The sequence below is a fragment of the Ceratotherium simum genome, chromosome 27 (assembly GCF_057802395.1).
Source record: "Ceratotherium simum simum isolate JZ-2026a chromosome 27, ASM5780239v1, whole genome shotgun sequence".
Lineage (NCBI taxonomy): Eukaryota > Metazoa > Chordata > Mammalia > Perissodactyla > Rhinocerotidae > Ceratotherium > Ceratotherium simum.
The window spans coordinates 3,092,292-3,163,305 of NC_141926.1; the positions used below are offsets into that span (position 1 = coordinate 3,092,292).

Sequence of the window (71,014 nt, forward strand, 5' to 3'; positions counted from 1 at the left end):
GGGGGGCTTCTCCCTGCCCTTGTCCCCGGGTGCTGGGACAGAGCCTCGAGCACAGGGAACCAGAAGGCCCGCAGCCTGTGTCCCCACCCAGCACCCAAACGAAGAAGAGTCAGGTGACTTTATCGCCACCCCAGAGAAACCCTCTCTGCCTTTCCAGTGTCAGCCTAATCACGATGCCACCTAACTCGTCACTACCTATACTCCTTGGACCAAAACAGAATTAAGAAATATAGCTAAAGAAATTCCTAAGGTGACTGAGGACCCCCATAGGTTTGCTGAAGAATCCGCTATCCCCGCCCAGACTTAGCAGCCTGGGTTCTCTGGCCTCCGTCATCAATTCACCTCCTTGTCTGAGAAGGTCAGGCCCAGCACTGGATGTAAAAAGCTGGATGGACCTGTCCTCCAGATGGTCTCTCACGGGTCCTACCGATGGATTTTGAAGCTACTGGGGGAATGGCTAGGGTCCTACATGAGGCCATCCCTAGGGCTTTTCCCAAAGGCACTGACAGGAATAAGATTCAGGCTTGTCCACAAAAACCTGATGAACCCGTTCACGACTATTACAATAGGCTCCAAACTGTCTTCAAAGAAATTTCAGGTCTTTCTCTAAATGAAGATTCTACTAAAACTGCCTTTAATTCACTGTTTGTAAATGGCTTAAACTGAGATCTTTTCCTCCTTGTTAAAAGAACTAGGATAGGACGGGAAACACCCTCGACCCCAATCTCATTTATTTCGCTAATCAGCGGGCCAGAACTCTTGACGATGCCACAAAGACGACAACTGAATTATGATTTACAGTTTCAACACCTGACTTCTTCCTCTCATAAGCCATGGCAACCTAAATCTAGATCATTGACTTCTTCTAAAAATGTCTGCCATTTTTGCAAAAAAACTGGATATTAGGGAAAAAATTACCCTAAGCTAAAACACCTTTATCCTCCAATGTTGAGCCTTCGGCTACTCCCACGGACTGAGGCTGCTCTGAGGATAAACAAGGGGTTTTTCTGATCCTTCCCTTAATCACCTGGGTGAAACTCCCCTTACAATGGGAAATGAGGTCCTTCTCTGTCTATTGATGCTGGAGCTACACTCTCCGTGCTCAACCCCACCGGGCTGCAAACAATCCCTTCCTGGGAGCACAGAGAAAGCTCCAACCGTGAGAGCGTCTAATAAAGCCCTCGCGCCTTACAAACCCCTTCCCTCCCCTCGGGCCCTCTCCAGGACAGCCGTTCCCTCCTCTTGGTCATTCTGCTCCTGCCAACTTACTGGGACGAGACTTTCTAGAAAAATATCGTGCTGCCATCTCTTTTTCTCAAAGGGGGAAACTATCCTTGAAATTGATGCAACCGCCTCAACAACGGATGGCATTCTGGACTCCTCTACCCCATTAACGGTTTTTGCCCTTAAAAAAAGCTTAAAAAACATAAACTTAAAATTCCTGGAAGAAGTCTCTGAGGAACTCTGGGTGAAACCCACAATTGATATTAGGCAAGTTCACTCAGCTCCCCAACTGAAATCCAAACTGACACCAGGAACCCTCTTCCGAGCACTAAACAATATGCCTTAAATCCCGAGGCTTTAGCAGGAATTAATCACAGAAGAACGTAAGGCACAAGGCCTCACTGTCCCTTGCACTAGTCCTTGTAACATGCTCGTCCTCTGCTTAAGAACCCCCATGGGGGAAGATGGAGATTTGTCCACGATGTGAGGGCTATTAATAACGTTGTTAGCCCTTGTCACCCAGCTGTCACCCTTTCCACAGCAATATCCACAGAAAGAAAATTTTTCACCGGAAGAGATCTTTGTAGTCCCTGTTTCAGCATCCCTGTGGATCCTGAAAATCAGGTTTTGTTCACTTTTACGTGGGAAGGACGACAGTACAGCTGCACCGGAAGCCCTTCCTACTTTTCACAGATCCTGAGAGCAGATTTAATAGATGTCACCTTTCCACAAGGTCCACCTTCTTACATTACGTTGATGGTCTTCTTCTCTGCTCCCCTTCTAAGGAAGCAAGTGAGCAAGACAGCAACCACCTCCTCAAACTGCTAGCAACTAAAGGGCAAAGGTCTCCAAAGAGAAATTACAATTTGTTCAAAGTCAAATACCCAGGACACTTGATCTCAAATCAAGGGGTCCTTTTAGACCCTGAGAGGACTGGAAATATTTTAAGCTTCCCACAGCCACAGACCAAAGGGGCAACGTCGAGGGCTCAGGGTCTAGCTGGATACGTAACTTTCCCCTAACGGCCAACCTCTTCATACATTACTCAAAGCTGAAAGACCAGATCCCTTGACTTGGGAAGAAAACACCTTTCCAGCTTTCCAGGACCTAGAAGCCAAGCTCTCAGTCCCTCTGCTTTAGGACATCCTAATTACCAGCTTCCCTTTTTCCTTTCTGTATAAGAAAAGGAAGGGAATGCCTTAGGAGTACCTACTCAAAAGCAGGAGGTCAATGCTGACCCTGTAGCTGTGGGTCTCCCTCCCTCCATGTACGAGAGCCATTTCAGCAGCAGCAGCCCCTATAAAATCAAGAGGAAACAGTTACGGGCTCTCCACTCACCATCTCTGCTCCCCAGGCAGTAGACGCCTTGCTCAGTCCTCACCATACTCAACACTTTTCTGCAAGCCAGCTCACCTCTCGTGAAACGTCCTTGTGCTATCTTCTCCTCATAACCCTTTGCCACTGCAACAATCTCAACCCTGCACCCCTTCTTCCAAAACTCCTCACGACTGTCCTACCCTGAGTCAGTCCCTAGGGCTGACTCACAGGAAACCCCTACTGCTAATGCTGAGATTTCATAGTCTACCAATGGTTCTTATTTGAAAAATGATGAAGGAAAATACTGCGCTGGGTATGCGGTCACCTCCCCCTCTGAAGTAATGAGGCAGCGCTGCTGCCCACCACTCCTCCAGCTCGGCACGCGGAACTCCACACCTTTACTAGGGCTTGCAGCCCAGCAGAAGACGAAGCTGCAGGTATCAACAGAGAGTCACTATGCTTTCGGGTAGTTCAGGGTAGTCTGTGACTTTGGCATGCTTTGGAAAGAAAGAGGATTCTTGACCTCAGGAGGAAACCAGATCAAAAACGGAAATTGGGTCAACGAGTTCCTAGTTGATCCAACTTCCGTCTGCCTTAGCCACCATTAAAGTGCCCGGGCATTCAAGGTTAAATCCAGATGAAACCAAAGAAAATGACTTGGCTGAACGGGCCGCAAGAACAGCCGCCTTACGAGCCCCCAAACCCGCAACTGTTACAGCAAATTTTGGCTATGTTCCAAAAGAAGATTTAATGAAAATGATCAAAAGCGCCCATCTAAGGCATCCGATAAAGGCAGGCTTTACTGGGCCACTAGTGGTTGTACTTTTAGCTCGGTAGCAACCCGTGGTTCGGCCCAAACAGAAAACCTGTCTTGCCAGGGTCCAGGAAAAGACCCCTGATGGAAATGACTCACCAAATGACCCAGTGGGCAACAGATAAACTTATACGGTTAACGAAACAATACCGGTGGGGAAATATTTCTAAGGCTGCCAAGGAGGCACAATTGACCTGTGCCCTGTGTCCTAAATCCAGTCCAGGGAAAACTATCCAGACAGCCCCAGGGCATCTCGACTTGCCTAAAGGACCTTTCGAGGTACGACAAACGGATTTTACCCAGTGGCCTCCTTCCCAAGGCTACAAGTTTGTTCTTGTTGTGGTCTGCACGTTTTCTCATGGGGTTAAGGCATTTCTTTGCTGGCAGGCCACCACTCTGGCTGTTGCAAAAATATTATTAGAAAAGATTATGCCCACCTGGGGTTTCCCCTCAGAACTGCATGGTGACTGAGGGATGCATTTTACTGGCCATGTTATAAAACAGGGCTGTGAAGTCTGGCCCCTTCTACAGCATTTTCATTGCATTTATCACTCTCAGTCCTCTGGACTGGTAGAAAGAACAAAAGGCATCATTAAAACTCAATTGGCAAAATTTATGAAGACCTTAATATTGGCTTGGCCTAAGGCACTTCCCCTGTCTTTCTAAATCGAAAGCTGTCCCCTCTGGGAAACACAAGCTGTCACCATTTGAAGTAATTACCGCCAACCTATGCACTCGGCACTCTGCTCTTGATATTCAGTTAATGAAAAGAGGCATGCTCCACTCTTGCAAAGGGATGATTAGAGCTCTAGATAGAGACCAGGCCCCAGCAGAGCAATCTCTCCACAGCGTGCTCCCAGAAGACCAAGACAACAAACGTCGCCATCCGCAGCCAGGCGGTTTTGTCCACTGGAAACGACATCTTCACAAAGATTCTTTACAACCTACATGGAAGGGGCCGTATCAGGTACTTTTAACCAATCCTCCTGCTGCAAAACTTAAGGGTGTTGATTCCTGGATTCATGTTTCTTATTTAAAGAAGGCCTCACTGCCCAACTGGACTTCTGAACCGACTGGAGAATTAAGATTAAAATTAACCAGGAAGTGAAGCAGATGACCTGTGATGCTGACGGCTTCCCCAAGTTGCGGGACCAGGCCAGTACACATACGTACACCACTCTAAGCCTGCTGCTGACCCTCTTTGTAACAGACCTACTGTCACTGGTAAGTTTATTGAGCCTCTCAATAATAATTTGACATTTTTGCTAAGGAAGATCCACTTAATTGGTGATTTGAGAATGTCACTTAACAACTTCTCTTATTATGTCCAAGATGGTGACTAGTCAGTGCTTTATAGGAATTTATTTAATCTTAACTGGAGTTGTTACCTCCCTCAAGGGTATTTTTGTTAACAAATGGAAAGACAATGTCCTAGTGAATTATTTTCAATATAGCAACTGGAGGACTCTCTCTGAATGCTGGGCATGACTCCAAAGGCCACAACCATCCAGACCTAGAGACCCCCTAGTTACACCCGTCACCAATTTCTCCTTGGTTCCCAATGCTACTGCAGATTTTAAGCATTCAGCCCTTAAAACTGAGAGCCTACAGAGAAAGACTATTTGAGCGAGCACTTCCACCTTGTTTCTGGCTGATGCCTCCACAAAACATTTCTCAAAAGCCCTATTCCCACAACATTCCAACTGCCTGGACTCTCCCTCTTTCTCCTTCATCTCCGGCATCAAGCAGATGGCTGGTCAAAACTTGTAAAAAATGTAATCTCACCCATATGTGAAGCTTCTTGTTACACTGGGGCCAGATGGTTGTCAGTCGGCCCCTTAATGGGCTGCGATGGCTGCACTAATCCTTGGATGGAACGTATTCCTAAGCTCATACCTGTCAGTGAACACATAAATAACCGCATTCTTGGCAGTGTGCTACGTGACCTTCCAGGTACACCTTTGTATGCAATTATAACGGGGAACCTGGGCTTCTGAACATCTAGAGAGTTGGCAAACGGCAGGACAATAGTCTGTGGGCTACCACAGCATTCCATTTCAAGTCCTTGTTAAAGAAAAAAACCCAACTGCAATACCATTGAGTTAGGCTTGTGGAAAGTTACCCTTTCCACATTCCATCTACTCTCCATTGCTCACCACTGCCAAAGGATTTGTTCCTTGGTTTGGGGCAATCCGTAATGATCTGTTAGTAAAAAATGTATCCCTAACCATAGCTAAATTAGAAATTCCACTGCTCGTGCCTCAGCCCAACAACAACAGTCCTTGGATTCCCCAGCAAGGGCGGTATCAGAGGTCGAATAGCACTCGATTATCTCCTTGCAGAACAGGGTGGCTTCTGTGCCACAGCCAACACCTCCTGCTGTACCTGGATCAGCACCTCTGGTGAAGCTGAATTACAACTCAAAACAATTAGAAAAAGAGTACAGGACCTCTCCAGTCCAACGTCTTTTAATAGCACCTTCTGGTTCTCCATCGACGTTTTTAGCTGGCTCCCCTCAGGAGTACACACCTGCTTAAAAGCAGGACTTCAAATATTGTTAATGATTACTATTGGAATATTGCTATGTGTGTTTGTGTTTAAATTTCTTATGCTAGTACAACTCAGATCCGCTCCAGATTATGGTCACTCAATGGATCAAAATGAAAAATAAGGCTCACTCACCTGGGTCTTCGAGTACCTTGATGAAATTCCCAGACAAGGAAATTGCCTAAGAGTCATTTCCTGACTGCCTCCTTCTTGCTCAGATGTGGCCTAATCCTTAGGACACTAACTCCTTCGAGTAACTGTCGGAGATTAAAACTTCCCCCTGACGTGGGACATGACTCTCTGGGACAGGTCTAACCCAGCAATGAGGGCTAAGCAAATCTATGGTTGATCAGCGATCCTTGCAGAGAAAGAACTTGACCAAAAGGGGAAAATGTGAAACGTGAAACAAAATGGAGTCACTTATGACAAGGGGCTTTAAAATGGAGCCGGGGGGCCATTAAGAAAATGGGCCTTATGCACTTCCTCACCGAGTGGAACCATGAACTTGTGATCTGGGCCAAACTGCAAATATTCCAAGGATACTGCAAGAACACCTGCAACCTGTTACAATGACGGACTCTCTGCATATGACAGTCTCAGCAATCAATCACGTTTAGCCAGGACTAGCTTTCTGCCACCAGCCCCAATTAAAATTCTTCATAAGGAACTCCAGCAAGCCTCCCCTCTCTACCTTTAGAAACCCAACTTCTGGGGCCAGCCCGGTGGCACAGCAGTTAAGTTCGCGCATTCCATTTTGGCAGCCCGGGGTTCACAGGTTCAGATCCCGGGCACGGACCAACGCGCCACTTGTCAAGCCATGCTGTGGCGGCGTCCCATATAAAGTGGAGGAAGATGGGCACGGATGTTAGCCCAGCGCCAGTCTTCCTCAGGAAAAAAGAGGAGGATTGGCATCGGATGTTAGCTCAGGGCTAATCCTTCTCACCAAAAAAAAAAAAATTCCAACTTGCACTCCTTAGCAGGACACTATTTGGGTTTTTACCTGAATCTGTGCTCCCTGAACTGCAACTCTTTGATCTCAAATAAACGCTCTTTTGCCTCTCATTTTGGCTGTTTTTAGGTTAACAACTGTGAATGTACTAAATGCCACTAATGGAAAATTTTATGTAATGTGTATTTTACCATAATAAAACCTGTTTAAAAAATAATAAACAGGCAGGAGTACACCACAGGCTCTAGAGAAGGACACTTGGATGATGACCCTAGTTAAGCACACAGGCAGCAGTAACTGCAGCAGTCAGGAAGGTCAGTACTTGGTGGGGGGGGCTCTAAGTGGCAGGGGCACAAGGAGGGGCTTCTGGGGGGCTGCAGGGTGCTACTGCCTGGCCTGGCTGGGTCCCTCATAATCCTGTGTGAAGCCATACACTGGTTTTGTATCTGGTTTACACTATTAAAGACGTGAGTGCATGCACCTGAATGGCCCTGAATGTCGCCTAGGATGGCTGGCTGGCCCCCATTTGCCTGCCGCCCCTCACCTGCTCCCTGCCTCTGGCTTCTGCTGGACTTGCCCATCTATGGGCGTCTCTGAGTGGCTGTGTGAGCCCTGCGGGCACTGCCAGCTGGCGCCCCTGCGCCTGCAGATGCTGATGGGCAACAGGAGGCGGCGGGGCAGCCCCTGCTCCCAGCCTCCCACGTCCTGCGGTGCCTGCGGGCAGAATCAGCAAAAAGCTAGCTGGCAAGGAAGCCTGGGGGTCCTTCACAGGCCCCTGCTCTGGCAGGCACAGAGCTGAGGGCACAGGGGAACACCCAGGCAGGGGAGGGGTGAGCAGAAATGCTAGTCTATTCACCCAGGGCCTGGAGAGTTGCTAGGGTATTCGTCCAGAGCCTCAGCGCCCCGGCCCCTTGGCTACCCACACAGGATGTCATGTAGTGGGAGGGCATCCAGTGAAAGGGTCACGGGTGAATGGTGGCTGTCAAGGTCACAACCGTGGTGCTGATACCGAGAGTGGGGATGCCCGTGGTGAGAGAAGAAAGGAGGAAGGAAGAGAGAGTTAAAATTATTAAACACTAAAAATGTGTACTTTTATCTCCAGGTCAGGTCTGGAAAAAGGAGAGTGCCTGCCAAGGTGCAATCCTCTCACGGCCTCCTTCTCGAAGGTACCCTGTCCCCAGGAAACCCCCTCAGCCTGCAACTCCCCCCACCCAGGAGAGCTCCAGGTGTGTGTATGGTGCATTCAGTACACCAGGGGCCGGCCCTGGTGCAAGACACGTGCTTTGTATCTAGATTTAGATTTTCTGTTTGTATAAACCAGAACAGGATAATTTAAAGCAAAACTATTTAACTTTACAACATAATACAACCAATTAATCTACTGTGCTCTCATATAAATGCTTGGCTTTTAAAACACATCCTATTTGCTAAAGCCTTACAAGGTGACAATAAAACGGAAATCATGAAAATAATATTCTCCATAGATTTCTTTTACTTCTTATAAAAAAGCATGTAATATCTCATAGAGAAAATGAGAAGGAATCATACAATAATAAACCCCAACCACCATCGCTAACTTCAACAGTTCCCACCCCCAAATACTTGCATGTACCTCCTTCAAACAAGGACATTCACATATGCACCCCATGTTCACTGCAGCATTATTCACAACAGCCAAGATGTGGAAGCAACCTAAGTGTCCATCGATGGATGAATGGATAAGATGATGTGGTAATATATACACAATGGAATATTATTCAGCCATAAAAAAGAATGAAATCTTACCACTTGTGACAACACAGATGGACCTAGAGGGTATTATTCTAAGTGAAATAAATCAAAGACAAATACCACATGATTTCACTTTTATGTGGAATCTAAAAAACAAAACAAACAAACAAAACAAAAAACAGAAACAAACTCACAGATACATGAAACAAAGTGATGATTACCAGACTGGGGGTGGGGGGTGGGGTGGAAGGGCTGGGGAGAAAGATGAAATAGGTGAAGGAGATTAAGAGGTACAAGCTTCCAGCTTTAAAATAAGTAAATCACAGAGATGAAATACTGTACAGCATAGGGAATACAGTCAATAATATTGCAAAACTTTACATGGTGACAGATGATAACTAGCCTTACTGTGGTAATCTTTTTGTAATGTATAAAAATATTGAATCATTATGTTGTACCCTTGAAACTAATACAATACTGTAAGTCAACTATACTTCAGTTAAAAAAAAAACACAAGGACATTCTCTGACCTCCCCCCAGCACAGCCTCAAAGTCGGGCAGGGAACGCTGACGCACTGTGATCCCCTCAGCCCTCTCCCCTCATTCACGCTCTCCTGGGGTCCTGTGACGCCCTTGAGAGCAAACTGTCCTGCTCAGAATCAGGTCTCTGGACTTGCCCTATATACATCCTCCTCACACCCCAGAATCAGCAATAACTCCTTCATATCTTCAAATACCCCTGAGATCATCAAACTTCCCCTACCGTCCTAGCACTGTTTGTGTTTTCCTAGTTTGTCTACCAGAATAACAAATATAGTCTACAGACTGCGATAGCTGGCGTCTCAATTCCCTTTTACCATAGGTTCCCCCACCACCTTTTCTTTTCTTACAAACTTTCTGTGCAAGAACCAGGCTATTTGTCCTGAGGAGTTGCCCCTAGACCAAAGGACGCTGTCTGGGTCCCCATTTGTCATTTAAGATGTTCCTCTGTCCCCTGCATTTCTATAAATTGGTATTAGTTCTACAGGATTAATCCAACTCAAATTCTTTTTCTTTCTTTCTTGGCAAGACTTCCTCAAGGACAGCAGTGTGTTCTTCCACCAGGGGGCATACATCCGCTTGTCTCTTTTTTGTAACATCAGCACCTGTGGATTTTCATCGCCGAGATCCCTTAATTCATTAGGGGTTGCACACTGGTGTTATTTGGATTCCACCTCTCCTTCGTTTATTTTTTCTCTAAAGAGAAACTCACCTTCATCAGCTCTCGACCACCCTCTGGCAGGGAAGGGTCAAGGTGTGACTCTTGCTCTTTGTGAAGTTTTCCGAAGAAAGAGTCAGGTCCCAGCACCCTCGCTCATTCTACAGCAATGTGCTTCTCCCCAGCACCACACTGAGACATGCGCATTTGGCTGTCTCACTCCTCCGAGCTTCTATCCTCGTGGACGCTTCTCCACTTACGTTGTTGAGCGCCAACACGAGCCGGGCGCAGAGCAGGCAGACAGGAACCCTGGCGAATGTAAGGACACCAACACCACACTCAGGGTCAGTTTCCCTGTTGGCCCTGACCTGCCAATCAGCATCGCCACAGGCACGGTGTGGCGAAAAAGGTGGGCATGGAACTCAAGGTGGGCAGGGGCTGGGCAGGGCCGTCCCGTCTCTGCATCTTCCTTCTTATCCCAGCTTTGACACGAAGCTAATCTCAGGCACCAATTCATCTCAGGCTCTCTCTGCTCTGGGACGAGGGTTGTCTTCAGTCCTTTGGAATGTGAGGAGACTCGCCCCTCCTCTGCCCCCACACACGCATACCAGTAGGCCAGCGCTCTAAAATAACATGCTGAGCTTTGCAGAGATGAAAACATGGCATGAATTATGTAAGGCGCGTCCCAGCGCTGGGGCTTCTTATGTAACAAAAGCCACCGAGTGCTCGGGGAGCAGCGGGTGTGTTAGAGAACAGAAGCCAGCCTCAAGTCTCCCACTGCCAAACTGGGAAAATCCGAGAATTAAAATAAGTGACTAACGGACTATAACCCACTGGATAAGACGAGAAACCATAAGCCACTGAGATAAGTAAATCAACAAATAAATGGAAAGTTTGATGCAAAACTGGGTACAGTATTGGAGTCCCCAAGTCCCTCCCCACAACAGACTTAACCACTCTCACGAGACCGCTCCGTACCAGAACACTGGAAACCCCGTGGCCCGGGCAGGACGCAGGGATAACCAACATCGATTCTATGATGCTCCTGCCCAAGAGGCGTCACCTGAGACTAGACGAGAGGACCCGTCAGAAACCCACAGTGGGGGGCGTCCTGCAAGATCACTGGCCTGAGATGTACGCAGTGTCGGGGTCCTGAGCATCAAGCAAAGATGGAGGAACAGGTCCAGCTGGAAGGGGACTAAAGAGGCCAGGGATGGGGTCCCACAGGCCTGAGGGTCAGATGGTAGCGAGGTGCCATGCTAATTCTCTGACTTGATGGTTAAGTGAGAGAACGTCTCTGTCATCGGAAATGCACCCTCAAGCATTCAGGGTGACAGGCATCAAGCCAGCGCACACTCTCAAATGGTTTGGGGGGAAAATGCTCTCTGTATTTGCAACTCTTCTGTAAGTTTGGGATTGTTTTGGCAGGAAAAGCAACATAATCCCCATCACAGCTCTGTTACTCCCATTTCACAGGTGGGTAAATGAAGGCTCAGGGTGCTTACTGCCTGCCAACGTCACACACTTGGTTAAGCCATGTCTCCTGAGAAGAGTCACCTCCTGGGGCCCCAAGGGGGAGCAGGCGGGGACAGGGGTGGGATGGGCTGGGCGGGCCTCCCTCAGTGTGCACACCCCTGCACAGGGGCCAGGCAGGATCTCCATGGGTGAGCAGAGGGCACTGCTGGGCCATCACGGTCCGCTCTGACCAGCTGCTCTGCTGCGGCAGGGCCACCGCACGGGCTTACAGGGGAAGTAGCACCAGCGAGCGCCCGCCAGGAGCTGTGCCCATGAGCGGATCTCATCGAAAGAGGGGCCCCCCATCCCCCGAGGTGGGAACGGAAAACGGTGTGGCCGCTGTGGAACACAGCCTGGCAGTCCTTCCAGCAACTACACACGGTCACCTCCCCTCCTGGCCCAGCAACTCCACTCCCAGATATACACCCAAGAAATGAAAAGAGGTCCATGCAGAAGCCCATACAGGAATGTTCACGGCCACGTTATCGGTGGGGAAGCGCCCGACAGACAAATGGATAGACAAACTGTACGGATTGTCTATCCCTACAATGAGTCAGCCATGAAAGGAAGGAAATGCTAGCCCACGCCACAACATGGGCGAACGCTGCCACACACTCAGTGAAAGGAGCCAGACACAGAGGACCACATCCTGTGTGATTCCACTTATTTGCAAGTCCCAAATCAGGAAATCTGTGGAGACTGAAAGTCCATCAGTGGTTGCCCGGGGCTGGGGTGGGGATCAGGGTGGGGGTAGGGGGTGAGAGCCAAGGGACAGCAGGTGTCTTTTTGGGGTGAAAGTGTTCTAAAATCGACTGTGCTGATGGTTACACAACGCTGAATATACTAAAAACTCCTGGTCTGTACACTTAAAGTGGGTGAATTGTCTGGCATGTGACTTCTCTCTCAAGAGAGCTGCCTTAAAAAACTAACACATAGGGAAATAAAAACTACACCAACTTTTGAACACAAGCTTTTTGAGGGCACAGTGGTAGGCAGTGAGTTCAGTTTCCTCACAGAGTTTTACCCTTTTGCCCAAGGAGCACAGTTCCTGCTGGGGGAGAAATGCTGCCCATCAGACACAAGGCAACTGCAATCAGTCAACAGCCGTGAGCACCGAGGTTCTGTCCTCAGCATATGCAGCTGGTTAGGTGAGGGCTCTGAAGACAAAGGACAGGTTTACCTAACGGGCCTGAAAACAGAACAGAAAAATGCCAGTGGTGGTATAGCCAAGGAAGGGCTCTGGTTAAGAACTTAGTTAGGTATGACTGCCTTTTCTCCCCTCCAGAAATTTCTATAGGAGAGCTGTTTCCTTACTTTTTGTTCAAAGTAATTTCAACAAAAACAACACAGCATACTACACACACGCACACGTGCAGTGCTGACAGCAGCAGCGCCCTCCCTCCCAGGGTCCCTGTGGGGAAGAAGGGAGGGCTCGGGAGCATCAGCCAGGTCACGGCGCCCCCTTACCGAGCTCTGCCCACCAGCAGCGTGTGTGGACGTCTTCTCAAGGCGCTCTGGGAAATGGAAGCATGAACTCCAAGAGATGACTGCTGCTGACCCTTCTCCTCGTCCCCAACCCTGTTCCCCCGAGCCAGCCTACTCGCCCACCTGTGGGACTGGGGGGAGGGGTCCGCCAAGCGCTGGCTCCCTGGGGTGGAAGACCAGGGTTCAGTTCAGCCTCTGTGGGTCCTCCCCAGGCGGAGCCTCTCACCCCCACACCATGGCCCAGCAGTGGCCCGGCTGGCAGACCGAGACAATGCCCATCTGTCACCTGGGCAGCCCTCGGCCACGGCTGCAGCACTGCCTGGAAGCCACCACGGGCCCACAAGGCACCAAGCTGTTTCTGTTTTCCCTCTAGTTGGGATTCTCAGGCCAGGGGCTCCTCACAGCACCCTCCATCCTGGAACATGCCTCCCCTACGGCGCTCTGGTCAGGGTCCAGCAAACGTGCGGCTGCCTCGGACCCTCCAGGATCGAGCAGCAGGGCTGAACCAAAGCTAAAGGAGCTGAGGAGAGGCGTGCAGGGCCTGGCGGGTCTTGCCAGTGGGACGTCAGATCGGGTTCCAACTCCAGGTCATAGAAGACAAGGGGTGAGCCAACTGCCCTGCCTCGGACACATCAGCCCCAAGCCACGGGCGACAGAGCTCCGGCTCACCGGCAACTCTGAGCACAAAGTTGTAAAGTGGGAAGAAACAGAGCCTGTTCACACACCCACTAACACCGGCGTCTTCTTCCAGATTCTGTTTGAGAAACGTTCAAACAGATTTTCTTCCACAGAAATGGGTATAAGATATAAACACCGCTTGGGAACCAGCACCTGTCAATTCACACCACTGGACATCACCCTGCACAAACGCACCAGGGGCAGGACTGTGTGTGTAAGCCGTAGGTAGCATTTATTTTTGGGCATCCAGCAGAGCGTGTGGCCTGTCCCCTGCAAGGGCAGGCTGTCTGTGGGGGAGGTCCAGTCTCAGGGGTTTCCTGGCCCGGCCGAGGTCGGCACAGGGCAGCGCTCTCTGGGACACGGGCACTAAGTGCTGCCTTCCCGACACAGCGAGTCAGGAAGCAGTCAGCGTCCAGTCTCGGGAACACAGCCCGACTGCCCCATTTCCTCATTCAACCGGGCACAAACCGGGAGGCATGCGGAGAGTGCCCTTGCCCGTGCCAGGCCTGGTGGGCATCACTTCCGGCTCTCCAGGGGCCGCTGCTTCTTCGTCTCTGGCCCCCGGCCATCGGCCACCTTCACTTTGGCCCCCACCCGAGGCCGCCGCCTCCTCATGCGAGCCCCTCTCCTGCCTCGGTCCCTGGGCTGCTCCTGGGGCGCAGCTGGGTCAGCAGCCGCGCCCGGCCGCCGCCTCCTCGTCCCCTCAGATCCGGAGCTCAGGTCTGGCGGGTCCTCCTTTCCACCTTTCCCTGAAACAGCAAGGCCATGTGAACGAGGCCCGGCGAAAGGCCTGGTTCTTTCATGTCGATTCTCTGAGGTGCCAGCTTCAGGGCAGCACAGAGGACACACAAGTGCCCACACGGAAGTCCCACGCCTCAGAAGCAGACCCACACCAGCCTACTGGGGTCCTGCGCCAGTGTGGGTGCTGAGCCCCACAGCCGTCAGGCAGGTGTGAAATCTATGCCAGCTCCCCACACCGGGCAGGCTGACTGGAAGTGGGTTCCCAGAAACACCAGCATGAGGACAGAATCAGGAGAAAGGGGAAGTGGCCAGCAAACGAATGACAGAGGGGTGGACGAGCCCAGGCTCACTGCACGTGGGGGGTGGGGGGAAGTGACACTGGTCAGAAGAGGCAGGCTGGGAGAGCAGGGCCCGGAGCTTTGACTCAACTCGGTGCACAACAGAGCCATGAGACAGCATTCGGGGGCTAGCGTGGCATCAGTGTGCAAGCTAGTCTAGCGCCTGCTGTGGGGGCCGAGGTGTGAAATGACCTGGACCACAGAGGCCTGCACTGGAGGAGGGGTGATTCGAGAAACCCTTCAAAGGGCAAAGCCACGGGACTTGGGGCCAGTTTAGCACATGTGGGACGACAGGGGAGGGTTCTCAGCTGAAGCTGGGGCCACCATCTCTCCCCCTTGTGCACCCCCTTCCAGCCATGGGTGCCCCCAGCCCCTGCCCTGCCTGGTTCTGTGGGCACAGCCCATCTCCCCTGCGCAGGCAGCCCTTAGCAGAGGCAGTCACACTCCACCCATACTCCTGTAGACAAGTAGGGGAGGGAGGCAGGAGAGGAGGAGAAGGGACCAAGGGAAGCCTCTGAAATCAAGGAGGAGAGTACAGCGAGGTTAAAAGAGCTCTACAGGACACTGAAGGGGAAGGAGTGGCGCATGGGCTCAGACCAAAGACGCAAAAGGCTCAGGAAGAGGCGCCCAGACCAGAGCTGCAGACAAGGAGAGTGGGGAAGACAGCAAGCAGCCCACAGGCCAGCCAGCAGAAGCCCAAGGCCCCGACACCACATAGGGCAGCCCCCACTGCTGCAGGGCAGCTGGTCCAGAGCGCCACGTCTCCAGGACATATGGGCAGCGGGCCCTGAGGGCCGCCAGGACAGGAGAGGGGATTCACACCTGGAGGCCAGCCTCAGGGAGATGCGTCCCAGGTGAGCATGAGCGTGGGGGCCGACGGCAGGTAAATAAGCTCCCTACCTGTCAGGAGACACTGCTGGTCCTACCTGTCTTGTTCTGCAACCGGGATTTGCGCAAACGCTTCTTGGCCTTTCTCTCCCGCCTCCCTTCTTGCAGACTCCTGTAGGCTTTTTCTGGGACATCGTCCTCAGGGAAGACACCTAAGGACCAAGGCAGATGATCAGGAGGCTGAGGGCAGGCCCGATAATTTCGGTTTGCATGTTCACCGCTTCAGATGGCCCCCAAAACAACACCCACCACAGCCGTACCCAGAGCTAAACCGCGCTGTCAGTAAGTCGGGAAGAGCCGACTCGTGGAGCATTTACGATACATCACAGTCTACTGCTTAAAAATGCTTATGCTGGGAAGGGGCACGGAGAAGATTCTGGGGCAACGGTAATGTTCCCTATCTTGATAAGGGTATGAGTTACCCAAGTCTACGCATTGATCAAAACTCACCAGATATACACAATACCGATGCATTTCATTGTATGTAAATTTTACCTAAACAACACTGGACTTTAGTTCATGAGAGCACGAAGTATTTACAGTCTGAGAGAGGGAGGGAGGGTTCGATGGGTAGATACATGACAAAACAAGGAGAGTAAAATGGTAATGGCAGGATCGAGGTGGTGGGTATGCAGGCCTTCACTGTAAACTCCTGTCTACTTTGCCATAAGTTTAAAATTATTCATAATGAAATACAGGGTGGGGGGGAAATGCTTACATCTTCAATCACAGATCTAGGAAACTGCCTTTCAGAATAAGCCATCCCAGTTCCATCAGTCACACACTGAATAGTGGAGTTTGCTGCACAGCAGACCAGCAGCAACCGCATGCCTGGGAACTTACTAGAAACACAGATTCTCGGGCCCCACCCTGCTCTAGGGCCCAGCCCTGATCTTCACAAGCCTCCTGGGGATTCTCATGCACACTCAGGTCTGAGAACCATGGAGCTGAACTACGACGAGAGCTACAGAATCTCTCAGCCCACCTCTCTCCCACAGAAACCCCCCCAGCTCTGTGCAGAGACGATTCACGCCGTGAGGGTGAACACACGACCAATCCCCTCCCAGGAGGATGAGATGCCTTCTAACTCAGGGCAGTCTCAGTGTGCGGAGAGATGCTTACCTTCTGCAAGGTCCTGCAACCTGAAAGAATGAGAGAGGGTCACTCACCACGGCTACGGCTCCTGGAGGAGGAAGGAGGCTGCACCCAGAGAAGGCGGCCACTGCACTGGGGGCCGCCCTCAGTGAAACCCCCCGCCACCCAAGCTCTGAGGATAAGGACTGCCCTCCCTCCTGGCTCAGGCCTCTTGAGAGAGGGATGGGGGCCAAGCGAAGGCGCCCGGGGCTGATGAAGCAAGGGGCAACTCCAAGGGCGGCGGAAGGACGCCAGCCACCTTCGGAGAAACACTTACTTTCGGATCACCTTGTAGAGACGCTTCCTGTTCTGAGAAGGGGTGCTCTGGTGACTGGCCACCTCGAACAGTCTGTTGGCAACGGCCTCATAGTCGAACTGTTTCACAAAGAGACACCATGGAGGCAGAGTCAGTCCCCTCCCAGTGCTCCCAGAATGTGAACCGAGCAGAGAGAAAGCACTTGGACCATGTGCGGATCCTCTGCTCAGGTCACAAGGACATGATGTCCTCCCACTGTCCCCTCAGCAAACTCTGACTGTCTACAGCCCAAGACGCAGCAAACGGGCTCCAGGGCAGGGCCGCCTAACAGAAAGGTGAGGGGCCGCCAAAGCGAGCCTCTCTGCAGCTTCCAATCCTCCGGCAGCCACAGCAAAACGAGTAGGAAAAAAACAAGTACCGTTACTTTTGATACATTTTATTTAACCGAATACATCTAACATCTTAATTCAATAAGTAATTAACATTTAAAACTTATTAGTAAGTATTCCGCATCTCCAATCTGCCTGAAATCATAGACCCTGTCCGCTGAGCTCTAACTTCGAGCAGGACTGAATGCTGACCCCTCAGCATGCACCACCTCATTTGCCCCCGATCCCATGAGGCGGGCCAGGCACAGCTCTGGGGTGGCTGATGAGAGGTGAAGCCAGACTAGAGGGCATGCACGCCTGCCTCTGAGCCCGGTCTCCCAGCCCCCAACCCCATTTCCGAGGACTCGTGCTCTGGAGCACCTGCCTTCCTCCACCTCTAAGCTGCCCGCCAGCTCTGCCAGCTTCTGGAGCCGGCAGTGGAGTGGAGGGCAGAGGGCAGAGGCTGAGAGCTCAGCCCACAAGCCCATGCCGCTCACCTGGAGGACGGGGCCAGTGCTGTCCTCGTCGTCTTCTGCCTGCTCCTCGTCCACGTCAGGTTCAACCCCACGGACAGAGCCTAGAAGAAAAGAGGCCCTTTGAACTCAGAGACGTGCACCTGGTGTCGCAGGGCCCCAATACAAACCCCTGGGGACCAAGAGCCCCATCTGCCAGGGCCCACGACCCAGGCAGAACACGACAGTGTAGGTTGGAGAGAGCCCACCGCACAAGACGGCAGGGGGACACTGACAGTCTCGTACCAAAGGGAGCGGTGTCACCACAAGCCTGCAAACAAGGGACATGTTGCAGTGGAAGTGGTGCCTGACCTTAAAAAGAGGAATTACGAGTGGGCATCTTAGGCAGCAAACGTAGTGTCAGAAGTTCCAGCAGTAAGGAGGAGACTAGCTAGTCCAGCCACGACACGGGCCTGGATCAAGGGACCGTGGGATATGAAGCTTCAAGTGAGGAACCTGACACCAGGCCGGACGTCTGGGGCTTTGATGTCACTGCCTAGAGAGGAAAGGTTCTGGATGACAGGTGGCCATGAGGAGCAGCTGCATGTCGTGGAAAATGAGGACAGCAGGGCAGAAGGTGGCATGGGTGGGCCCGCCAGGAGACGCCTGGGTCAGCCTGTGCCGGGTGACTCAGGCTACTGAGAGTGAGAAGGGAAAGGGAGGGACAGGTCAGATGCACCCGACGGCCAGGTCAAATCCTGGGGGAGGGGAGGCGTGACTAACAAGAGCTGAGGGGCACACCAGCAAGGGCATTAAGAGGTGGAGGGGCAGAAATTAACCCTGGCATCTACGGTCAGATGACCCCCACAAGGGCGTCAGGACCATTCGCTGGGGAAAGGACAGTCCCTTCAACTAATGGTGCTGGGAAAACTGGATCTCCACGTGCAAAGGAATGAACTGGACCCTTACCTTACATCATATACAAAAATTAGCTCAAAATGGATTAAAAACCCACACGTAGAACCTCAAACTAGAAAACTCAGAAAAAACATAGGACAAAAGCTTCACGACATTGGATTTGGCAATGACTTCCTAGATATGACACCAGAGGCACAGGCAACAAAAGAAAAAATAGACAAAGTGGACTTAATGAAAACTTTTAAATTTGGGGAATCAAAAGACACTATCAACAGAGTAAAAAGACAGCCACAGAAAGGAGAAGATATTTATAAATCAAATATCTGACATATTTAATGACAAGGGGTTAATATCCAGAATATATAGAGAACTCCTACAACTCAACAACCCGAATCAAAAATGGGGGAGGACCTGGAGAGACTGTTTCCCAAAGAAGACATACAAATGGCCAATGAGCACACGAAAAGATGCTCAACACCACTAAACATTAGGGAAAAGCGAATCACAACTACAGTGATACCAGCTCACATCATGGGGATGGCTACTACCAGAAAAACAGAAAACAATAAATGTTGATGGGGTGTGGAACCCTTGTGCATCGCCGGTGGGAATGTAAAATGGTGCAGCTGCTGTGCAAACTAGTATGGACGTTCCTCAAAAAATTAAACCTAGAACTACCATACAACCCAGCAATTCCACTTCTGGTTATTTAGCCAAAAGAACTGGAAGCAGAGTCCCAAGGAGATATTTGTACATCCACGTTCCTCACCGCGTTACTTGCAATAGCTAAAACACGGAAGTAACCCAAGTCCGTACACGGATGAAGGGATAAACGAAATGTGGTCTTATCCATACAACAGAACACTACTCAGCTTTAAAAAGGAGCGCAATTCTGACACATTCTACAGCATAAATGAACCTTGAGGACATTTTGCCGAGTGAGATCAACCAGTCACAAAAGACAAATACTGTTATGATTCCCCGTTGAGGTTCTTAAAATCGTCAAATTCATAGAGATATAAAGGAGAACGATGGGTGCCGGGGGCTAGGGGAGGGGATGGGGAGTTAGTGTTCAATGGGGACAGAGTTTCAGTTTGGGAAGATGGAAAGTTCTAGAGATGGATGGTGGTGATGGCTGCACATCATGAATGTATTTAATGCCACTGAACTGTACACTTAAAAATGGCTAATATGGGGCCGGCCCCGTGGCTTAGCGGTTAAGTGCGTGCGTTCCGCTCCTGGCGGCCCGGGTTCGGATCCCGGGCGCGCACCGATGCACCACTTCTCTGGCCATGCTGAGGCCGCGTCCCACATACAGCAACTAGAAGGATGTGGAGCTATGACAAACAACTCTCTACTGGGACTTTGGGGGAAAAAATAAATAAATAAAATTAAAAAAAAAAAATGGCTAATATGGTGAACTTTATTGTCATGTGTATTTTACCACAATTAAAAAAAAAAGTAGAGGCGAGGAACAGTCCTGAAGCTGGAGGACGACAGGTCCCCTACAGCCATAAAACAAGATACGTGGTGCACAGGCCACCCAGTGGAGTCCGCCACATGAGACGACCTGACGTCCGGCAAGGACCTACATTAGCATCATGACTGGAACAGAACAGACCAGACACCAATGCTGCCAGAGCACCACAGGCCCTGCCTCCAAAGCCCTTTAGTGGGACGTTTACCATGGTATGTCCTGTTCATTCCTTCACTCATCTACCCTATCTACTGGGTGCCTCCTCTGTGCCAGATACTACAGTGGGGACACAGGGATTTCTGTCCTGCTGGAGCTGACATCCTGTGGCGGGACTCAGGCTGGGAACAACGAACAAGAGATTTATGCAACTTTAAGCAATTTACCAGCGAACCCAGCAAGTGAGGCAGGGTGGGGCTGGGAGGCTGCACTTTCAACAGGGTGGTGGGAGTATGGCCCCAGAGTGACAGAGGGCGGAGACCAGTAGGGAGGGGTGAGGGGGGAAGCAGAGGGCGCAGGGGATCAGAGAGAAGCCTGAGGGGAGTCAGGAGGGCATTGTGAGAACCCCAGGGGCCACGGAACCAGGGTCCGGAGAGTGAGCAACACGTATGCTTCTTGTTAAAGCATAACTGCCCCTGGCTGTTGGGCTGAGAGCTGACTTTGGGGACGAGGGCAGAATGAGGGAACCAGACAGAAGGGGAAGGCAGAGATCCCAGGGAGAGCCGCTGCCGGCTCAGACCAGGCCGAGCGCCGTCACATCCCGACGCATCGTGCTCCTCACCTTTGGGTGGCTTCTTCAACGGCACGGCCTGCTCCCGCTCCTGCTCCTCACCCCCCGACATCTCCTCGTCGCCCTCCTCCATCTCCTCCTCTTCCTCCAATTCCTTCATTAGGTCTTCGATGGCAAACGGGGCCTGTTCCACGATCGTTTCAAAGATGCCTCGAGTGATGTTATGCAAAACCAGGGAGCTGAAAGGGCAGCAGGCACGAAAGCAGGCCCATCAGGCTGGACGCTCAAGGGAAGAAACTTGTGCCCATCTGTCCCCAACCACTGCCCAATGGCCTCCCTTGGTGACCCTGTAACGAGTACACAACTCATCCTCTCTTCCTGAAAGGGAACAGTGATTTCCAAAAGGCAGTCACCCTGAAGAAGACAATGAAAGAGAAGAGGCAGGCCGGAGGGCGCCCCCTGACACTTACTCCTCGGTCTGGGCAGCGATTCTGCAGAAGGGATCAATAAACCTGAGGTTCTGCTCGGCCGTCAGCTACAGGGAAAGGAGGCAGGGGCGCTTCAGTTTCCTGTTCGTGAACACCCGGTGACAAGCCCAGCTGCCGCCCTCACCCCAGCTGCCCTCACCTGGTCAGCGCCCACTTTGGTCAGCTCCTCCAGGAAGATCTCGATGAAGTGGCTCTTCACCCCGTTGGGGGCCTGGCTATCAGGGTGCAGGATCTCAGTCATCAGCAGCTCCAGCAGCTGTTCGGTCTGTCTGAGAAAAGAGAGAGGCAAACACGGCAGGTGGCCACGTCAGGCAACGAGTGGTGTGCCCTCTACCGGAGCGGGGAGCTTCAACGGGAACGTCATCACAGGCAGGCACCCCATCCTCCAACATGTCAGCACCCTCACCACACAGGTGAACACCCCACGATCTGGGTCCGCTCCAGCACAAAGGACTCTTGCAATTACCAATGTACGTGACCACTGCCAGCACCAGCACATACATCACGACTGAACCTCAGCTACAAGGCACAAGATGTGTAAAGGTTCACACAGGCTGCCCTTTCTGTCCTCAAGACCACACTGGAGGGACAGAGGCTTGGTGCCACAAGAAGCTACCTCCACACTTCACGTCTCTCTGCTGTGCTCACTGGGAACTGCTCAGGAAGGCACGTCACGACAGAGCAAACGCAAAGAAAGGAGACAGAGGCCAGGGAAGGGGATGGGCTTGCTCCCCGGCTCTGCTGCACCAAGTACACGGACTGCGACACGTTATGACAGAGCTCCCGCTGGCATGCTGCTTCAGTGGTCTCAGGGGCTCCGAGTTCTGAGGTCAGGGAGCTCCACAGACCAGGCTTCAGTGGTCTGGATGCATCTGAGACTCCTGGGCGCTGGGCAGCACACAGACCCCTACAGCTGAGTGTAACACGCATTCCCTAAAACGCTCCCTGGACCACGCTGACGCCTGGCAACGCTGGGGAGTCACCGACTCTGGAAAGGAAAAGGGATGTGTCTACGGCTCAGGAAAAAGGAGACGAGGCCAGATCAGGTGCAAGAGACTGCCTCCTGGGCTACCGACAACACTAACAGACCTTTACCCAAAAGACAGGCTAGTTACGGGTGCTTAAGAATGGAGAGGGGCTAGAAGAGCAGATCAAACTAGTCCCACTGGTTACCCAGAGCAATGGGAGGTTACCAGCTTCTTCAAAATGACATTTGCGTTGAATTACTAGTGACAAGGATGACACAACTACTTTTGCAATAAGCCAAAAAAAAGTTAACCAGAATAAAATCGTCCCTTTAACATTTAATTCTGCTTCAGTCGCTGGCCACCTACTGGGTACCCCACAGACCTGTCCTGAGACGAGTGAGACTCAGGGCCTCAGGTCCTCCAGCGAATTTAAGAATGAAAATCACTAACAACCAGAGGCCCTTCTGCTCTAAATGTAAGGTCACCCACAGTAATTCTAAACTCAGAAAAATCCAGGTAACTACAGCCCAACTCCTGCTGACCTTTTTTACATGGGGGGAAAAAAGTGGGCCGGGGGCAAGAATTTGTTAACTCTGCTATCCAGATGATAACAAGTCCTGTAATAACAGGGCCCTCGGCCATACTCTCTATTTTGACATCAGGTACTAGTTTTAGTATCCATATACTTGAAATCGACCCCTTTAACGTACAATTCTTAATTACAAATCAATTCAAAATATATTCTTTCTAAGCCCCTCTCCCCCTGCCCCCCAAAAAAGCAGGCACAGAACACTGACACGGGACGTTTTTGAAGCGTCGTCAGTTAAACAAAATAAAAACATCATGTTCGATACGATGCCACTTTTGTACCATACGCACAGAACAGTGCAACATTTTGAAAGTAATTTTATCTGTTGGAGTTAAAATTGCTTTTTAATGCTTTATAAAAGTTTCTGCATTCTTTATACTGAGTATGCGTCACTCGTAACTAGAAAAAATTCATAAAGAAACAAACTTTTAAATTAACTTTAAAACCTTTAAAAAGTGAACACTCATGGGCCGGCCTGTGGCTTAGCGGTTAAGTGCTCGCGCTCCGCTGCTGGCTGCCCGGGTTCGGATCCCAGGCGCGCACTGACGCACCACTTCTCCGGCCATACTGAGGCCGCGTCCCACATACAGCAACTAGAAGGATGTGCAGCTATGACACACAACTATCTACTGGGGCTTTGGGGGGAAAAATAAATAAATAAAATTAAAAAAAAAAAAAAAGTGAACACTCAGAAACCCACTTTGTGTTGTGGATCTCGGACTGCCCGTAACTTGGCCGCAGAGCTTCAGGTGCCCTAGCAGCAGCTCCTGGCAGCAGGAGCCCTTCCCGCCCCTGCTTGGGCCCTGGGGGGGTCTCCGGGAGGAGCTGGGGGAGGAGCTAAGGCCCAGCAGAGCCCAGCCCCAGCCCACCTGCAGTGGCAGGATTCCAGCCAAATGCTCAGTGCAGCAGAAGCCTGAGGTCAGCCAGAAGATGCAGGCCCCTTACAGTCTGGCGGACACCAACCACGCCACCACAAGAACCACTGTCAAAACAGAGAAGTCTGCACGAATTAAATACTTCTAGAACCAGGAGCAACTACCACCATTAACAGAACAGAATATGCCGCGTTTTACCAAAAACCTCCTTAGCTGTGCATTCTTTCTAACGAGAGGACTCAATTCTGATTCAGAATAAGAACTGACTACCAAGATTGTCAACGTTTTCATGAACACATGCATGAACTATAATTTTAAAAATGCTTTCATTTTAAGCAGCACCGGGTCACCCTTTAATGTAAAGGCTGACATCTCCCTTATGACAAATAATTAAAAGAGAAACACGTGAACCTAACGCCCCTGTGACAGCAACCTGGACTCGCCCGTGAGCAGCAGACTGCTCAGGACGCACCATGAGTACCCACCTCTCTTCCCATCCTCGTGTCTTCAGGGCCGTCAAGGACTCATTCAGGACCATCCGCATGAGCTGTGGCACAAAAGGAGACCCATGAGTGGGAGCACAACCCAGACCTCCCCTCTGCCCCCTTGGTCATCTGTGTGCCCCAAAGGGCATAGCAGGCTCTCCAGAGCTGTTGGTGGACAGGACACCAAGCCCTCGGGACCCTGGGCCCCGAGCACGTGCCACTGCACTGGGGCTGAGATGCCCCAACTTTCCCAGAGCACCAGAAAGTCAGGCTCACAGTAGATACAGCCAGGCAGCAACTGCAGCACCATAAACGAGAGCTGAACCAGAAGGGCCCCTGTGTCGGAGTGAGAACAGGGAATGAAGCACAGGTCCCCCACGGGTGAGAGCCTCTTGGAAAATCCTGACCTTTCCTGGGACTTCTCCCCATGACAGAGAGAGAAATGGTTCACCTTCTCTGCTCACCCGCATTCCCTCACTTCCCCTTCACAATGGCTCACGGCATCTCTGGCCCAGTTTTCCCACCTTCCAGATATTTTTTAGTGTGTGTGAGGAAGATCAGCCCTGAGCTAACATCCGTGCTAATCCTCCTCTTTTTGCTGAGGGAGACCAGCCCTGGGCTAACATCTACTGGCAATCCTCCTCCTTTTTCTCCCCAAAGCCACAGTAGATAGTTGTATGTTATAGCTGCACATCCTTCTAGTTGCTATACGTGGGACGCGGCCTCAGCATGGCCAGAAAAGTGGTGCGTCAGTGCGCGCCCGGAATCCGAACCCGGGCCGCCAGCAGCGGAGCTCGTGCACTTAACCACTAAGCCACGGGGCCAGCCCTCCCACCTTCCAGATATTAACCCAACATGGCTGCAGAGGGGTCCCGTCATGGTAAAAGGCCATAGAGGACACGTACAGAGCACACTGAGCAGCCAAGACGCCATTCTCCAGGGTCATTAGAAGCGCATCTTACATCACTCCCTGCCTGCAGGGCTGTCAAGAAGGTGGGCCTTTATAGGGGGCTGTGCTGCCAGATGTGGTCACACAGGGGGACGTGGAAATGGGTCTCAAAAGCAACAGAACCCATCCTATCAAAGGGCCCAGCGACTGCACCTTGGAAACCATGTGCTGACTTACGAACTCCTGTCCTGTAAGCTTGTTTCTGTAAAAGTGCAAAGCCTGGCCCTGGCCCCGCACCCGCCCCAAACGCTACAGCATCCACCTTCCCTCCCTCTTGAGCGCCGTGCCTGCCCACCACCTGGTCCTCGCTTCAGCAACATCTGACCTCACTCACTGTCCACATAACCCCAGCCCGAGTCTGGCCTGGTGGCTGAGCCAGAGTGGCAGATCTCGAGTGACTGCAGCCCCAAGGGCTCCCCGTCCTCACTGAGGCCCGGCCACTTGTCCCCATAGGGTCACCTGCTCTCAGACAGCAACCCTGCCCCTTCATCGGAGGACTGTCCCAAGTCCCAGTGAACACTGTTCTACTAACAGAACTGCAGTTTCGGGCCGGCCCAGTGGTGTAGTGGTTAAGTTCGCGTGCTCTGCTTCAGCGGCCTGGGGTTCGCCAGTTTGGATCCTGGGTGCGGACCTACTCACCGCTTATCAAGCTATGCTGAGGTGGCGTCCCATATAAAAGAGCTACAACTCTACAACTATGATACACGACTATGTACTGGGGCTTTGGGGAGGGAAAAAAAAGAGGAAGAATGGCCAACAGATGTTAGCACAGGGCCACTCTTCCTCCAAAAAAAAAAAAAGGAAAAAACCCAAGACTGCAGTTCAGCAGGGGAAAGGGGGAGCAGCAAGATACCGAGTCCGTAAAACCCAGTTTTTCCTGCATTTCTGAGGGCAATTCAGTAACCTGAATTCACAAGAAGGAGCACTGGAAAGGAGAAGGGAAAAGGTGATTCTGCATACGACAATTATACTAATTGTCCTTGCCCAGAAGAAAACATCCTCAGAGGCCGGGACCCCACCAGCAGACCCAAGGGTCTCCGTCTAGGGCACGAGCCCACACAGCTTTGCAGGCGCTCACAGGCTCTCGGCTTCTTCCGCAGGGAAGCGACGGCTTCACCACCGATTCTCTCCTGAAGGGCAATTTTAACCCTCCTCTGAACTACTTTTGTGTAGTGTTTTAAGGACTGAATTCTTTGCCCACTCACCAACCCTCAGAGTCGGGGCAAATACTGCAAAATCCTAGGCATTTGCACCCCAAGCAAGGCCTAAGCCCCCATGATGGCCCACTAGGCTTCCAGGTCACAGTCCTCAGGGTCACCGCACCACCCAGAAGACTTCACCGGCTGCACTGTCAGGGTGGGGAAGGCTCAGAGGCCAGACCACTCTCTGCTGCGCTCCTGGCCCCCACTCCCTAACTCGGCGGGGCAGCAACGACAGGGTGCTGGGTGCTCAGACCTGTTCCCCACACCCGCCGTGCTGGCTCTGCAGGGGCACCCTGGCAGGAGAGCACGCAGCTGCCTCACCATGTAGAACTTATCCAGCCGCAGTCTGTCTATGCCCGTCCACTCACGATTCATGGTTTGCCAGAACGTCTGAAGGAACAGGAGCTCTGCAGGAGAAAAAGAGGCCAAAAGAAACTCACAGAGGCACACAGAAGCCGCGCTGCGAAGCGAGGTGAGGGATCATGAAGGAACCTGGTCAGGACGTCACGTGCCACCCACCTATGGGTTCTCAGCCCGAGTCTGCAGAGCTGAGAAGCAGTGCTATGGATCTGGCTTAGAAACGGGCTCTGAGGAACCTCAGAGAGAGAAGCAGAGCCCAGCTACCACCCCAAACTGCAGCCACATCCTCTGAAGAACAGGGGCACAGAGCAAGCTGAACCACTGGCAGAAGGGCCACTTCCTCCCCAGGCTGAGGACCTGCCTGACACCCACCCCTGACCTCATGACTTGCCCCACTAGATCCACGAACCCAAGCAAGCACAAAACCCTGCTGATAATGGGTATGTCAGACGCAGAGTGCTATGGGGACATATCCCCAGTCCCTCGGAATATGACTTTATTCGGAGATAGGGTCTTTACAGAGGTAATTAAGATAAAATAAGGTCACTGGGGTGGGCCCTAATCCAATGTGACTGGCATCCTTATGAGAAGAGATCAGGACACAGACGGATGACTGTGTGAGGACACAGGGAGAAGACAGCGTCTACATGCCAACATGGAAGGAGGAAGGTCTTAGGAGAAACCAGCCGCACCAACACCTCAACCTCAGGACACAAACAGGGCATCTCTTATCTCCCGTTACAGGCTTCCTCAACAGCAAAGGTTGATCAGATGGTTCAGTAAGGGACAGGCCTGCGTTCACTAACTCATTCAAGCGTCACCTGGTGAACACTTTGTACTTGGCCTTTTGTTGAGCACAAGAACTTTTCTGTAGATTCTTAGAAGGTATAAGTTGTGGAGGATAATCTCCTCCACTAATTACTCAAATGCAGTTAGAGACTCTCCCAAACTGGGAAAGCAGCAACTGTAACTCTTTGCACACCCCCTAATTTTGACTACTTTGCCTACTTAAGTATAACTGAACTAAACCCTCCCACACAGCCAGGGGCATCACCAGCAACGGTCCTAGTGGTCTATCTAGTGGTCTATGCCAGTGATGCTGCCCAGCCCTGCTGCCCTCGGAGCACTGTGGGGAGGCTGCAAATGCTGGTGCCCAGGCCCCACCCCCAGAGCTTGATCTGACGGGCCCAGGGTCTGGACATCAGGATTTCTAAAGACTCCCAAGTGATTCCAACAGGCAGGCAGCAGGGCGGAGAACTGCTGATCTCGGTCAGGACAAAAAGAGCAGAGTTAGAAAACCGCATGACAGGAATTCACAACTATCGGGTGACATTCAGTCAAAGAGCTCGGTAACACCATCCAGCTTTCCATTTCAATTTTAGAATGTAAGATATCAGCCCTTTAGATTATTGAGCTGAATCTATTTTGGGTAACTGAGTTAATGCGTGTTGGACACTCAGGAACAGTGTTTCACACATAAGCACCAGCAGAAGCCAGCTAGAACAGGGACCTCTCTTGCCCTAGATCTTAGAACACAAGCCTGTGTCTGGTAGCTGACTCGCAGTGATTCTGGCCTTACAAAGGCCTTACCCCTGGCCAGGATACTCACGTGCCTCTGTGCTCCGAAAAGCGTGCATGAGCTGGGAAATGGTCCTGCTTAGTTCCTCCTGTGCAGGAAACAGTAAAAACTCCCTCAGTCCCTGAAGAAAGGTGGTCTTACAACCACAAGCAAAAGCAGAAAGACAAACATACTCAACTGTCCACTCATCACGAGAACCACTTCCGCTGGCTCTTTCAGCCCAGTGTGCTTGAGGTTTGCAAGGTTCACCCCTGCTGGGAAAAGCCTCCCCTACAGCTGGGGCCAACAGAGCCTCAAAACAGGAAAGGGCAGTAACTGCCCTGAGGATGGAGGCTGAGCCCGGAGCAAGAGGCCGACTGTCAGAGGAGGGGGTGGCAGGGAGCAGGGAACCACCTGACCAGCAGAAAGAGGGAGCCGACCAGACCCTGCTAAATTGCTCCCTGCCTTGCTGTATCACTGTGCCATGCGTCACCTGGCACACACTGACTGCAGAGACGATTCCAGAGCCTTCCCGGAGAGACCCCAGCTTAGAAGGCATGGAACACAGCGCAGGGATCCACATTTTAAACAAGTACCTCACCACCCAGGCGATTTTAAAGAAGAGTAGACAATGCACATTCTGAGACACACTGCTCTAAAAAGGCTAGCATTTTAGGGCAGTGAAACTACTCTGTGAGATGCCACAGTGGTGGATTCGTGTCATTATACATTTGTCCAAACCCACAGAACACACAGCACGGGTGAACCCTAATGGAAACTGTGGACTCTGGGTGACAAAGATGTGTCAATGCAGGTTCATCAATTATAACAAACGTACCACTCCGGTGGGGGATGTTGATAGTGGGGGAGGCTGTGCGTGTGTGGAGGCAGGAAGGATATGAGAACTCTCCGTACCTTCCTCTCAATTTTGCTGTGAAGCTAAAACTGCTTTAAAAAACCAGAAAAAAAAACAGGCTAGTGGGAGAAATCCTTGTCTCAGGAGACCTGGATTCTATGCCTTGGTTTCCATCGTCTCAGCGCTCAGTCTGCAATCTCTGACAAACACAAAGCAGATACCTGGGTTCTCAGCCACGCCGTGACCGCGCTGCCATCAGCTGCGTCGCCATGGTGCACAACTCAGCAAACGTAAGACACACTCTAACCACAGGCCCAGGCCGTCTGGCCACAAAAAAAAAGCATGGAAGCTGTGAAACTCCATCCAGCATCTGTGGCTACATTACAACGAGGGCCGAGCACGTGCCCACCTGTCCTCCCACTGACACCCCTGCTCCAGCTTCTTCCGCTACCTTCCCACACACTCACCTGGAGGAGGGGCTTGTCCTGCATCCACATGCAGTAAAACAGCCCTTTCCACACCTTCAGCAGCTCATCGTGAGTGAAACCACCTGCACCAAAACAGCAACACTCAGACTAAGTGAAGCCAGCCCTTCAGCGCCAGGAACGAGGCCAGAGAAATGGGACCGCCTGAGTCAGACCCAAGTCTTCCTATCGAAAAGGCACCTGGCCTTCCCCTCTCAAGCCGTCCTCCGGACTCAGAACCTGCCGGGCCTGTGGCTATAGGGCCTCCCCCAGGTAACTGCCACTTCATTCACTCAATAAACACTGAGAATCTCACGTATCAGGCACATTACTCCGTTTTTGGAGATTCAGAATTGAGTGAGCCACCATCTCCTGAGCTGGATGGTGGCGACACGGGCGAACTTGTTGGTGATAATGCATCCAGCGTTACACTAGGAGTTTGTGCACTTTTCTGTTATACCTCAAATTTTAAAAGGAAAAGTCAACTCATTCAGGCTAGCAACATAAAACCACTCGAAATATTTACTTAGGTCCTAACTATGTGTCTGGCACGCTGTTCCTGGAGCAGTGGATCTCAGACTTGAGTTCTCGTACGGAAATCACCTGGAGGGCTTCTCAAAACACAGAGCGCTGGCCCTACCGCCGGGGTTTCTGATTCAGCAGGGCTGGGACGGGACCCAGAATTCGCAATGCTAACAAACGTGCAAGTGATGGTGATGCTGAGGCTGCTGATGGGGGGCCACCGTTACAGACAGCAGATAACAAGCAGCTTGTTCTCTGCCCTCGCGGAGCGTAGAGTACAGTGAAACTCAGGCGACAACCCAATAATTACACAAAGAGAAAGCTACCAACAGCGACAACTGCGCTCGGAGAGAAAAATACGGGATGCCCAAACAGTGGGCACCGGTGTATACGGTCTGAGTGGGAACGGTTCCCAGCAAGAGGGCGGTCTGAGCCGGGAAAAGGAAATATGGGGCTGGGGAGGGGAGTCCACGCAGAGGGACAAGTGGTCACCGTCCCCGAGCTGGGGGCCGAGCGGCCTGGGCGTGGGAGGGGGCGCAAGGCTGAGCGCTCCGGGGGCGGGGACCGGAGGAAGCGCCGCCCGCCGGCCCGGCCACGTGGAGGCTCCACGCGGTTCGGAGGCCCCCGGCCGCCGCCGCCCCCGGCCGCCCCGCGCCCCGCCGCCCGGCCCGGCCCCTGAGGTGGCCCCCCGCACACCCCGCAGCCCCGCGCCAACCTGTGGGCCGCTGAGTCCTGGCGACGATGTATTTCCGGAGCCTCCTCACCGCCCGGTCCCGCGTCACCTGCTCGTTCCCCGCCAGGCGCTGCGCCAGCTGGATCTCGGGCGGGAGCTGCACGCGCGGACCCATGGCCACCACCGCGCAGACCCCCAAACACCCGCGACAGCGCCGCTTCGCCTGGACGCGCGGAGTGACGACACAAGATCGCGCCGCCCTCCCCCGGGCGCGTGACGTCACACGACCACGCCGGTCTCCCCGGGCGCGAGGAGTGACGTCACAGGCCAGCGCCGACCTCGCCCGAGCATCACACCACCGCCGCGTAGTGGCCAGGCGGAGCAATGACAGCGCCGTTGCCTGGCCCTCCTCTGGGTGGAAGTCCGCTCCTGACACTTGCAATTAAAGGGAGATCGTTAAGCGTGTGCCTGACTTTTGGCGGGGGGCTGTAGTCCACCCGGTTGATGAGAAAAGGCTTTTCTTTAGCAAAGAATGTCAGCGAGTGGGCCAGCCCCGGTGGCCTAGTGGTTAAGGTCCACGAACCCCGCTTCCGCTGCCCACCTTTGGTTTCTGGGCGTGGACCTACACCACTCGTCTATCAGTGGGCATGCTGTGACCCGACTCACATACAAAACAGAGGAAGATTGGCAACAGATGTTAGCTCAGGGCGACCCTTCCTCAGTAAAAAAGAAAAAAGAAAAAAAGAACGCCAGTGAGCACAGGCAGAAGGAATACTAGGAGAAAACCCTGTGCTGCCCCCTAATTAATTGTTGATTCAGGCAAAGGCCGTCAGAAAACTCCACAACGGCCATAGAAAGGTGTCGGGGATGGGGTATTGCACGAGTACCAGCCCCTACTCCATATGGCTTGCCACCGCTGGCAGGCACCCTCACCTGGGCAGCGGCAGCAGCATCTGTGGGGCAGTCTAGCCTGACCCTCGTCCAGCCTTTGGGTCTGCACCGTGGCTGTCAGGAGAAAGGGAAGGCCGTCCCCCGTGCATAACAATGAACCCAGATCTGGGACAGTCCACAAGACAACTGTCCAGGTCTCTTCACAAAGTTAGCATCACGAATGAAGGAGTGAATAAAATAAAAGTAAAAGAGGGGGAATGCAATGTGCAAATCTTGATTGGATCCTGGTTCAAAGAAAAAACTATAAAGTCATTTTGGAGACAACTGGGAAAGCTTGCATATAGACTAGATGTTAGATTATAGTGCAGAATAACTGTTTATTTTCTTAGGTGTGACAATCGTGTTTGTGTAGGTTGGGGCTCAACAGACTTTTTCTGTAAAGGGCCATGTGGCAGGGGCCCCCAAGACCACTCCCAAGTTCATTGATTTCCTAGGAGGACTCACCACTATGATTTATTATGGATACAAAGATACAAAACAAAGTCAGCACAGGGAAAAGAGTGAAGTCCAGGATGTCAACTTGAAAGCAAATTTTCCTGTTATTTTACCCTCAAAATGACTTTACTCAGGAACAGCCAGAAGAATGGCAATTCAGGCCATGCATGCTATGGCAAACCACAGGCAAATCCAGGAAGCAAAGGATGGGAGCTGCTTTTATAGAGAAAAGGGGGAGGGGAGGGGCTGTTCTAAAGGAAAGTCCTTTGGGGGAAAGTAACAGTTCAGGGCGGCAACAGCTTCTCATTGGCTGAGCTGCAGTGTTTCTCATTGGCTGGGCTGATGCCAGGTAGGGAGAGAAATCTTCCTTCAGTCTTAAAATAGTTGTACTTCCTGTGGAAGATGCAAGCCTCTGTCTCTTCCTGTTTGGTGTGATTGATAATGTGTGAGATTGATAATGCGTGAGAGCTCCCCCTGCAGGCCTTCCTGATCCAATTGAGTTAAGGTTTCCTTTATTAATTTCCACAAGCGGAAACAGGGAGGAAGCTACTTCAGGTTCCATAACAAAATTAGACAGCCTGCCCTGGTTCTGGCCATTGTCATGGCCCAGCCCCCTCCCCCCCTGGACCCCTGCTCTGTCCCCCAAAGCCCCGGCCTGCTGCTTCCAGAGCCCCTCTCCAGCCTCAAACTCGTTCGCTTCCTATTGTGTGCTTGTCCCCCGATACTCACTCCCTCAATTTTTTACTAAAGAAAATTAGGGACTAAGAAAATATAGAAGAGGGAAACAGTCAGAGTCTCATGGCCTAAAGGAACAACTTCTGACATATCTGTTCTTCATTTTCTGTGCATAGGATTTTTATAAATTATATTAATTTGTTGATGTTATGTATTAATTATACTAATCGCACTATGTTGTCAATTTTGAACCTGCTTTTCAATACCATACCTAGCATCTTCCTGTGATATCATTAACTTTTCAAGACTATACAGTATTCCGAAATAAAACAACTGTTGTTTCTAAAAACAAAAAGTCCTTTAAATGAAACTTTGGAAAAATGCAGAGCATCTCAGATAGATAGCCCTATCCCACCCTGAGATGGCTACTGCTCCATTTCAGTGAATATCCTCAATCCTGCAGTTGCCTAGACCCGTGGAGCCCCAGGGAATCCAATGTGAGAATTCGGCATCACCACAGCACCTGGGGTGCACACCTCAGGGTCCCTGGGGACACACCGCTGTATACACGCTTTTTCCCAGCTGCACGGTGCTCCTTGCTCTGGATGGAGGCTGGGCTCTGAGGTGCCTCCTAACTTCTGGGACAGACATTTTTTCTTTCTTTTTTCCCTGAGCTAACATCTGTGCCAATCTTCCTCTATTTTGTATGTGGGTCACCGCCACAGCATAGCTGCTGACTGGTGGTGTAGGTCTGTGCCCAGGAGCCAAACCCAGGCTGCCGAAACGGAGCATGCTGAACTTAACCACTAGGCCACCAGGCCAGCCTCTGGGGTGGACATTTTTATAGATAAATCTTCTGTCCATCCACTAGTTTTCCTTAAGATACATTCCTGGCATTGATTGCTGTAATTGTGAAATTTTATCTGTGAATTACGCAACTGGGTAAGGAGTCAAATATTTATTTAGTGCCTCCTTTGTGAGAGGTATAGAGGAGGGGAACAGGCCCAATGCCACCTGTCTGTCTGCTGGGGACCCCGATAAGGACACAGGTCATTAGGAGACACTGAGAGAATAGCAGGATGGCCCAAGACAGATGCAACAGGTGCCCCCAGAGAGTCCGCTGCCCCATGTGGGTCCCAGGCTCTCCCTCTGACTCTTCTGACGCTTCCAAGCTCAGAAAATCCTTTGCCGACATTAGTTTACAGCAACCGCCTGTTATGAGAGGTTCGGGGATTCGATCAGAGACGTAAAAAACACTTTTTACTCTAAACAAAGGGACTGAAGGTATATTTTATTATATAGAGGATAGTAAAGGTGATAGTCTGCAAACAGATTTGAATAGGTCCAATATTAAGAGGGAACAAACATCAGCTCCACTGGAAAGGGAAAACATTTACATCGGCTGAAGAGAAATGACACAAATCAACTAGAAAGAGAAACACTAGGTTGACTGAAAAGAGAACATATTAAATTAATTACTTTATATTAAATCAATTACTTTACATCAAATCAATTACTCACAATATCTACGCTTTACTGTTGGGAGAGTCTTGTTAATTGACGCGGCTGGGCAAGGATCACACGTCCTGGGCAAGGCGGCTCTTTTATAGGTGGAACTTTTACCAGGTCTTAGTTTTTAGCAGTTTTTATACCAGCAGTAATTTTTAGAGTAAGCAATTACAGAGTTTGCAGAGCAAGCATCTAGTGTTCCCACGCACAAATGGTTATCAGTGGCGTACGTGCACGGAGCCCCCTGGCTAACGTCCCAGCCCGGTAATTGTGTACGTGCATTGTTCTCTTTGGTTATCGTCTTAGCCCGGCACAGATGGCCAGTCTATCTCGTGCTACGACGCTCCAAGAGCCTTGAAATGTTACAACTTGCAACTGTCTCCGTGAGAGAAAGGCCAGTTCCTGGGAAAAGGCCAGTTCCCACCACACAGAAAGCAGCTTTGTATTTCTTTGTGTGCTGGTGGCTGTAGGTCAATGGAGCGGCCAAACATGGCTGTACTCATGTCAAGACATTTTTGGCCGTGGCCGTCTTTATTAACTATAAGACACCATATGTACAGACAATGAACTTTGCACACAAGTATATAAGGCACATCTAAGAACTTAACATCTAATGACTATAATAATTATAAAACTATCTCACAATAAAGGACCCAAACCCCAAGGTAACTAACCAAATAATCTCTTAGAATATGAAATATTAGCTTGATTTTGCAAATCATGTACAGCATCAAAGATAACATTAGATAAGATAACATGTAGGCCTAACAAATTAGCTTGTAGAAGTTCAGACCAGCCCCCATCACGGAGGGTAGCAGAAGGCAGGGTAATAGAGAAATTATCTTATATTGAGAAGTTGCTTGATGTTTTTGAGATCAAATTTTTTGGCGATTTGTAGTCTAGGTTATAGGTCCCACCACTGTACAGCAGTTGGTCTAACAGTGTAGGGTTAAAGGTTGTCCTATGGAGACATTAGTTGGGGTGTAGGTCTGCAGCAGACATGGAGTTGCAGCATAGCATAGCGAGCACAGCAGGAGTATCTATTCACGCAAAGAAACAGAATTTTTAGGAACATGATATAACTGTTTATTTTTTGTATACATAACTATGAGTGTTGTAGTGGGCCCTTGGGCCACTACTTTTGCCGCATGGGGAGCCGCATTGGGTGGGTGGGTGGGTTACCTACACCTTTGCTCTAGGTTTTTATCTATTTGTAGACCCAAATCTTTGCTTTTTTTTTTAGTTAGTTTACTTGGAGGTTGTCCTTGTGACACATTTGGAGTCAAGAGGGGAAGCACCAATAATTGTCTCATTTGTTCCCCAGACTCTACACTTAGTACTGTGTCACTACTATTATATAATATAAATTTTATTTTTTTTTGGTAATCTGGATCAATGACTCCTCCCAGTATATCAATACCTTTTGCTGTTAGTCTAGAGCGTCTTTTTAACAAACCAAAGGTATTTTTGGGAAATTGTACCCCTATCCCAGTAGGGACTATAGACTGCTTTTTAGGGGGCAATTGAATAGAATGAACGGTAGATAAATCTAATCTAGCTGCTTCGGCCGTGGCACGAAAAGGCGGTTTAGCAGACTGAGTCAAGGGCCAATAGGTTAGGGTCATAAACGCATGGGTGGCGGTTGCTACTTTTGTAATCTTTGCTGGTAATAACCTTGATAGAGGAGTCTCATTAGGGCCTAGTGGCCTGTTATTTAACATATTTAGAGCAGTACTTAGATGGTTGTGCCACCCCTTTAATGAGCTATGACCAAGTTTTTTTTAATTGTTGTTTAAGCAATCTATTTATTTGTTCTATGAGGCCTGCAGCTTGGGGGCAATAAGGTATATGATAAATCTATTTTATATAATTTTTTTTGGTATAAGTTTGAATCAACTTACCTGTAAAGTGGGAACCGTTGTCACTCTGAATTTGCTTTGGTGTTTTATAATATAACTTAATTGTATTTAATAATTTTATGGCACTCTGTTGGGTGGCCACTTTAGCTGGTATAGCTAATAAATAACTAGACTATGTATCAACAGCAGTGCAGGCATAAGTATATTTACAAGAATTTGGCAATGGTCTAATAAAATCTATTTGCTAGGTATGGGCGGGAAATAATCTCTTTTGGATATGACCTTGGTGGGGGTGTAGAACTCTCTCTTTATTTAACTGTTGGCATAACTGACATTGTTGTACTGTAGTGGCAATATTATCATGGGTGACAAGGATTTTCCTTTGTTGTGCCCACCTGTATGAAGTTTGTTTTCCCGAGTGTCTAATCTTTTTGTGGACCCATTGTGCTAAGCCTGGGTTGTGCGTTGCACGTATTTGCACCAGCTGATCAGCATGAGAATTATGCTTTTGTTTTGCAGAAATTAAAGAACTGTGAGCATCAACATGAAATATAGTAACAATCGTGTTTTGACACCATAACCATATGTCTTTTTATAATTTTTTTATATTTTTTATTATTAATTTTTTAATTATGTTTTTTTATTGTGGCATCTATGTTGCCAAACCTTGTGCCATTGCCCATGAATCAGTATATATATAATATTGTTGCCCCTGTTCTTGTTGAAGTGCCTGATACACTGCATAAAGTTTAGCATATTGGCTACTTATATTATCTCTGGTGGTGACAATTGTTTGTTGGGTGGATGGGTTATAGGCAACTGCTTTCTATTTTTGTGAGCCCGATATCATTTTGGCAGAACCATCTGTAAACTAGGTATGTTTTTGTTGTTTTTTAGTCAATTGATCATATGAGACACGCCATTTAACAGGAGATTTTGTTATATCAGTCTTGGGTGACACAGTTGGCTCACTGCTATATTGAGACACTTGTTTATGTAATAGAGATAACCCCTTTGGGCCAGATTTGGCCCGATCTTGAATGTACTATTTTTATTTGATGATATTAAATTTTTGTATGTCTAATTTTATGAGTAACAGGCATGCTATGAATCTAGTGCATGATGGGTATTTGGGGTTGCATAATTACCTCATGTCTCAGGGTAAGGCTTTTTGAGTCTATTAGAGCCCAATAGCAGGCTAACAACTGTTTTTTAAAAGGACTATATCTTTTACTGGAACAGGGAAGCTTGTGACTCTAAGTCTTAGAGGATAACGTCGGGTACCTTGTTTTTGCCATAAACTCTAGCTGGCATATTGATCAATGACATCTACCTGTAATTTAATGGGTCTCCGTTTAATTGGCCATAGATCTAAAGCAGTCTGCATAGCATGCTTGGCTGCTTTAAAAGCTTTTTTTTGTTTTATTTTTTATTTAAATTTATATATTTTTTGGTAACTTTATATAGAGGTGCAAGGAGCTGACTTAAATGTGGAATATGTGTCCTCTAAAATCTAAATAATCTAATAAATTTTTGTGCTTTTTTTTGTTACAACGTGCTGCAAAATCTAATATCTTTTGTCCAGCTTTAGGTAAAATTTTTTGTTTTTTATTATTTTAAAGTATTTTTAAAAATTTAACACTTGAATTTGGGCCCTGAATTTTAGCTGGATTAGTTTTTTATTTATCTTCCTCAAGTGTGTCTATTACTTTTTTTAACTGTTGTTGTACTCTCTTTTTTTTATTTTTTTGGATGATAATATTATCTATATAATGTGCTATTTGGACATCATCAGAAGCAGGTACCTTTGCCAAGGTTTTAGCGATCTGTCGATGGCAGATAGTGGGGCTATGCACATATCCCTGAGGAAGTCCAGCAAGGGTATATTGTTGTCCCAGCCACGTGAAAGCAAACTGTTTTTGGACACTTTTAGGTATAGGTATGGTGAAAAAGGCATTAGCCAAGTCTATGACTGCATACCAAGTGTCTGGATAACATTGCACTTTTTCTATAAGAGTAATCAAATCAGGGACGGCAGCTTGAATAGCCGGAGTCACTTTGTTTAGCTCTTTGTAATTTAGAGTTATTTTCTATGTCTCATTACTTTTTTTAATAGGCCAGATAGAATTATTTTAGGCTGTAGTTACTCTGAGAAGGACTTTTACAGCCAAATAATCTTTTATGGTCTTAGATATTTTTTGTTGTCCTCCAGGGATGTGATATTGTCTTTGATTGACCACCTTTGTGACAGGTGGAATTTTTACTTTATGATGTAAACATCTCACAATTATAGCATTAATATGAAAAGACAAAGCTCTAATAGCAAATTGGTATTGTTTATCAGCTAAATTTAATGTCAATCCTTTTAGAATATCAATCTCAATTATATATTCTGGTATTGGCACAATCATAACTAGATATGTGCACTGGGGTAGTTGCCCAATTTGGATAGAAAGATTAGTGGTAACTGCCTGAATTTTTTTTTTTTTAATCTAGTTATCAGAATTGATGTACTTTGAAACTTAGTTGGATTTTTATAGATAAGGGTGGCCTTTGCCCCTGTATCTACAAGTACTTGCACACTAGTTGTAGATCTATTTTTTTAAATATTTTAATTGGTACATGTGGTCTAATATCTTTTTTTATAGTGGTACTAATCGATACAGAGGTCTGGCCTTCCCTTTAATCACATAAGTCAGTAAGAAGAGGATCCGAGGGAGGAGGCGGTACACTAGGTGCAGTAGGCACTGGGTTGGAAGCATTTTTTATATTGTCTTTATTTACTTGTTTTACATTTAGCCCTTTTTTTAATATAGTTTTTATAATTTTTTAGTGTCAACTCTATCAATCTGGTCTTTGGGTACTCCTGCCCGGAGTAGGGCCAAAAACATATCACCTCGAGTCATTTTATCTTTTTTAAAGAATGTTTCTCTTTTTTCCCTTCCTGGAGAGTTTTCAGTTGTCTGTCAGTCTCCCAAGTCTGCTAGCTGCATAATCTCATCTGCAAGTGTTGATATAGGGTTTTTAGTTTTATTTATGAGAAGGGTTGTAATTATTTGTTTGTATGCCGGAGGTGCAGTTTTTATCAACTTGTTTTGCACCTGGACACTTAAAGTTATTTTATTTAAAGCTTTACTACACCCCAGAAACATAGCCTGTTTTATGGGTTTTTTTTTATCTTTTGGACACAATCTTTTAAAGTATACCACGGTCTATTAGTGTCCGGCCACATATCATCCGTGGGGTATTTATCTTGAGCTCTTTTTACTGCAAGAGCCAATAAAGTTGTACCATCAGTGTCTTGTCTACAATCATTTGGGGGGTGAGCATTCATGCTCTAATCTCTGAAAGCTCCCCTTATTACTGGATCATTGGACAAAATTACAAATTTAAAAGCATCTCCTGCATCCAGATTAATTCTTGTAGCGCCCATATCATATAGGCGAACAAGCCAGGTTATAATGGCTTCTCTAGGCTTTTGTGTAGCCCGGGCTAAGATATCAGAAATTTCTTGTTGGTTAAAATCTTTAATCACATCTTTTTTTACAGAATGTTTACCATCTATTTTTATCCGCCGACGGCGAAGAGGACGTGCCTCTGTGCATTTGGGCGGTTTTTGTTCTTCCTCATAATCAGTTTTAGAATCATCATCCCAGATATCACCATCTCATGTGTCCGGGTCCCATTTAGGACTGGCTGATGCTATGGCCATATGAACTTTGCGTTCATTTACCTTTCCTCTCCTCTTTCTATATTTATATTTGGCAACTCTTACAGCAGCCTTTTCTGTAATAGCTTGGTAGTTACGAGCCTGATCTCCCAGTGCATGATTTTGACATTGAATCATAGCCAAGCGAGACTGCAAATCTGAATTTTCTTTCTCTAAGAGTATCTTTTCTTTTTGTATCTTATCCCTATCTTCTATAGCCCGGCGATAAGCAGTCAACAAACACCAACCTCGCCATGCCAAAAAAGAAACATCGTCTTTCTTTTTCCTTTTTACCGTCTGCAAAGCTTTGGTCACATCCAACGGTTTAAATCGTTGCAGACGAGCATCCTAAGATTCACATAACCCTGACCTACGAACCCACTCCCCAGCCAGAGTGCAAAAGGGAGGGTCCTCCCATCCTGGAATTTCTTCCACCTTGGCTTTAGTTACCTTTGTTTGAATAGGAAAGGCATCTCTTTAATAGAACCCTGCTCGCTGTGCCAATTATGTTATGAGAGGTTCGGGGATTCGATCGGAGATGTAAAAGACACTTTTCACTCTAAACAAAGGGACTGAAGGTATATTTTATTATATAGAGGATAGTAAAGGTGATAGTCTGCAAACAGATTTGAATAGGTCAAATATTAAGAGGGAAAAAACATCAGCTCGACTGGAAAGGGAAAACATCCACATTGGCTGAAGAGAAATGACACAAATCAACCAGAAAGAGAAACACCAGGTTGACCGAAAAGAGAACACATCAAATCAATTACTTTATATTAAATCAATTACTTTACATCAAATCAATTACTCACAACATCCATGCCCCACTGCTGGGAGAGCCCTGTCAATCGACGCGGCTGGGCAAGGATCACACGTCCTGGGCAAGGTGTCCCTTCCACAGGTGGAACTCTCACCAAGTCTCAGTTCCTATCAGTTTTTATACCATCAATAATTTTCAGAGTAAGCAATTACAGAGTTTGCAGAGCAAGCATCTAGTGTTCCCACACACAAATGGTTATCAGTGGCGTACGTGCACGGAGCCCCCTGGCTAACGTCCCAGCCCAGTAATTGTGTACGTGAATTGTTCTCTTTGGTTATCGTCTTAGCCCGGCACAGATGGCCAGTCCATCCCGTGCTACGACGCTCCAAGAACCTTAAATGTTACAACTTGCAACTCTCTCCGTGGGAGAAAGGCCAGTTCCCAGGAAAAGGCCAGTTCCCACCACACAGAAAGCAGCTTTATATTTCTTTGTGTGCTGGTGGCTGTAGGTCAATGGAGCGGCTAAACATGGCTGTACTCATGTCAAGACACGGCCTTGTAAGATTGTACATCTGTTCCCTCCCTTGACTTGCCCCATTTCTGTGCCTCTCTCCCCTTTCCAGAGGAAGTCAGGGCTGCCTCTGCTCACGTTCCTTCGCTTGGAGGAGTCCCAGCTCGGAGCTCGAGCCACTGTCCCCTGTGTTGTCTGCTCTGTTCCCAGCAGCCAGGCCTGTGAGGATCCTGATGCAGAGGCAGGGCAGTGCTGAGCCCACGTGGGGTACCTACTCTCAGCTTTACTGCCACTAACATTTCCCTGGCTATTGAAGACGAATTGGTCAAATTAATAAATACTTAGTTGTTTAAATGTCTCATCTTTCTTTTTCTCTCCTTTTTTTTTTTTCCAAACGTTTTCTTGGGCTAGAATTTAATTAGCAACAAATTCTAACAATGACATTTCTGCATGATGAAACACAAGCCACAGATTAGAACCAGGATCCAGTGTGACTCACCTGCCTAAGAGTGTGAACAGGAGAGCAAGACAGCTGAATTCTCCCACTGGGAAGAAGGGATCATGAGACACAGAGGGAAAAAAAAAAAAAGGAAAACTCCTGGCTTCTACTTTTGCTGGGAAAATCAGAGATTTCATAAGTGAGATTTCAAAAGTGCTTGAATTTCACATTTGACCTTCTGAATACAGACTTCAAACTGAAGGGACGTTTAAGTCCCTGGGGGAGGCCCCAGGACTCCTGGTGGGGAGACAGGATACTCTCCCCCGGCTCTAGGAAAATGAGAACTGTGGCATCAAGGAATGAGAGATAAGTGTCAGCATCTCCCAGGGCCTTTGGATAGAAAAAGCAATACTAATTACGGGTAAGGCTTTCATTAGTAAACTAATTATAGACAGTAATAGTAATAGTAATAACCCTATCAACTCACCCTGGGACTCAGACACTGTCGCAAACATATTACACATATTAACTCATCTAGTGTTTAAAAAAAAAACCTTGAGATTCATTATGAATATTATCCACACAGAGGGGTTCAGCGGTTAGTCCTATGCCACACAGGAGGTACAAGGGCTGGATCCCACTCAAGCCTTTGGCTCCAGAGCCTGCCCTCCATGGCAGCTTGAAAACATCTGTCGGGACCGGACCTGCAGCAATACAGCAACACCGATTTCATTAGTACCCTGAGAGACTGACTCTCCGTGCGGATGATGGTCAGACCACATACAGGTGACGAGAGAGCTCTACCCACAACCCCTGTAACCACCATCCAGAAGCCGAACCACAGGCTCTGCAGCCATGGGTCCAGAAGGGGCAGGACTTGGCCATGACTGACCGCCTCCCTCAATTCTGTCCCTCCCCCTCTGACTCAGGACAAGCAGAGAAAGCCAGATACGCCCCTGAGGTCGTCACACAGGACGCCCAGCTTGTGTGAGCCCACAGGCTCCCCAGGCCCCAGCCTCCACCAGGGCACAGCCGAGCCTTCCTTTCTTCCACTCTAAGGCGTGCCCCCCGGCTCCTCTGAGTCTCTGCCAAACCCGAGTGATGGCGCTGGACCCCTGCTCCCGCCGCTCTGAATAAATGGCCTCTGCTGCTTCTCATCTGGTGGTTTGTGTACTCCCACAGGTGTCCCCCCCTATTTGTAAGGTGTGAGCACCCACAGACCCAGGTCCAGCAGGGAGACAGGGTCAGATACCAGAAGGCATCTCAGGATAGGTCAAACCTTGGGCAGGACAGCGGCGGGTTGAGCCTCAGGAGCTGCAGGAGGAGAAAAGGCAACAGGACCACCTTCCTTTCCCTCCATATATGCTGCGTTTAATGTACGAGAGTCAATATCAGGGCCGGTATCAATTTTTATTTATTTATTTTTGCTGAGGAAGACCTGCCCAGAACTAACATCGCTGCCAATCTTTCTCTATCTTGTAAGTGGTTCACCACCACACCGTGGCTGATGAGTGGTGTAGGTCCACGCCCAGGATCCAAATCTGCAAACTCGAGCCGCCAAAGTGGAGCGTCCCAAACCATCACCAGTACGCCACAGGGCCGAGGGCCAGATCAATTTAAATCCTAAACCAAATCCCGCCAGAACCAAGTCCTTTACTAATGCCCTTGATCTGACATTGTTATGAGCGGTTAATAATGGGCTGTCCACTCACTTTTGTGTCTTTCCACCATGCCAGAATTTATTAGGGTAAATTCAAAGGATCTTGTCTCAAGAGACTGAGGTCTGGGAACGGCAATAACAAGCCGGCGTCCCTTTATAGAGACTCGAGCAAACATCACACATCAAATCATCTGAGTATCACAAGAACATATTCATTAACACCAAACAAGGCATTGGATCTGCAAGGGGTCACCAAGCAAAGTCCAAAGACTGTCCTTGGCTCAGTCCAACAAGAAACAGGAACAGGAAATCGGTCCAGCGAATTCCCGCCTGGTCTGGGGGACGGTGAGAAGCACAGGAATCAGCAAGGCGACCAGCAGCGCATTGTCCTCTCTCGGGTTGGCTCCCTAGCACCGGTGTAACCTCTTCTCATCCTTTTATAGTGCTTCCATACTGTCAAGGCGGGGCAAAATCCCCTTCTTCCTTTCTTGTGTTCTTCTGGCTGGACTGATAATAAAATTGACCCAAAACCAGATTAACAGGAGAAAAACCCAGTTTAACAGGTACGTTTTGGAGACCATAAAGAAATGATGCTCGGAGAGTGAACCAAGCAGGCAGTATGTATATCTTCTACACAGAGAAACAGTAAATTTGTGAGGACTTGACAGGACAAAGAAGCTTAGCTTTGGGGTACATAAATAGTGAGGAACTTAAGCAGAGTTTAGGCTGGAGGTCGTAAATTAGCGAGGTTTGTTTATGCAGGCTTCTCAGCCTGGAAGCCCCTAGCTCTGGTGACGAGGATGCGGGGAGAGCACCTTCCACACTCTAAATAAAGCAGGGAGATTTAGTTCTTGCTTTCAGGGGGAACAGAGACAGGAGGGTCAGAACGCCTTTTTTGCTTCTCAAGTAACTTTAATTCAAAAGAATGAATTTGCACTGAGGGATATGGGGCCCTGGGCGGCAACGATATCTTGTGCAGGTCTGCAGTCGAACCCGCTGGTTATCTCTGGGCATGTCTGTGGTTTTGGGTGTTCCATTAAGTCATTGTCAGTTATGCCGGTAACTCCGTTTTCTTGTGCCAAGTCCTTGGCATGAGTTCTTCCATTTTGTATGCTCCCTGCAGACCTCCACCACCAACCAGCCTGAGGCCTGGGAGTCAAATCCTCCCCACCACTGGAGCCCTTTGTGCCCTTCTGTCCACCCACGCATGTCAGCCCTTCACTGTGTCCCCGGGTCCCATGCTAGGGATGTCCACAGCAGCCCACACGACAGGACGGCACAGGTGGGATGCTGGGCCAGGCCCTGCAGATGAGAGGGCAAGGCGGGCAGATACACGCGGGAGTGAGGCTGCACCAGGCCTGACCCTGGAGTCTGGATGCCCTGGCAGCCCCCTGCCCCTCTCCCCCAGCTCCTCCAGGTCCAGGGCTGGGCATGGACTTCTCTCCCTGCTGCCCTCAGCAGTTCTCAGGTCCAGCTCCCCACTCCTCCCACTTGTCTCCAGGCCCCAAATGTCTCAGCCATCTCACAGCCGACCGCTGCCCACGGCACACACTGGGCACTGGGTCAGGCTGTGGGGACACGGAGACCAGAGCAGGACAGGGGGGTCTGGGGTGACTGTGCAGTCTGGTGGACAGAATGGAGCCTAGCTGGGTCACTCCCATCCTGCATCACACCCCCAAGGACACTCCATTCTCTGGAAAGCCCACACCCGCCCCCCCCGTGGGCCCAGACCACCCTCCCCTTACCACACAAAATTGGGGTTCTCTGCCCAATGGGCATAAACAAGCCAATTAATTACAGCATCAGCTTTTGGGGGAGAAATCAGCTTTATTCTGTGAGATCGATCTGCAAGGAGACAGGGGATGTGTGCCCTCAGATCTGTCTCCTCGATTCAGGCCTTGGGGCGAGTTTGAAGAGGTTAGAACAGGCCGGCACGAGGAAACGCTGGTGGGACAGGCTTTGATTGGTGGGCTTCAAGCATTTATGGTAAGGTTCTAAACATTTATGACAGGGTAAACATTGATGATGAGGCTATAAACTTTTATGATGTGGTGCTAAACATTTATGATCGAGGTGGGGAAGGAATTATCATGCCAGATCTCCTGAATGAGGGACCCCTCGCTTCTAATAAGAGTCTGACTTTCAAGTTCGGTGGTTTCAAGAACCTTGGGTTCTGTGGGAATGAGGATCTTTGGATCCAAGATCGATTCAGGCCACGATTTCTTCTTTTACTCAGGCCCTGGCTACAGGACTTTGCAGATTTTCTGTGACTCAATCCTTAATCACTTTGTTGATAAGAGATGGGCTCTAGATGGGCCCGTGATTACACCCTCACTGCACTCAGCCCACGCACTGGGAGACCCCCAACTCTCCCCACCCCTGTGGTGCCTGTCCCAGCCCACCTCCACTGCCCAGGGCTCCCTCAGGGCCACACCCCAACCTGAGCCCTCTTACCTCCGCCTCCCTGGGGAGGAGGACACCAAAGCCAGGTGGGGGGTGGCACTGCAGCACAGGGACCGTTGGTTCAAAGACTGTGCCTGAAGCAAGAGGGGGTCACTGAGGCTGCGGCAAGTCAGGTCGCACCCATCCAGATCCCGACGGCGCCCCCTCCCACTCCTAGTCCTGCGCCCTAATCCCACTCACGTCACGTGAGAGCCGCACCCCTGGGGTGGGGCCTCGGTCCACACTAGGTGTAGGCACTGGGTGTCCCTACTTGCTCTCAGTGCTCACTCTCCGCGCTCACTCTCCGTGCTCGCTCTCCGTGCTCACTCTCCGCACTCACTGTCCGCAGCTCCAGCATGTCCATTCCGGGCGGGTTCACCGACCCGCAGCCCGCTACGCCTGAGATCCAGGCCATCGCCAACCAGGTAGGCCGGGCCCACGGCCGGGCTGCCTTGCGGGGATGGGGGTCCAGGTCCTTCTCAAGTCCTGGGGACTGGCCCGCCCAGGACACTGGGATCGAGACTGGAAGGCAGGCAGTGCGCTGGGTTCAGGGCCTGCACCCGGGCTGTGTCACGGGGAGAATACCCTCCAGGCCTGGGGATGTGCACAGAGGGGCTCGGAGGAGAAGGGCCCTAATGTAAATACCCTCTGGTAGTTCGGAAAAATCCTGCACAGAGAAAGAGCAGAGGATGGAGCAGGTTGGGGGGAAGTTGACAGTCAGTGAATCTGGGGAGAGTGTGTCCAGGTGTGCTGAGCTGAGCTGTGATTCCAGCACTGTTTGCCCAGGTGTGAAATCACCTCCGAATCAAAAGTTTTCAAACCATAAACAAACGACACAGACCAGGCTGGGTGGCAGAGGCAGAGCCTGGCCAGACCCTGGGCAGTGGCCGGACTCCCCATGCCTGAGTTTCCTCATCTGTAACCTGGGCATCAGCAAGGGACCCTGCAGAAGGTTCTGGTGAGGGTGGATGAGGGGGCCTGCCCCACCTGTCCTCGTGTGTCAGCAACGTGGAGTCTTTACAAGCAAGACAAAGTTCAGGGCACGGAAGGCTTCAGTCCTGAGTCTGGAGACGAAAAGGGAAACAAACTTGTCTCCTGTGCCTTTCCTCCCCTGCTACCCCTACACCCGATGGCAGGCGGTCAGCCCGGGGTCCTGCCTCTGGGTATGACCACCTGATGGCAGGAAAGAGGGGTGAGTCAGCCGCATGAGACCTTTGAAAATGAGGAATTTGTGGGGACTCCGAGGGTGAGCCTCCCTGGGCGCTGGTTCCTGCTCTCCCCCTGCAGCTGCTCCAGGGCCCAGCCCTTCCTCAAGGTTCCCGGTTTTCCAGGCCAAGACATTCCTCACTGTACCCTGGACTTTGAGGTGTGTGAGCTCATTCAGGAGAAGAGTGGCCGTCTCAGAGGGCTCCCTGACTTGGTGTTGGTCACTTGAGAGTGTCGTGTCAGTGGCAGTGTGACTGCTACCTGGAGAGACTGGGGCAGCCGTGGGGGAGCCGGCCGCTGGCTGGGCGGCTCTAGGAGGAGAGGGGCCGGGCAGCATCATGGAGCCTCTGGCTGCAGAGGAGGACAGAGGTAGAAGCTGACCCGGGTCACAGGTCGTCAGAGTCGGGCATTCTGTCCCAGCCTCCTCAAGAAGTGCCCACCAGCCGGGTTCTTGAGCCTTCCCTGGTCCTCTGCCCCACCCTGGTCCCTGAGGGCCAGGAAGGGACAGCTTCCTGACTGACCTGGGGCCTTCTGTGCCCCCTTGGTGCAGCCCAGCCCCTCTCTCTGCTGGTCCACAAGGGAGTCAGTGAACTGTGGTCCGCAGGCAGTGGCCTGGGCTGGTGTTCAGGCCTCCATGTTCCCTGTTCCACCCCCTCCATCTGGGTTTTCTCACCAGTCCTTGCTCTCAGCCGGGGCTTTCCTGCCTCGGCTCCTGAAACAGGCAAAGAGAGAGGCCATTCCTGCCCAGATCCCGGGCTGGTTTGTGGGTGTCACTCACCCCCTTGGGTTTATAACCGTTTGCAGGGTCAGTTCCTTGCGGACTCAGCACAGTGCCCCGCAGGCAGCAGCACCGTTAAGTATTCAGACCCAGGTGGGCGCTGGCCCCAGGGAGACGCACACACCACACTGAGAACCTTCCAGCCACGTGCAGAGAGCAGAGGAGCCTCAGGACGGGGCCTGCCTTCTTCCCCGCTGAACACCCTCTGTCCTTCAGTGCCCAGACCCCAGTCTTCTCCCCATCCTCACCCCCAGGGGGCCCCTCCCTGAACGCGCTGGAGGCCAGGCTCCCGGGACTCACCTGCAGGTGGTGATGGAGATCCCCCTTGTCTCCCAGCACCTGGCCTGCTTCCTGCAGCTGGTTTAACTAAACCCTGGAACCCTCTAGAACCTTCTGGTCACTCCAGCACCAAGTCAGTGTACACCAGTGCCGACCAGTTCATCCAGAGGGCAGCCAGAGCACTTCCACACTAGATTCCACTTTAAATTAAAAAAAGACACACCTGGTCTCTCCTTCCTCCATAAAGATGCTCAGTTACTGAAAGGCCAAGACCCTGGAAACAGGATTGAAGCAAAAGTACGGTGACTGTGACACTGAAGATGAGGAGCAGCCTCTGCCCAAAGGCCCTGCACCCTGAAGAAATCACCTACAAATGCAGCAAAGTGCTTTATCTCCTCCATCGTCTGTGACAGGAGAGTGAGTCCCCTGGGGAGTGCCAGCATTAGAGACAGTTAAGAGAATTAAGGCACGTCTGTAAGGTGGAAGATTACATTTAGTTAAAAATTTTAAAAGTTTTTAGTTTTCAATTTTAAAAGAGTAATTTAAAAAGTGTATACAGTCTTTCAAATGAAGTGTTTGGTGTCCAGTAAAAGCACACACAGGGCATAAGCTTCTATATAGTGTTGTAATGATGAAAATAGAAAAATCTCCCAGGCCTGGAAAAGGAAGGGCAAGGATACACTGAAGTGGCATCATTAAAGCTTTGGGAGAATTAAGGAATCGCTTCCTGAATTTGTGGTTGGAGCTGAGAGTTTCCCAGGTCCCCCTGGTGATGAAGAACAGTTCTGTTACAGAAGAGCTTAGAATTGGCCTTAGAATTCAGTTTGTAACATGTAATGTGAGAAGTGAGCTCCTGTGTAAGTTACTCTTGCAGGAGGGAAGCCTCCATGATGTGTGCATTCTCTCTCCTTCCGCAGGTGAAGCCCCAGCTGGAAGAGAAGGAAAAGAAGAAGTTCCCTATTTTTAAGGCTGTGGAATTCAGGAGCCAAGTGGTCGCGGGCACAAACTACCTCATCAAGGTGGGGTGTCAGCCACGCGGGAGGGTCTCGCCTCAAGTGGGTGCTCGAGCAGACATGGGTGGCGTGGTCTCATTGGTCCCAGGGCAGTGGTGCTTAAAGCGGGGTCCTGTGGCAGCCCCAGCTTCTGGGGGTTCAGGGCCCTCTAAAACGAGTGTGTGTGCACGTGTGTGTGTGTGTGTGTGTGTATGTGTGCACGTGCATAAGCACCCCAGCATCCTTGGAGGAGACGACCGAGCCTTTCAGAGCTAAGAACTAAGGGCTGTGATGGAGTGAGTGTGGGGTGCCGGGGGTGCGGGCTGGGGTGACGAGGGCATCCACTGCCCTTGGAGGAGGGAGATGGGAGTGTCATCAGCCCCGTCACTGATGACCTGAAGGGACGCGGTTTCCACGCATCCAGGCCTTTCTCGAACTGTCCAGTCCTGCAGGGAAACTTGGGGTCAGAGGCTGTCCCTGCCCCCCTCACTCCACTCTCTCTTTGCAGGTTCAAGTTGGCGATGACGACTATGTACACATTCAAGTGTTTAAAAGTCTCCCGCATGCAGATAGGCCCCTGGACTTGACCAGCTATCAGACCAACAAAACCAGGAATGACAAGCTGGAGAGTTTCTAGCTCCCGATTTTGAACAGGGCTCGTCGTCCACGTGGTTTTCTGTCCTCTGAGGGCGTGTGTCAGGGATGATAAATGAATGTCATCTCTATGCTGTGCCACTAGGGGAGGAGGGGGTGCTATGCACCTCTGTGTGTCTCTGTTCCTAACTTCCATTGTGTTGATTTTTTTCTCCCAATCAATGTTCTAAACTAAATTACTTTCCAAGAGGGCTTATTATCTGTGAGCATTCCTTTGAGGCATTGTCAGTTACACCGGTAACTCTGTTTGCTTGTGACAAGTCCTTGGCATGTGTTCTTCCATTACACATGCTCTCGGAAGATCCCCACCGCCACGCGAACCTGAAGCCCTGACAGCCATCTCCTCCCGACCACCGGACCCTGTCATGCCTCTTGTGTCCACTCATGCACATCAGCTCTTCACTGTGTCCCCAGGTACCACACCTGTGATGTCACAGCAGCCCACACGACGGGACAGCACAAGTGGGACACTGGGCCAGGCCTTGCAGATGAGAGTGCAAGGGGGGCAGATGCACGTGGGAGTGAGGCTGTTCCGGCACTGATCCTGGAGTTGGGGACGCCCTGGCAGCCCCCTGCCCCTCTCCCTCAGCTCCTCCAGGTCCAGGGCTGGACATGGACTTCTCTCCCCGATGCCCTCAGCACCTCTCAGGTCCAGTGCCCCACTCTGCCCACTTGTCTCCAGGCCCCAAATATCTCAGCCATCTCAGAGGCCACCGCTGTCCATGGCACACACTGGGCACTGGGTCAGGCAGTGGGGACACAGAGACCAGGGCAGGACGATGGGGTCTTGTGGACTGTGCGGTCCAGGGGGACGGAGTGCAGACTGGCTGGGCCCCTCCCATCCTGCATCACACCCCCAAGGACCATGGACCCTTCACATCCTCTGCAAGGCGCACACCCACCCGCCGCAGGCCCAGACCACCCTCCCCTTACCACACAAAATAGGGGTTCTGTGCCCGATGCACATAAACAAGCCAATTAATTACAGCATCAGCTTTTGGGGGAGAAATCAGCTTTATTCTATGAGATCGATCTGCAAGGAGACAGGGGATGTGTGCCCTCAGATCAGTCTCCCCGATTCAGGAATTGGGGCGAAATTGAATAGGGGCCCTTTCTCAGCCTACGTCCACTGCACGGGGGGCTCAGCCAGGCGGCGCCACGACCCGAGCCCTCCTAACTCCGCATCCCCGGGGAGGAGGACACCAAACCCAGGTGGGGGCGACCCTGCAGCACAGGGACTCTTGGTCCCAAGACCGTGCCGGCTAAGGGAGGGGTCACTCACGCTGTGGCAACCCAGGTCGCGCCCACCAGGACCCTGACAGCGCCTCCCGCCCTCTCTAGGCCTGCACCCTGGTATCACTCGCGTCACGTGACTGCCGCACCCCAGGAGGCGAGTGGGGCCACGGTCCACACCCGGTATCCGCACTGGGCGTGAGCACTCGCTCTCCGCGCTTGCTCTCCGTGCTCACTCTCCCCTCCCGAAGTCCGCACTCGCTGTCCGCTGCTCCAGCGTGTCCCATGACAGGAAGCTGTGTGGAGGGTTCACTGACACCCCCGCCCCGCCCGGCCTGGACCCAGGCGGTCGCTGACCAGGTAGGCCGGGCCCACAGGCGGGGCTGCTGCGCAGGGATGTGGGCCGGTCAGGACACTGAGATCGCGGGTGGAAGGAAGGCCGTGCACTGGGTTCAGGGCCTGCCCCCAGGCTGGGTCACAGGAGAATGCCCTCCAGGCCTGGGGATGAGCACAGAGGGGCTCGGAGGTGAAGGGCCCTGATGTAAATACCCTCAGGCAGTTCTAGGAAATCCTGCACAGAGAGAGAGAGCAGAGGATGGAGCAGGTGGTGTGGAAAGTAGACCGTAGTGAATCTGGGGAGAGTGTGTACAGGTGTGCTGACCTGAGCTGTGATTCTAGCACTGTTTGCCCAGGTGTGAAATCGTCTCCTAATAAAAAGTTTTCAAACCATAAACAAATGACACAGACCAGGCTGGGTGCCAGAGGCAGAGCCTGGTCAGACCCTGGGCAGCTGCTGGACTCCCTGTGCCTCGGTTTCCTCACCGGTAACCTGGGCATCAGGAACGCAACTACAGAAGGTTCTGGTGGCAGTGGGTGAGGGGGCCTGACCCTCCCGTCCTCATGTGTCAGCAACGTGGAGTCTTTAGAGGCAAGACAAGGTGCAGGGCACGGAAGGCTCCAGTCCTAAGTGTGGAGAGGAAAAGGGAAACAAACTTCTCCTGTGACTTTCCTCCCCTGCTGCCCCTACACCCGATGGCGGGCGGTCAGCCTGACGTCCTGGCTCTGGGTGTGACCACCTGACGGCAGGAAAGGGGGGTGAGTCAGCCCCACGAGACCTTTGAAAATGAGGAATTTGCGGGGACTCCGAGGGTGAGCCTCGCCGGGGGCTCGTTCCTGCTCTCCCCCCGCAGCCGCTCCAGGGCCCGGCCCTTCCTCACGGTTCCCGGTTTTCCAGGCCCAGACATTGCTCACTGTGCCCTGAACTTTGAGGTGTGTGAGCTCATTCAGGAAAAGAGTGGCCATCTCAGAGGGCTCCCTGACTTGGTGTTGGTCACTTGGGAGTGTCGTGTCAGTGGCAGTGTGACTGCTGCCTGGAGAGACTGGGGCAGCCGTGGGGGAGCCGGCTGCTGGCTGGGCGGCTCTAGGAGGAGAGGGGCAGGACAGAGTCGTGGAGCCCTCTGGCTGCAGAGGAGGACAGAGGTAGAGGCTGACCCGGGTCAGAGGTCATCAGAGTTGGGCATTCTGTTCCAGCTTCCTTGAGAAGTGCCCACCAGATGGGTTCTTGAGCCTTCCCTGGCCCTCTGCCCCACCCTGGTCCCTGAGGGCCAGGAATGGGCAGCTTCCTGACTTGAGGTCTTCTGTGCCCCCTTGGTCAGCCTAGCCCCTCTTTCTTTTTCCTTTTTTTAAATAAGGACACTTTTTATTGTTTATTTATTTATTCATTTTTATTATTTTTGAGGAAGATTGGCCAAGAGCTAACATCTGTTGCCAATCTTCCTCCGTTTTTCCTTTTTTTCTCCCTAAAGTCCCAGTAGATATTTGTATGTCGTGGCTGTATGTCCTTCTAGTTGCTCTATGAGGGACGCCGCCTCAGCAAGGCCCTGTGACTGGTGCATAGGGCCGTGCCCAGGATCCACACTGAAGAACCCTGGGCCAGCGAAGTGGAGTGCATGATCTGAACTGCTACGCCACTGGGCCAGCCCCCAGCCCCTCTTTCTGCTGGTCAACATGGGAGTCAGTGAACTGTCGTCCGCAGGCAGTGGCCTGGGCTGGAGTTCCAGGCCTCCTTGTCCCCTGTTCCACCCCATCCATTTGGGTTTTCTCACTGGTCCTTGCTCACAGCCAGGGCTTTCCTGCCTCTGCTCCTGAAACAGGCAAAGAGAGAGGCCATTCTTGCCCAGACCCCGGGGCTGGTCTGTGGGTGTCACTCCCCTGGGCTTGTAAACCATCTGTGGGGTCAGTTCCCTGTGGACTCAGTGTGGCTTCTTGCAACACAGGTGAGTATTCAGCAGGTAATTATTCAGACAGAGGTGGGCATTGGCTCGGGGAGTCACACGCACCACACCCGTGCCAGCCGGGTGGAGAGAGCAGAGGATCCTCAGGACGGGGCCTGCCTTCTCCCCACTGACCGCCCTCTGGCCTTCGCTGCCCAGACCCCAGTCTTCTCCCCATCCTCAACCCCAGGGGCCCCTCCGTGAAGGTCTTGGAGGCCAGGCTCCTGGGACTCACCTGCAGGTGGTGATGGAGATCCCCCTTGTCTCCCAGCACCTGGCCTGCTTCCTGCAACCGGTTTAACTAAATCTAAGAACCCTCTAGAACCACCTGGTCACTCCAGCACAAAGTCAGTATACACCAGTGCCAAACAGTTCATCCAGAGACCAGCCAGAGCACTTCCACACTAGATTAGACTTTAAATTAAATAAAGACACCTGCTCTCTCCTTCCTCCATAAAGATGCTCAGTTACTAAAGGGCCAAGACCCTGGAAACAGGATTGAAGCAAAAGAACGGTGACTGTGACACTGATGATGAGGAGCAGCCTCTGCCCAAAGTCCCTGCATCCCAAAGAAATCAGTACAAATGCAGCAAAAAGTGCTTTGTCTGCTGCATTATCTGTTACAGGAGAAATGAGGAACACCCAGGGTGCCCACAGTAGGGGAATAGTTAAGGCAATTAAGGCACATCAGGAATAGGACTAAATTTAGTTTAAAATGTTAAAAGTTTTTAGTTTTCGATTTTAAAAGAGTAACTTAAAAATTATATACAGTCTTTCAAATGAACTGTTTCCATGTCAAGTAAAAAGAAAAACAGGACAGGAACTTGTACACAGTGTTGTAATGATGAAAATGCAAAGATCTCCCAGGCCTAGGAAAGGAAGTGTAACCGAGTGAAAATGGGGCTCATTCTGCTCACCACCATGCAATGTCAATCAATTACAAACAAGCCCATGGTTGAGAAAGGAAAGTTTATATGATTAGCTAGCATAATCAGAAGATGGTGGACTAGTGTCCTAAAGAACCATCTTAAAATCATACAGAATCTTGAGGCAGATATATAGGGGAAATGGGCAGGGAAGGAGGGGGTTTAGGGATGTCAACCATCCGGTGTGATGAACTTTAAGGCACCACATTATCTCTATCTTCTGTCATGTGTGAGGGGTACCAATGCAGAGTTTTTCTTTCTGGAGGTTGTCATGTTCCTGGGGGACTCAGAGAACAATGTTATCGTCTTATCACAATGGGGAGATATACGTGAGCAAGAGTCATACAGCTAGCAGATCACGTATTTTGCAAAAGTGAGAGGTGCTAATCATCTAGGCTACGTGCTGGCTAGAATGTGTTCACAGAGACTAGTGAGTCAGGGTCGTAGTTACAATATTGCTTCCTTTCCCTGAGATGGCTTCCCTTGTGCTAACTTCAGATCTAGCTGTTACAATTTCCCCACTGTCAGTTGTAACTTCATAATCATATGATGTACTTGGCAATAAGGCCGTCGACATCTTCTGGCTACTTCCTGCTGATGGGGGGTGCCGCAAAGGGGAAGAATACGGAAGCTAAAAACTGACGTTGTGGATCTCAGCAAGACTTAAATTGCCTCACTCTTTTTTGGAGCTGAGGGTTAGTTCTGACCTTCGTTAAGGCTATTCACTCTCCTGATTATTTTGATGGGGACCAACAACCTTGTCAGAGACACCAGCAACAACATTGTCTACATTTCCAACAAAGGAAGAAAAGGAAAATGGTGGCATATACCAGGACAATGGTTCCAGTGGGGGTAGATAGTGAAGTTGAGAGAGCAGAAAAAGGCAGATCATACCAGCCATAAATCCTGTACATGTGTGTTCACATCTGTTGACCAACTGGACAATTGTTTTCCCTCACTGTCTACTGTGATCTGTACTTTATGATATACTTAACTAGTTTCGTTTAGGGTCTGTGTTTATTCTCCATTAAGGAAAGTTAGCTCTTCTTCCGGCCAAGAAGTTTTTAGGACTTGTACCTTGGAGGAAGTCTAAGCTCTAGTTCCCATTTTAAATAGGATTTTATATCGGTGTTGTCCAATTTTAGTTTGTAGGGCTTCAGGAAAAATGGCAGTTTTAGTTTTCAATGATTCCAAACGAAAAGGATAGAAAAAATTGAAAACATTAATTTGGAGATCTGTACCACATGTTTGAGGAAACTAGAAGAATTTAGGATCTGGTCCAGTTTGCAGATAGAAAACAAAAACCTCAAAGACAATTAACAGAACCAGAATCCAACATCTACAAATGTATATTATAGCTGTTATTCAAACATAATTTTTCTCTCTAAAATCACTCTCATTTTTACCAAATATAGCCAAATTAAGACACATTGACTTGTAAAATGTCTAGTTTTAATAAACTTGGCCCAATTATTTACATAAGTACAGCAAGAATAGTAATTGATCATATAGGCTATTTTATATCTGCTTTGCTGCAACTTTTTCTTTCTTTTTTTTTTTTTTGGTGAGGAAGATTAGCCCTGAGCTAACATCTTTTGCCAATCTTCTTCTTTTTGCTGAGGAATATTGGCCCTGGGCTAAATCCATGCCCATCTTCTTCTACTTTATATGTGGAACACCTGCCACAGCATAGCTTGATAAGCGGTGTGCAGGTCAGCGCCCGGGATCCGAACCTGCGAAACCCGGGCCACCGAAGCAAAGCACATGAACTTAACCACTACGCCACCGGGCTGGCCCCCTGCTTTGCTGGAACTTTTTACAAGGAATTTCAGATTGACCTTTAAAGGACTCTTGAGGCCAGGAAAGCCAAGCCAAGGACTTGTCATTAGACTCCACCTGCAATACCTACAGATTTGGGTGAATTCCTCTCTTCTCGAGGTTCCCAAAATATCCTGGGGTCCTCTGCACCTGCCAGAGGAGTGACATTCCTCACTCACCTGGAAAGGTTGCTGGGAACCCTGTAGGCATGGTACCAGGCCACTATTTCCAAGTGGCTTTAGTCCACAAAGTTAACCTTTTGTCCCTTAGCTCTCTTGTCGTATCTGAGTTTATGTACATTTTTCTCAAGTATGATGTTCCAGTGAAAGCCTCTGTAATATAACCAGTGTTTCCAATTGTGTCCTGCTATAAGGAGAACAGATTCTTATTGAACTCATGCAAACAACCATATTGCAATGAAAATAATACTTATTCACTACAAGTTTCCAAATTCTGGAGGGATCAGGTAGGGAGAAAAAGGTCAATGTTTCAATTCTCTTTACAAATACATAATTTACCAACTTGTTATGCCATAGTTAGCTTAAAAGAAAAGAGAAACAGCTTTCCTTACACCTGAACAAAACATTAAAAAAAAAACAATGCTTCAAATAAAAATTATAATCATCCTTATCAATTCATTTAGTCTCATGTAACCAACTCTTGATCTTCTGTTGGCAGTTTCATGAGGCCATCAGTTTCTCTATTACAGTTTTGTAATTTTTTACCCAGCTCAGTTTCATAATCTACAAGTTTATCAGAAACCTGCATTCTAGAGCACGTGTCAGAGTCCTTTCCATGAATCTGTCTGAAGATGAAACATATTTGCAAAAACATCAGAGCAAAATAAAAACTGTCTACAAATAATATTCAACAATGGAAATTGACAAAGAAACTTGGCTGTTTCTGTAACATATAACACTTAGAGACAATAACTAGAATTATGACTGACAACCAGGACAGATCAGAATTTTTGGAATGGTATATAATTTTTAAAACACTCATATCAATAACATTTACCCACACGGCACAACCTAGGAAGGCTTATTATCATTAATTTGTTCATTTATTTATCATTAAATATCATTTATTTCCCATGTAATTTAACATACCAAATGAGTCTAATTAGTTTAATATCTTTCTCTTTATAGAAAGACAGAACAAATTCTTTGAGAATTCCCAGAGGCTGATTGGAAATTCTTAAAGTTCCCTTTTAAGTCAAAAGAACGACTTTAATTTGGGGGAGAAGATCATCAAAAATATCAAAATGTTTTAAAATACTGGGTAAATTGGAAACAGTGTCTTGTTATCCATTTAATCAAGGCCACAACAGAAACAGTCAAAGGCAAACAGAGAGTTAAAACAGTCAAAAAACCTTAATAGACAGACCTCAGTCCTTTTGAAAATAGGAAATTATTTTAACAAAACATAGATGTTCTCTCCTTTAGGTAAACTTACTCAAAGGTAGAGAAAAATGTTTTATAAGCTCTTTATCAAGAGCAGACCAAAAGTTCCAGAGAAGTATCTTTTTCAGAGAGAGAGAGAGAGAGAAAGCCAAACTCTAATTTTGTACCAGCTTACTTGTGATATTAAAACTCATTCATTTTAATCTCAGCCAACTTGACCACGCACAAAACTCCTCAGGGCTTTCCTTCCACAAAGCTTCTGTCACTTACTTGTTACATTCAGAATTTGTCCCAGGCCTTTTTCCTTTTTTTCTTTCCTAGTACTTTAGGACAAATGTATCTTTCTTAACAAACAAAAATATCTCTGTTCTTTATACCCTCTTTACTGAAAACATACATTTTACTTTCCTTGTATGCAGACTTTCTAGAAATACGTGCTTTCTCATAGAAAATATCTTAGCATGTACAAAGGATGTTTATCAATAAACTCAAGCATCTTTTAGTTTCTTTGAGATAAGAAACCAAAGGGAGACAAATCTGTGCTTAGTAATCAATTTCTAATATTTTATCTGATGTGGAAGTGACCTACATACTTGACAAATTTTTATGATTTAACTTAATTTAGCAAAACTAAAAAGTTTATGTTACTGAAAAGATTGTGGAAGCTATTTTTTAAGTGTATATACCATAAAACATAATTATTACACCCAAAACCTCTTACCCATTTTTATTTATTTAAATCATTTGTTGCCAATGATTATGTTTAGATTACTCTCAAAAACTTTATGTGACATTAAAGCAGTTAGCCATTACCTTGAATTGTTTTAAGTACATATACCAGAGCAGTATATTGTTAAAAATAATTCCCCCAAAACTTTTATCCTTTTCACATCTATTTAGTCTACTTGTTCCCAATAATTATATGTAGACTGCCTACAAAAGCCTCAGGAGACATCAGACAGAAACACTTATTATTCAAAGTTATTACTTTTGATGACAAATTTTGCAAAAGAGAAAGTATGAGCTCTTTTGATCGGTAAACCCAGGCTGTATGTCTGCATCATAGCCAATGCTGATAATTCTGAAAACATAATTATTTTCGTTAAAAAAACCAACTTAGACAAGCTTTCATTTACCAAAGATCATTTTATATCATGTTAACTTGAAAGACATCTGGGCTAGTTTCTATTACCTTTAAAAATAAATTATAAAAGTGTTTACACCAAGCCAATTAAATAGATAGCCTTTAGAAATTGTACCATCCGGAGACAGACAAATACATAAAGAGACAGATAAACATAAACAGAGATCTTCCAGATAATAACCAGGTCTCAGGTACAAAATTCAGAAGAACAGTTAGATCCAAATTGCTCGCTGGCAGATAGAACTAGTAGATAGCCAAAGATATTTACTAAAGATTCTTTTTGTTGTAAGGATCCTCTTTACAGCTGCTTTTGAAATGCTTTTGTCTTTTAGAAGTTTCTGTATATTAATCAAAGACTGCATCCCATCGTGAGACGTTTTGAATCGTATCTCTTAAGGGTATTCACTTAAGGCGGCCTCATCTGAAACAGAGGTTCCCCAGAATGGCCATTATAATTCCAAATTACCTCAAAAGTTTGCTTATTTTTACTTGCTTAATTTTAAGTCAGGAATGTCAGGGAGTCGAAGTAGCGAAGCTCAGTGAGAGAGAAGATTTGGTTTAATTTCACTAGCATGTGTAATTATTTAATTATTTTCCTTTAAAGAGGCAGCAAAGTATTCCTGATTTTATGCAGAAGCCTCAAAAGATTAAAATAGGCTTCTCATTGGTTGTTTAATTTTATAGTCGACTTTTTCCAATTGCATATGCAGATACACCAGGGTGGGTACAATGAAATTGCCCCATTCTGACCATTTTCTCTGTGGAGTCTAAAGAATATTGTGGCCATGTGGGGTTACAAAAGAAGACAATCTTCTTCTTGGACGTGGGCTCATAGCTGAAGTCAGACCATTTAGCCAAGAGGCAGCCCAGAGGGCTTTTCTTGGGGACAGATGGAGTTCCCCATTCTGATACACAGAGATGGATAGACACACAGATCCAGACACAGCAAAAAGGAGACACCAGTGAACCAGTTCCCATATTTCGGGTAGGAAGTCCTACAACTGTTCTCGCTCCAAATGCACACCCAGATGGCCCCTCTGTGAATTGAAGGGAATCTAGGTGGCCCCTCCATGAATGGAAGGGACCCCAGATGGCCCTGCCATAAATGGAAGGACCCCAGAGGGAGGGGAAGGGAGTTCACGGGCATCCCCAAGGTGAATTACACTACTCCAGATTGAGCCCATCAACTCACAAGAAGCAGAAACCAACAAACAAATCTAGAGCCTGTTTCATTTCTTCAGCCACCAGGAAGCCTCTAAGGCAGTTGACAATCAGGAGAACTCAGGGGACAGTCCCCAGGAGAAAGAACATCTCAGTAGCCACTTGGAGAGTCCCAAGATTTCTCCTGGAGTTGACTAGCCATGGACCAGCTATCAGACCAACAAAGCCAGGCATGACAAGCTGACGTATTTCGAGCTCCGGATTTTCTTTCTTTTTTTTTTTTATAACTTTATTTTTATTTATTTTTTCCCCCCAAAGCCCCAGTAGATAGTTGCATGTCTTAGCTGCACATCCTTCTAGTTGCTGTATGTGGGACACGGCCTCAGCGTGGCCGGAGAAGCGGTGCCTCGGTGTGCGCCCGGGATCCAAACCCAGGCTGCCAGCAGCGGAGCGCGCACACTTAACCGCTAAGCCACGGGGCGGCCCCCTGGCGCTCCGGATTTTCAATAGTGCCCATCGTCCGCATGGGTCTCTCTCCTCCGAGGATGCGTGTCTGGGATGGTAAATGAATGTCGTCTCTACACTGTGCCACTTGGGGTGGAGGGGGTGTTACGCACCTCTCTGTGCCTCTGTTCCTAACTTTCATTGTGTTGATTTTTTTCCTCGCCATCAATGATCTTAACGAAATTACTTTCAAAGAGGCCTTATTATCTTTAATTATATATATTTTAAATTCTTTTCAAATTTCCTGTTTTGGACTTTTTTCTTCCTTTAAAGCCATAATCACAATGTAAACATGTCAAGAGGTGTGAGTGACATCTGAATAAAGGGCTTTCACAGCCACGTGACCGCTGTCTCACGTGGAGCCACTCTTGGGCCGCATGCGGACCTGAGCTGGACGGGGACCCCTTCCATCTGAGGAGTTGAGTCCAGGGGTGTCGCTCAAGGTCACAGCAAGTCGGTGGTAGACCCAGGATTCCAGAAGCCTGTGTTCTAACCACAGTTCCCGCCGCTGTGGCCTTGACTCTGCGTCCTGTCTCCAGGCCTCAGTTTCCCCCTGTAGAAAAAGGATTTGAGTCAATCTGATTCTAGAGCATTGGCTCTAGTTGGACTCAGACACATTCACACTATGCTCTGGTAGAGATACGCAGATGCACGTGGAAAAGGCAACAACTTTGCAGGTAACCAAGGTGTTCCTGCAAAGTAGTCGTGGGCTTCCTTGAGTGTTGTCAGCCTGGTAGGCTCTCTGAGCTTTTCCACGGACCTACACGGGCTCAAAACCTGGAGCACTGGGCAGGAGCACGTCTGCTTTAGTGATGCTTCTGGATTTCAACAGGGTTACTGCCCATTAGTGAAGGCAACAAGAAGAGTGCCCCGCATGTTGTGAGAGTAAAGACCGTTCCGTGAAATTCCTGTGTGGTTCAGGCTCACGGTAGAAAGTGTGTTCCTGAGGGTTAAAGTCAATCTGACATTCCAGAACTACACTTTGCCTCTGTGGGTGGCATGTGGCATTTTATGCCAGGTCTGCAGCTTCAGGATGGAGCAGTCCAGATCGTGAGGGCATGAAGAGCAGACAAGGGTCGGAGGGTGAGCAGAGCTTTGAAAGAGGCGATGAGAAGACTCTGGAGAATGAGCTGTGTGTGTCCTGTTCTCTTTCCAGGAACTATGAGAATAAAGCAGCATAACATGCTCTTAATCTTGCAAACAGAGTCAAGCAATCTTGCATTGAAATGAAGACCTTATATATTTCCCACCTGAGACCTTCTGGTGAAAGGCATGTGGGGAGGTGCCAAATACGGTGCTAAGAAAGGGCCAGCGGCCCATGCCCTCCAGGCAAGAAGCAGGAATCAGCAGGGACAGTGGCCAGGGAGGCCCCACGGAGGGAGGTCTCACCACCACGTCCAGACAGAGTGACCGCTTCATGGGCACGGGGTGTGTTCCTGGGGTCATGAGAGAGTTTTGAGACCAGAGAGGTGGGGGACGCACAACATTGCAAATGCACCAAATGTCACTGCACTGCGCACTTCAAATGGTTGTGTGTGTGAGGTGTGAATTTCACCTCACTACAAAAAAACCGGCATCAGACTGTAAACCAGAGCCTGGTTTGGGGCCACCACGGCATAGATTTTGGGGGACAGATGCTGGGCTGGAGCTCTTCCATCTTCCCCAGGTCCAGCCTCTGTCCTCTGCCCTCCCTGGGCCCTGGGCGCTCACCCGTGGGGACCCCTCACCCTATAGCTGCCAGGAACACCTCGGGGGCTCCTCTGGGCTCTCCCTCCTACAGGACTTTTCTCCCATTTCTGGCAACTTGCCCGCCAGGTAGCCCTTCCCAGCAGGCTGGTGAGTGCTCCCCTCCATGGCCACCGCGGGGCCCTGCACCACCCCGTCCTTTCCTGCCCCTTTACTGAGCTCACCTCAGATAACCTGTCGGAGCGCCATCAGTTTCAGCAGGGAGCAGGACTGATGTAAATGCACGGAAGACACTGATACAGGGCCCCGCCCCTCCCCTGAGAGTCACAGACCCTCATTCTCAAGCTCTCCAGGCAGGGATAAGCCCCTCAGGGTGGGTAGGCTCCTTCCCCCAGCCCGCCACATCCTTCCTCAGCCACCCTCAGGGGACTCTCCTACCCTCACCTGGAATCCTCCAAGAAAGCCACTTCTCCCAAAGCCTGAGGCTCTGCCGGCCTGCTCCCAGTCTGGCTGAGCAGGCCCACCCCTCCGAGCGATGCTCAGGTCTGTCCATACCAGATGCTGACCCACGGGGACGCCCTCACCCTCTGGCCCCCAGCCCCTCGCTGTGGGGACCACCTCGGGGGCTCCTGTCGGTGCCCTCTCTTCTCTAGGACTTTTCTCCCAATTCTGGTGACTCTCCAGAGGGGCCCATCCCTGCATCCTCACCAGCTGGGAGAGGAGCTCGCCTGACACCCTCCGTTCTCCACTTTCCCTCAGAACTCAGTGCCGCCAGAAATCAGAGTCCGGTAGTCCAGGTGAGATCAGATGACCATAGACTAGATACCGGAACATGTCACTGATGCAACTTGTGGCTTGGGGACAACTGCCGATGCGGTGGTCTGTCTCATCACCAGGTGGAGCGCCTGGGAGACCCCAACTGAGATGCCCGGAAACGGCGATAGCCCATGTTTCTATCCTCAAAATAGCGGGGACACAGCTCCGGCATGCAAGGGCTAGAAGAAAAGCCTAGAATTCCAGAGGAAAGGATGAATTCCTCTAGAACCTGGGTGTGGGGCAGGCTTTTTATCTGTGACTCAGAATCCAGTTACAATAGAGGAGCAATGAATTCACCTGTAGAAAGGGGGGAAAGAACGAACTTCTGCGTGGCAAAGACCACCAAAGTCAACGGACAAATGACAAACGCGGAGAAAACACTGCAACTTATAGATAAAGGGTTAACACCACTACTGTGTAAAGAACTCTTCAAAAGAGGGAAGAAAAGGATGAAAAGTCCTACAGCAAATGGATAAAGACCTGATCAGACAATCCACAAAAACTATCCAGATGCCCACTAACCTCTCTCGGTTGGAGAAGCGCTGATAAGCCACCCTGAGATCCTCTTCTGTCCTGTTCCACTGGAAACACCTGGAAGCTCACTGACCATCCTGCGGGATGAGCTGTGGGGACACCGCCTCAGAGGGAGAGGGGGGCTCCCTTTCCAGGCTCCTCCCTCTCAGATTCTCAGAACCAGCTTCGGTCATTGATCAAGTGTCTCTGTTCCTTCTGGTTCCAGTTCTTTCAGGCCTGGGAGGTGACAGTGCTGGTCGCACTAGCCCGGCAGGTACCGCACTGTCCCTGTGGCTCACCCACACCTTTGTAACTGAGTCCTCAGGTCATCTCCAGGCCACGCTCATCCAGAAAGGCAAGGGGAAGTGTGCGAGCAGACGAGAAATGCAAAATGGTGCTGCCTCTGTGCAGGGGACCAGGGTGACCCCTCTCAAGGCCACGCATGCACGTGCCATTCCAGCAGGGTTCCCTGCACATTGGTTTGTTAGCCTGGATTATTGTAACCCTGGATCATTTGCCTCCCCCACCTGATCAGGGGCTGGTGTCCACAGTGCCTGGCACCTGGTAGGTAGTGGACAAATGACCGAATAACAGGACGAGGATGGATCCCTCATCTGATTCAGGGCTCTGCTGTAGTAACGTGTTCCCAGCTCACCTCTGTAGGCTCTGAGTCCGTGCTTCCCTAGCTCGTCCCTCCAGATCTGCCCCCGGAGCTTTCCCCCATGGCGACACCCAGTGGGACACACAGTGGCTCGAGGCCGGGCAGCACACCTCAAAAACCCCGGGCTGCCCAGCCCTGTGGGTGAACTTTGACCAATTAGAGGAGATGGGAGGTAACAGTCCAGACAGTGGTCCCCACGGCCCCTCCAGAGATGCCCCTGTGTGACACAGCAGCCCAGCGGGTGTCCTGGCCAGCCAGGTTAGCACTTCTCTCCCTCTCCCTGCCTCACTCCCCTCCTCTGTCCTCACCCTGCATCCCTGGATGGCACCCTCCCCACCATAACACTGGAGCTGGAAGCTTGGGCCAGGCTCTTCTCCAGTAATCCCAACTGTGAACGCCCTAAGCCAATGTGGTTTCAAGGGTAGGGCTGCACTTGTGGCCAGTCTTCCTGCCCCCTGGGGAAGGCTGCACCCCAGTCCTCTCCACGGTTGAGGTGGGAGGGCCGCACATGATCCTCATTTGGCTCAGAGCCTCCGAGAGGGAAAGGTGACCGGGTCAGGACTAGCCCCACCCTATCCCATCCCCATCACAGGATGTGGTGGGTAGAATAACAGCCCACCCAGGATTCCCACTCCCAGTGCCTGTGAATGTTCCCTTACAGGGCAAAAGGGAGTTTGCAGATGTGATTAAGGACCCTGAGATGGGGGATGATCCTGGATCATCTGGGTGGGCCCAATGTCATCACAGGGCCCTTACACGAGGTAGGCAGGAGGTTCAGTGTCAGAGAGACTGAAGGGGCTATACTGCAGGCTTTGAAGATGGAGGAGGGGCCACGAGCCAAGGATGCAGTTGCCTGTAGAAGCTGGAACAGGCAGGGAACAGACTCTCTCTTGAGCCTCCAGAAGGAACCAGCCCTGTCCACCCATTTTTAGGCTTCTGGCCTCCAGAACTGTAAGACAGGAGATTTCTGTGGCTTCAAGCCACTAAATTTATGGAAATGTGTTACAGCAACTTCAGGAAACTCACCACTAGGATCAGGCCTCCAGGCCAGGGGGGGCCTTGCTGGGAAGCTGATCCCAGGACAGAGTGGGTTTGAGAGGTGGAGTTAGAGGGGCTTCAGACACGAAGAGAGCAGGAAGAGACGGACACTTGCAACTTTCACAGGAAGTACAACTGCTTTACTACTGAAGGAAGATTTCTCTCCCACCTGGCAACAGCCCAGCCAATGAGAAATCCCACAGCTCAGACAATGAGAAGCCGAACTGTTACCTCCCAGCAAGGGCCTTTGGAACAGCCCGCTCTCCCCCTTTTCTCTATAAAAGCAGCCCCCTCCTTTGTTCTCTGGATTTGCCTGTGCTTCACCACAGCACGCACATCCAGAATTGCAATTCTCTGGGCTATTCTGGAATAAACTCATTTTGAGAGTAAAATAGCTGGTAAATTTGCTCTTAAGTTGACGATAGACTACATGTTGGATTGTAGTGCAGGACAATTGTTGATTTTCTGAGGTGTGACAATATTTATGTTCAATGGGGCTAGCAGACTTTTTTTGTAAAGGGCTATGTGGCAGGGGCCCCCAAGACCACGCCCAGCTTCACTGATTTCCTAGGAGGACTCGCAGCTGTGGTTCATTATGAATACAAAGATACAAAGCCAAATCAGCACAGAGAGAAGAGTGAAGTCCAGGGGAAACCAGGAGGAAGCTTCCAGAATCCTCTCCTGGTGAAGGTACACAGGACTTGCTTAATTCCCCAGCAAGGAGCTGTGACAACACGTGTGAGAAGCCATCTACCAGGGAGCTCGTCTAAGATCAGCACCCAGGGTTTTTATTGGGGGCTGCTCCCATGGGCAGCAAAATTCAAGACTCCTAGAGGGACAGCGGGGTCAGCACAAGCCATAGTGCTTATACCAATGGTTTACACCCAGTGAGGCACTCTTATCACAGTTAGGGTGATGAGAACTCTCCTGAAATCCACGTTCCCATACACCAGCCAAGGACCAGCCTCGTGAGTAGGACTTTCCAAGGATGCAGTCAGGGCTTATGTTCACTCTTTTCTGCACAGGTAAGATAGGGAATATTCTCAGCTTTGTGGGCCAAACAACTGCTATATAGTGCAAAAGCAGCTTTGGGCAACATGTAAATGAATGGGCGTGGCTGTGTTCCAATAAAACTTTATTTTCAACAACAGATCGCGGGCCGGATTCGGCCCATGGACTACAGTTTACCAACAACTGAAGCAGAAGAATGTCCTCACTTTAGGAAATGACTGTGAAGTACATGGTGGGGGAGAGGTGTCATGATGTCAATAAATAGATAAATAATCACACACACGTAGCTCATAAGCAAATACGGCAAAATGTTAACAAAGGTGGAATCTAGTAGCAGGAATACAGGGGTTCATTGCCCTATTCTTCCAACTTTTTCTATGTTGGAAAATGTTCATGACAAAAAGTTGGGAAATAGTGTAGAAACTGGTTTTGGAATCAGATTAGTTCTTTCACCGACTACTTAAGTCCCATCTATACGCCAGGCTCCGCTCTAGGCAACGCTGAAGCTCTGAACAAGACAAGGTCCCGCCTCGTGGAGCTCACGTTTCAGCGGCGATGCTGGGCAATATAATAACAGATCCACGTGATACAGAGAGGATGGTGCTCCATGTGAAAAAGCCGAGAGCAAGGAAAGACAGCCAAGCTTAAAGAAAATAGTGATTTTCATAGACGTAGTGAATTTCTGACACAAAACTTCACCAAAATAACTCAGTGAAATGCACCAACATATACTTTAAAAATATACTTTATGGGGCCGGCTCCGTGGCTTAGCGGTTAAGTGCACGCGCTCTGATGCTGGCGGCCCGGGTTCGGATCCCGGGCGCGCCCCAGGGCACCGCTTCTCCGTCCAACGTGAGGCCGAGTCCCACGTGCAGCAACTAGAAGGATGTGAACCTATGACATACAGCTATCTACTGGGGCTTTGGGGGGAAAAAAATGAATAAATAAAATCTTTAAAAAAATATATATATACTTTATGGTATCTACAGCTGTTAGATGCTGACAGCTAATGAAAGATTGGTAGAATATTCATTGTAACTAAAAAATAAATGTGCTTTGTTCTAAATGCAAAATCATCCATCTTTAGGAAAGTTTTCAAAGTGGGCTCTGCGCTGCAGGCAAGAACTATCAATGGATATGAAAATGAGTGGCAAAAGTATGATGACAAATATATTTGCATAGTCTCAAAGGTACTTACTTGTTACAATGAGAAAAACAGCAAGATAACAATGGAGAAACCTGGCAGGCACCACTTTACTCAAGATCAAGATCAACAAAACCAGTGATAAGACTCATGGGCATCACATGCCCTCGATATGATGCACTGAAAGGACACAGCATTGCTTTGGTGGAATTCCTGCCCAAAACACATAACCTGAATCTGATCAGGAGGATACATCAGACAAGCCCAAACTGAGGGTCTTTCCTCAAAATAAGGGATCGACACTCTTTAAGAGCATCAAGGTCATGAAAGACAAAGACTGAGAAACTGTCCCAGATTGGAGCTGCCTAAGGAGACATGGTCACGGAATGCAAGTAGAGGGAGCCAGGCTCAGAAAGAGGACTTTAGTGGGACAATGGAGAAACTGAGTCAATTCCATAGATGTGCTCATTGTATTGCATCTCAATGCTCACTTCCTGCCCTTGATAACTATGCTACGCCCATCCTTATGTACGAGGTTGACATTGGGGAAACTGGGTGAAGAGTCTACAGAGACTCTATTCTATTTTTGGAACCTAAAATGGGGTCAACATCAACAGTTTTAAAAATTAGAAAAGCAAAAAAAGAAATTCTGATGGGAATTTGGGAATGGACGTACTTTCCAACTTTATACATATCACCCTCCACTCCCAGGGAACACTCACCCCACGAGGGCAGGGGTTTGTCTGTCTCACTCGCCCTGCACCCAGGACAGCGCCTGGGAGTTGACAGTGTGTAGGAACACCACTGAATAGCTCACTATGCACAAATCAGCAATAGAAAGGTGCTCATTTATCCCACAAATAATAACGCCCAGCATCTCTCATTTCATACACTATCACGTGGACCCACTTTTCCTGAGGTTGTCCTGTTTGCGCTTTGTTTTCCAGAATGTAGAAAAATCTGTGTTCATGGATCCCGTGTGTTTCCCGAAGTCTTGGTCTTTCAATTCTAGACTCAACTTGATGAAAACAGGTGGGTCCAAGAGTGTGAGTGTGACATCTTAGAGGCATAATTCTGTATCTGAGCCAGGAGGTGTGTGTGTGACACGCAGAGGAGGTAACTGTTTCCTGGGGCTCCACAACCTGGGGGCCTTACAACAGGAGACATTCATCGTCTCACAGGTCTAGAGGCCGAAAGTCTGAAGTCCAGAGGTCAGCAGGGCCGTGCTCCCTCTGAAGGCTCTGGGGGAGGGTCCTTCCTGCCTCCTCCAGCTTCTGGGGCCCCTGGCGTTCCTAGGCTTCTGGCAGCATCGCTCCAGCCTCTGCCTCCATCCTCACGTGGCCTCCTCCCTGTGTAGCTCTGTCTTCACGTGCTGTTCTTCCTGCCTCTCTGTGCCCTCGTTTTCTCATAAGGACACCAGTCATTGGACTTAGGGCCCACCCTAATTCACTGTGAACCTCATTTTAACTAATTACCCCTGCAAAGACCCTATTTCCAAATTAGGGTCACGTTCTGAGGTTCCAGGTGGACATGACTTTTGGGGGGATACTACTGAACCCACTACAGAGGTGTAAAGAAGATAAACAATAGTCACTACACATAAAGAGTGCCTATTGCATGCCTGGGACTCATGCACCCCTTTTGTAAACCTCCACCAACCCTGCAAGGGAGGGTTGATGTCCAAGGGCGGCCTGCTGGATGAAAGTTTGCACCAGATACTGCGGGTGGGGAGGGCGAGGCTTATACAGGCAGGGGGCAAAAAAGCTATGTGCTTGCCAAGATGGGCTTCCCTTGCCACGTCCAGCATTCCCAGGAACAGTAGCTCACGTGGAGGGGCTCTGTGTTCCTTCGTGATGTCCTTTGAGTGAGCTAAGGAAAGATCTGGGCTGGCCAGGCCCTGCATTGTTACAAATCCCAGCAACTGGGGTCCTGCCCAGAAGGGGGCAGAGGGACCCATGGCTGTTAAAGGGCACTCAGGCTAGTGCCCCTACAATGGTCCTCCTTGCTATGGATGGAGGCTGGCACTGAGGTGGCCTCTAACTTCTGGGATGGACGTTTTTATACATAAATCTTCTGTCCATCCATTAATTTTCCTTAAGAAAACTTCCTGGCATCAACTGCCTTAATTGTGAAGTTTTATTTGTGATTTTCAAAGTGTGTTAGGAGTCAAATATTTATTTAGTGCCTCCTATGCAACAGGGAACAGGCCCAATGCCACCTGACACCTGCTGGGGACCCCCACAAGGACACAGGTCATCAGGAGACATGGAGAGGACAGCTGGAAGGCCCAGGACAGATGCAACAGGTGCCCCAAGAGAGTCCGCTGCCCCATGTGGGTCCCAGGCTCTCCCTCTGACTCTTCTGACGCTTCCAAGCTCAGAAAATCCTTTGCCAACATTAGTTTACAGCAACGGCCTTGTAAGATTATACATCTGTCCCCTCCCTTGACTCGCCCCAATTTCTGTGCCTCCCTCCCCTTTCTAGAGGGGGCTCAGGGCTCCCTCTGCTCAGGCTCCTTCACTTCGAGGAGCCCCAGCTCAGAGGTGAAGCCACCGTCCCCTCTGTTGTCTGCTCCATTCCCGGCAGCCAGGCCTGTGAGGATCCTGATGCAGAGGCAGGGCAGTGGTGAGCCCATGTGGGGTACCTACTCTCAGGTTTACTGCCGATAATATATCCCTGGCTACTGGAGACCAATTGGTAAATTTGATAAATGCTTAGCTGTTTAAATGTTTCAGCCTTTTCTTTCTTTCTTTTTTTGTCCTCCAAAAGGTTTCTTGGGCCAGAATATAATTAGCATCAAATTCGGACGATGACATTTTTGCATGATGAAACACTGCAACAGATCAGAACCGGGAGCCGATGTGTGACTCTCCTGCCCGAGAGTGTGAACAGGAGAGCGGGACAGCTGGATGGTCTTGCTGGGGAAGAAGGGATCACGAGACACAGAAAAAAACAAAACCCTGGCTTATACTTGCGCTGGGAAAATCACAGATTTCACAAGTGAGATTTCAGAAGTGCTTGAATTTCACATTTGATCCTTCTGAACACACACTTCAAACTGAAGGGATGTTCAAGGCCCTGGAGGAGGCCCCAGGACTCCGGGTGGGGAGACAGGATACTCTCCCCCAGCTCCAGGAAAATGAGACACTGTGGCATCAAGGAATGAGAGACAAGTGTCAGCATCTCCCAGGGCCTTCGGATAGAAAAAGCAATACTAATTACAGGTAAGACGTATGTTAGTAAACTAATTATAGACAGTAACAGTAATAACTCTATCAACTCACCCCGGGGACCAGATACTGTCCCAAACATTTTTCACTTATTAACTTGTCTAATGCTTTAAAAAAACCCCTTGAGCTTGGTTATGAGCATTACCCCCTCAGAGAGGGAGAGGTTCAGCGGTTAGTCCTATGCCACACAGGAGGTACAAGGGCTGGATCCCACTCAAGCCTTTGGCTCCAGAGCCTGCCCTCCATGGCAGCTTGAAAACATCTGTCGGGACCGGACCTGCAGCAATACAGCAACACCGATTTCATTAGTACCCTGAGAGACTGACTCTCCGTGCGGATGATGGTCAGACCACATACAGGTGACGAGAGAGCTCTACCCACAACCCCTGTAACCACCATCCAGAAGCCGAACCACAGGCTCTGCAGCCATGGGCCCAGAAGGGGCAGGACTCGGCCATGACTGACCGCCTCCCTCAATTCTGTCCCTCCCCCTCTGACTCAGGACAAGCAGAGAAAGCCAGATACGCCCCTGAGGTCGTCACACAGGACGCCCAGCTTGTGTGAGCCCACAGGCTCCCCAGGCCCCAGCCTCCACCAGGGCACAGCCGAGCCTTCCTTTCTTCCACCCTAAGCCGTCCCCTCCCCTGCTCCTCTGGTCTCTGCCAAACCCGAGTGATGGCGCTGGACCCCTGCTCCCGCCGCTCTGAATAAACGGCCTCTGCTGCTTCTCATCTGGTGGTTTGTGTACTCCCACAGGTGTCCCCCCCTATTTGTAAGGTGTGAGCACCCACAGACCCAGGTCCAGCAGGGAGACAGGGTCAGACACCAGGAGGCATCTCAAGATA

At 49.7% G+C, this 71,014-nt stretch overlaps 2 protein-coding genes across 3 annotated transcripts; one reads left to right on the top strand and one right to left on the bottom strand.

The window, feature by feature from the left end:
- Positions 1–8,320: 8,320 nt before the first annotated feature.
- On the bottom strand, positions 8,321–30,980 carry RRP1 (ribosomal RNA processing 1). 2 transcript variants are annotated; one of them, XR_015548701.1, is made up of 14 exons: positions 30,789–30,980; positions 29,555–29,637; positions 28,283–28,340; positions 26,635–26,720; positions 24,163–24,224; positions 21,385–21,514; positions 21,228–21,292; positions 20,809–20,996; positions 17,681–17,760; positions 16,837–16,934; positions 16,548–16,567; positions 15,464–15,577; positions 12,763–14,207; positions 8,321–12,484 (listed from the first exon to the last, which is right to left on the bottom strand). XR_015548701.1 is itself a non-coding variant. In XM_004429719.3 (13 exons), exons 1-13 carry the CDS (start codon positions 30,919–30,921, stop codon positions 13,975–13,977), a joined length of 1,350 nt encoding a protein of 449 aa, XP_004429776.1. In that variant the 5' UTR covers positions 30,922–30,980; the 3' UTR covers positions 8,321–13,974. The 2 variants fall into 2 exon arrangements, 1 of the variants encoding a protein (XP_004429776.1); XM_004429719.3 differs by having other exon boundaries at positions 8,321–14,207.
- LOC147913388 (leukocyte cysteine proteinase inhibitor 1-like) lies at positions 30,920–49,605 on the top strand. Its single transcript, XM_087417852.1, has 5 exons — positions 30,920–31,111; positions 45,655–45,746; positions 46,049–46,124; positions 48,880–48,981; positions 49,463–49,605. Exons 1-5 carry the CDS (start codon positions 30,920–30,922, stop codon positions 49,589–49,591), a joined length of 591 nt encoding a protein of 196 aa, XP_087273978.1. The 3' UTR covers positions 49,592–49,605.
- The last annotated feature ends 21,409 nt before the right edge of the window (positions 49,606–71,014 follow it).

Excerpts from the sequence above, each read along its gene's own strand:
- RRP1 (XM_004429719.3), bottom strand. The coding sequence starts at position 30,921 with ATGGGTCCGCGCGTGCAGCTCCCGCCCGAGATCCAGCTGGCGCAGCGC. Across the intron at positions 28,341-29,554 it reads AGGACAAGCCCCTCCTCCAG|GAGGAACTAAGCAGGACCAT; the intron begins GTGAGTGTGTGG and ends TTTCCTGCACAG. Across the intron at positions 21,515-24,162 it reads ACACGAGGATGGGAAGAGAG|ACAGACCGAACAGCTGCTGG; the intron begins GTGGGTACTCAT and ends CTCTTTTCTCAG.
- LOC147913388 (XM_087417852.1), top strand. The coding sequence starts at position 30,920 with ATGGCCACCACCGCGCAGACCCCCAAACACCCGCGACAGCGCCGCTTC. Across the intron at positions 31,112-45,654 it reads GAGCATCACACCACCGCCGC|CCCACCTCCACTGCCCAGGG; the intron begins GTAGTGGCCAGG and ends TGCCTGTCCCAG. Across the intron at positions 48,982-49,462 it reads GCACAAACTACCTCATCAAG|GTTCAAGTTGGCGATGACGA; the intron begins GTGGGGTGTCAG and ends CTCTCTTTGCAG.